This window comes from Cajanus cajan, chromosome 10, assembly GCF_000230855.2.
Source record: "Cajanus cajan strain Asha chromosome 10, NIPB_CcT2T_4, whole genome shotgun sequence".
Classification (NCBI taxonomy): Eukaryota; Viridiplantae; Streptophyta; class Magnoliopsida; order Fabales; family Fabaceae; genus Cajanus; species Cajanus cajan.
In genome coordinates, this window is record NC_138526.1 from 69,428 (window position 1) to 141,516 (window position 72,089).

The following is a 72,089-nucleotide window of genomic DNA, read 5'->3' on the forward strand; positions in this document are numbered from 1 at the left end:
TAAAGTTTATGCCCATTAGTTCCACACCTTGAAGGTTTTCGATTCCTTATTGGGTTTCGACGACCAATGTGTGGTTGTTGTGGTAAACTTGCACCTCATGATGTTCTATATAAGCAGTATCCGTAGGAGGATTCAATGAAGGACTTCCATCGACCTTAGAGTGATAAGAAGAAAATGAGGAAAAATTCATGCCTTTCATGTAATCATATGCACTTTGTGGCTTGTGTACATTGACGCCAAAAAGATTGCTTATGAAATCTTCTATGGGAGTTGTTGTTGTTGGTGGGGTGTTCATGAATTCTTCATGTTGCGTATGATATGGTGGATTCATTGAAAGAGACTAGGAATATTATTCCACTCTATAAGGTGGTTGGTTATCTCCAGCTACTGAGGTATGTGTTGGTGTTGGATAATTTTGTTGAAATCTTGTTGTTGTTGGGTGTTGTGTACTAGAAATGGATGCACCAGATAAAGAATATTGGCTATAAAGAAATATTTTTGAATTTGCACGAAACCATTGCAAATATTCAGGAGTGTGTTGAAGAGGCCCTTAAAGTGTTTGCCCAAAAATAACATGTTTGCGTCTGTCTTTCCAAACTAAAATCCAGTTTGCATGCTGTTCAGCCTAGTTGGTGTCACTGTGTACTCTCATGTCAATTTTTTGCATTTTAGCAAGATTATATGCTTCATTAGGGATTGGTTGCCACAAGAAGTCCATATTCTAGAATCCTTGTAAGCACGTGTTGGTAATGAGGACTCAAATCCCCTATATGGCATCCATAGAAACTGAAAAAAGAAAAAGGTTTAGACTAGAAATTAATTGAATAAAAGTTTAATCAAAGAGAGTATGTTTGAGATAAGTTGACATTGTACTACCTTGTTATGATTCATGTTATCATATCTTAATCTATAGCCAACCAAATCTCCATGGGACATTGAAGTTAGCGGAAAAACACAGAGAATGGGGTTAAATATGTGTTTGTGTGAAGGAAGGACATTTTAAAAACATTTTCCTCAAAAACTACGTCTGAAGGGTTTATCGTCTGCTAAGGAAAATAGTTTATAATAATAGTTACTGATGTTCTTACATTTTCCTTTTCAAGATAGTTTCATTTAAAAACAAGTAGTAGATAAGGCACCTTAGTGTAATATATTTGTTAAACAAAATTTGCATCTTTGTCTGAAGAATAGTTTGAATAATAAGTAAACATTGGATGAATTTTTTCACAAAGAGTTAATCAGTTAAGGAAGATTTATGTCTAAGTAGACGAGAAAAACAATGCAATTACTTTATACTGGTTCGCTCAATTGAGCTACATCTAGTCTCCTTCAACTGAAGGGTTCCGCTAGATATCAAAATGAAGAACATTGAGTATTATCGTTCACTCCTGGACCTGAGTATTCTCGACCACTTCTGGCTCGTTGGCTTCACTCACCAACGCTAGTATTCTTAAACCACTTCTGGTTCTCCAAGTATTCTCAACCACTCCTGGCCCGTTGGCTTCACTCACCTAAACCACTTCTGGTTCTCCAAGTATTCTCGACCACTTTTGGCTTGTTGGCTTCACTCACCAACGCTTGTATTCTTAAACCACTTTTGGTTCCCCAAGTATTCTTTCCCTAGCCTCTTCAGGCTTTACAAATGATAGATGTATAGTCAAGTTTAAGTGTTTGGGTTACTCTCACAGAGAGGATACATATATCATCTACACTCACTAAGTTTTTGTTTCTAAGATGTACACATTTAGAATTCCTTAGTTTACAGAGAGAATTACAATAAGGTACATTTGACTCTACATGCTCTGTCTCTGATTTCATTACTTTGTGGGCTAAATATCACTCTTCTTCATGCTTGCACCATTTTGGGCCAAACATCCAACCTCTTAAGGTTTGATGTTGAGACTTATATATAGTCTTGTGAAATTTTCCCGTTGCAAGTATCCGTTGAAGCAAACATAGTCGTTCACGACCCGTTTGATCTTGTCATTTAATGCTCAGATTCTTGCATTAAATGTTGCTTCTTGTGATAGACCTTGCGTGAAGTGTTCTTTGTCCTAGTAGCAATTGTGTCTAAATATAGCAGAGTCCTAGGAACTTTTTTGTCCTTTTCTGGTCTCATAGCTATGAAGTTTTGTCTTTGTCTGAAAAAGTAATGTACTTTCTCTGACATATGCATGCTTTTAATTTTGTGCTTGATTTTCTCGTTCCTTCTTCTCTTCTCACAATTCAGATAACTACTTGTGTTCTCTTGTGAGTGTGGGTGACATTCAAATTGTCCGTTTGAAGCTTGATTCTATTGCGCGACATTCTTCGTCTGCGTTTGATGTTCTATATGTAGTTCAAACTTTGACCTTTGTCTGAACATCTATTTTTAACATATTGACTTTTCCTTTCGTCTGGTCAACCTTGTATATGGTCAGACTTTCCATTTCTTCTGGAGTTTCTTTAAGGTTATTAACCATCTCCCGTTTGAGTCTTTGTGTTTCGCCTTAGATTATGCTTGATGCGCTATCGTTTTGTTCTTGTTGGATGCTTATGCTGGCTTCTCGTCTGTTGTCTTGTATCATTTGATGCATATGTTTGTCCTTCATCTTTCCTGTACTCATGTTCTTCTGAAATACTAACACACTTGTTAGAGATAACCACATGCATTATATTTGTCATACTTAAAACATTCCTGGAAATTGCTTCTTCTGTCTTAACAGACATCCGCATAAATCTTATCCCTTTTCTTGTCCATCTAAAAATATTGTACATTGATTAAAATTTACAATTTATGTAGTTGTTCGGTGTATTAAAGTTGTATATAAGTTTATTCATACTTCATGCAAGCGGATATGTAATATCTCGTTCGACTCGTGGTTGGATGAAGGGCATGCAATACCAAGCCCAAGATTGCAAGACTCCAACAAGACAATGAACAAGAAGAACAAGATCTTGTTCTACAACAACCTCAACGTGTAAGCACATCTTCAACCATATTCAATTTCCCATCATACATGCATAATGTTGATTTACAAACAGGTTTCATTGATCCTAAGTATAGACATGTACTTGACCATGTTAATGTCGAGTATACTCCTGACATCTTATTTCAGGGCATGACTTTCAACACAAAGGAAGAAGACCAACATGTTTTAAACATGCACCACATAAACAAAGATTTGTATTACAGGGTGGAGAAATCGTCACCAATATTAATTGTTGCACGATGTATTAACAATGGATACGATTGGAGGTGCAAAACGGCTTTCATTAATAGAAGCCAAAAATGGGAGGTTCATAAGTTATCAGATGAACATTCTTGTTCATCCCCTGTTATCACACAAGAACATGTCAACCTTGGCTATGTATATATTAGCAAAAGTATTCTTGCATTGGTGGAGAGTGATCCATCAATTTCAATTCCAACAATAATAACACACATTAAAAGTGCTGAAAGGGTACACAATATCATATCACAAAGCATGGATGGCAAAGCAAGAGGCAATTGAAGACTTATAAGGCAATTGAGAACAATCTTACCATGATTTACCTAAGTTGCTCAAAGTCATGACAATATTTCTTAATAGATTTGTTGTTGAGAAGCAAATAAGGCCACTATACAACCAACAAGGTGAGATGGTTCATGATTATGTTCAATTCCATAGAGTATTTTGGACATTTAAACCTTGTATCAATGGTTTCAAATACTACAAGCCCATTTTTCAAGTTGATGGCACATTCTTGTATGGAAAATACAAAAGAAATCTCCTGGTGGCCATGGCTCAAGAAGGTAACAACAAAATCTTTCCAATTGCCTTTGCCATTGTTGAGGGTAAAATAGCATATGCATGGTTTTTCTTTCTACATTACCTAAAAAGACATGCTTGCTCTCAAGATAGCCTTTGCTTAATTTTTGACCGGCACGAGTCCATAAAAAATGCCTAAGCTAAACAAGGCAGTGGTTGGATACTGGAGAATTCAATGCATGTGTTTTGTATTCGCCATAATGCCCAAAACTTCATGACGCATTTCAAGAATGCAGAAAGAAAAAAATTAATCATCAAAATAGGTATGTAGCTCTTTTTTATTTCAAATTATCATTAATTATTTTTATTTGTTTGACCATATTTCAACAATACTAAATTGTTCTTTTTTGCTCATCTGATTTCATAGCTTATGGGATGGTTGAGCCAAGATTCAATTACTACTACAACACACTAAGGAGCGAACCAGAAACTGAAGGTGTAATTGAATGGTTCAACACTATATCAAAAGAACAATGAACTCTTGCATGGAACGGTGATCGATGATGGGGACACATGACTACCAACTTGGCAGAGGCAATAAATTCCATTCTTAGAAAAACAAGAAATTTGCCAATTTCTACAATTATAATGTCGACTTATAAGAGATATAATTCCTTATTCATTAAAAGAGGGAAGAAAGTCCATGCTAAACTTAGGATTGGCCAAGTTTATACTAAAATATTCAATAGGGTCATGAGAGATGTAGAATTGAAGGCTAATAGTCATCATGCCCTCAAATTTGATCATTGCAGTATATGTTTTCTGGTACAAGAGACCATTAACCCAAGGGAAAGATGACCAACTGAAAATTTCACGGTTAGACTACATGACAAGTGGTGTGACTGTGGAAAATTCCAAAAGCTACACATGTCATGCTCCTATGTTGTTGTTGCATGTAAGCATGTTCACCAGAATTACAAATCTTACATAGATCAAGTATACACATTAGAGTATGTTTCAAATGTGTATAACAAATTATTTGGTGAACTGCCTAACGAAACTTATTGGTCGAAATGTGAGGAATCACAAATCATATGAAATCCAAAAAAGATTAGAAATAAAAAAGATCGTCCGAAATCATTCCGAAGCTGTACTGAAATGGATATGATTGAACCGGAACAACCAAAAAAATGTTCTTTGTGTCGAAATGTAAGTCACTCCAAGAAGAAATGCCTTTACCGTCAACAACCTTAAATTTCAGTTTATTTTGTTGTGTAATTTTCACAAATTTAATGTTATGTAATTTTAATTTATTTGAAATTTTAATTTAATTATGTATGTTTCATAAATATTATCTCAATTTCACTACAATTTTATTTATATTTAATTATAAATGCAAAAAATATAAATTATATAAAATTTAAAAAATTACAAATATAAGTATAATATTAATTTCTGAAATTAACAATAAATTATAATTAAAAATAAATTTTATCATAGGCGAAGAGGTGTAGGTGGTGACCACCAGCATGTCTCGGTCAAGCATCATAAAACGTCATGCCACAATAAAATAGCTTACTGACAAGACATAATGTGGTGGACTCATTAGAAGTCATGGAAAAAGCTTTATAGGAAACATGCAACATACAAAGGTCTCTTCTTGAGGTGAAGAAATGAAAAAATGATAGAAAAAACATAAACTCGAGGAATGTTTCCAACCCTTTGCTTTAAAGAGTCAAGTTTTCAACTTGTGTGAGGTCTAACACAGTACCAAATAAGGATGGTAAATTTTGAAATGTTGAATTTTGCAAAACATGACTTTGAACAAAAATACACATCAGTTGTATTCCATTTATATATATATATATATATATATATATATATATATATATAGTTATTTGGTCGATTGTAGGTACCAACAATTTTTTTTTAACTCACAACTGACCAAAACAATCCATTTAAAACTTATGATACTTAATCAACCCAAAACCCATATTTATTCGAATGGATAGCATATTTTAAGTGCAATTTGATCGAGTGGTGTTGAATCTGCCTTATCCTAACTTTAATAATAACAAATGCTTAGTCTCAAATTTAGTAAAAAAAGAGTATTCATGCGTGCGTTAATGATTTTGTTCAAGTGTTTGAACAAAAAACAATTAGACTGGTTAGAAGGTTGTATGACATGATATGTTCTTGAATAAAAGGAAAGATTCACAAGACATATTTATGATTACTTAATGGAAAATTAATTATATGTCAAGGAATGTTGATTAGCACTAGTGATAATCTCTATCTCAAGCAACTAAATGACTATCTCAAGTTGCTAATAAAAAAATCTTCAACTAAACCATTTCTTCTTAAAAGATTTGTTTTAAAGACCTGGTTTAGATGACTTGAAGTTGAAGTGAAGACTTGCTCAGAAAGCACCTTATTTGTAAAGACAAACAAATACAAGAAAGTATAGTGATGTCAACATCAAATATAAAGAATAAAATAAGTTCTAAAGTATCTATTTGTTAAGTGCCTATAAAGGGGGATATAATGATCTCATTTTGAAGTAAGTAAGAACAAAGAAAAAGAGAAATCACTTAAGCTTAATGAGTTATACTCTAATTTTTCAAAGAGATCCACTTCATATTTGTAATTTTGATTTGTAATAGAAAAATAAGTGAGATACCTTCCTTGGTGAAAGTTCCATAGAAGGAGATTGACTTGTAATCTTTGCTCTCTACAAGAACACAAGAAATACTATTTATGTAAACATTTCCTAGCTAGCAATGAGAGTATAATGTTGTAGGAAGGGAAAGAAAAATCACAACAAGTGTTGTGTGTGGTCTCATAATAAGTGGTTGTGAGGTTATCCTTCTAAACATGTGGTTGAGTGAAGTTTCTCAACAAGTGACTAAGTATTGTTGATAACAATAGGTGGCTGTGTAGCCGTTGTTGTATTAGCACGTGGTTGAATTATGCAACAATTGGTTGTAGCTTTAATGAAAAATCCCACGAGGTTATGTGAGGACTGAATGTAGCATAGTTGGAGTGAACTAATATAAATTTTGTGTCCATTCTTTCTTTCCTGGTCTCTTTACTTATTTATTTAGCTTTTGCATTTACTATTATATCACTGCATAATCTGGATCATGAACAAGTAAATTGAGAAACTATTCTAGTAAAATATGCTCAATATAAAAACTAATTTTATTCAAACAACATGTTTTCTAAGAAACTAAATTAAAAAGAAACAATGTTTAAAAGGAAACAATTTAACCCCTTCCCTTCTTGTTTTCTAACATTCACTTCATGTGGGTTTATAAATCTTGCGGATAACTCATGTTACTTACTTAGTATGAACCACTTTTTACTTCAAGAAATAATAACTCACATTCTTGCAAATAAATGTCTAAATAATTTTACAACAAAATAGTTAAATATGAAACTCACATAAATATAAAGAAATAACTTGTTCATAAAATTGAAATTTCAAGTAACTTTAAAACATATATAGTTGTTGTAGAACTCAAAACAGATGCATTGCAACATCTAAAAGATGTTAACTATGTTAGATCATTCATATTGTTAATTGTAATTTTTTTCTTCATATGATATCCCTTAAGCGAAAAATACTATAATTAAAATAATTGTGTATATTCATTCACATAATAGAAACATATAATTAAAATAATTTAATTTTATCATAAATCAATTGTATAACATATTATTATTATTATTAGATTAATAATCATGAATTATACTTTTATCACTAATGGATCGATTAGGTCATTTTTTGTGACTTATTTATCTTGATCTAGGTTTTGTTGCATGCTGATGGTGGCTCAAGATGTAGTTTGTCCCAATGCAAAGTTGAATTGATTGGGAAAATAAAAATATAATAAAGTTGCACCAAGTAGGAAACAAAACTTAGACTTAGTGATAAAGGCTAGCTCACTTAACCACTTTGACAAATGAGATTTTGTTCTTATGTTTAACAATTACAATACATATACCTATATTAAATTAAATTTATTTATATTAGTTTATTAGTTTATACAATTTAATTAGTGATCTATCTATTCAACTAATGATTTGCCGACTCATAGGTCTAGATTTTAAAATTATGCTTCTATATTAGACATGATTAATTTTTCATAATTACTCTAATTTTATTTATTTCTTTTGTATAACTTATCATTCATAAAAAATTATGAATCCATTGAACTAAAAAGAAGTAAACCCTCGATTATAAAAAATAAGAGGGTAAATATCAATTATAATTCTCATATTAATTTATATTATTAATCTTATTTGTTCTTTGTTGTGATTTTCACATAGAGAATTTTGAATTAAATTAAAAAATTAAAAATAGAATAAATATTAAAAGCATTTTGCCAAAAAAAATTAATCACGATAGAAATATAGTATTCTAGTTAACTTTTCTAGAAATCAATTAGGTAATTGTCTATTCCAATTTTTAGATTAAAATAATATATATATATATATATATGTGTGTGTGTGTGTGTGTGTATCTATGTATAAAAATAGATTAATTAATATATTAATCTCTATCGTGTTCGAAAACTTTTGGAGTTAATGACACTCATGGTAACAAATGAAGTTAGTTTCTAACTTAGCAAATTGGAAAATACTTGTGGCAAAATTAAAAAATTAATTAACATATTGGTTACTTTGGTTTTATCTTTCATATTGGGGATGCTTGTTTTCACGTTAGTTATACAATTTGGTCAACCATAACTATACATTGGATACCAATTTGAAGTATCAGTAGAAACTAATTGCAATGCAAAAAAAAAAAAAAAAAAAGCGTAACATACGCCATTTTGTCCTATGAATTGGCTCTCAACTTTCGGATTTCATATTTTAGATCAACATTCTAAGAAACAAAAGAAGAAAAAAAGATTTTATTTTCTCCTCTTTTGTCATTTATTTTTGTTTTGTTGGTAGTTCTAGCTAACCTCAACCTTAATCCACTTGTTATTTTAGGCTTACACAGTTTATCTGAAGCAACTATATGATTTTTCTTAGACTCATCACTATCCCTCCACACAAAGGCACAACACTTCTTATCAATAGCTTCACAAATGGACGTAAGGATAAGGGTTGACTGCATAACATAAGTCAACAAGCCTTGTAAAACGAATTTAGTAAAGGTAACTCTACTAGCCATAGAGAGCATATTGGCATGTCAAGACTGTGCCTTTTATTGATCTTATTCAAAATAAAACTAAAAGTTTTTTCGTTGACTTTGTTGTGCAAAATAGGAACCCTCAAATATTTGCCAAGATCCTATTACATTGGAATTTAATTCGACTCAGAATATTGTTCCTAACATGTTGGCCAACATTTGTTTAGAAGTAGATGCATGAATTCTCCCCACTCACCTTGGCACTAGAGCTTTCATAGAAGAGTTGTAGAGCTAGTTAAGCAACATTAACTTGGTTAAGAGTGGCTTTAGCAAACAAAAGGATATCATCAACAAAGGCGAGATGGGATATAAGAGGACCCCTCTTATTGATCTTTATCGACTTCCAAGCTTTCTTATGAATCACAAGATTTACCAGATGAGTGAGGCTCTTTAAAAAAAACACAAACAAATAGGGAGAAATTAGGCTGCCTTGTCTTACCTTATGTTTAGGTAGGAACTCATCCAACAACTCACCATTCCACAACAACTGCATCTTAGCAGAGGAAATACAAATCCATATCAGGTTAATGTAGGACAGTAATTATCATTAAGCAATTCTTAGATGAAATCTCACTTCAAGCGATCATAGGCCTTTTCAAGATTGATTTTGATATCCATCCAACCCTTTTTGCCCTTTTTTACCTTTTTTACCCTCATCGGGTAAAAAAATTTCTACGCAATAGTGATATTATCCCCCACTGTGCTTGTTGGGAATGAAACTAACTTGGTAGGACTCAACAAGTTTTTCCATAAGACCAAGGATTTTGTAAGTCAATATCTTGGTGACTTGTTTATAGGAAACATTTCATAATCCAATTAGTTCAAAGTTCTTTAACTTATAGGCTCCCTCCCTTTTGGGAATGAGAGTTATAAAGGTTTCATTTATGTTAGCAACAATCTCAAGGTTATGAAAGATCTTATGAATAAGATCAACGGGGTCATCCCCAACTTTATGTCAATGAGATCAGAAGAACATAGTACTTACACCATCGAGACCTAGGGCCTTTTAACTACCCATACTCCAAAGAGATGAGTAAACTTCCTGCCTAGAGATGCCCCACCTCAACAAAGCAACCTCATTTGGAAGAAAAACATGAGAAAAGTTAGCAATGTATGAAATTTGTGTTGAAAAATTTAATGATTACTATACAATTTTTTTTGGCAATGTATGAAAAATTGACATTGACAATGATGATTATAAACTTTGGGTAGTGGTTTACGTCATTAGCAACACATTGAAACATCTTGTCTACTAAGTACAATTTTTTTCAAATTTTGGAATACTTAACTTCATCTCTTAATGTATTCTTTACTTGAATAAAAGTATAGTTAATAATAAATTAAAGTCAGACAACCATGATTGTCAAGACCATGAAATGGTCCAATTACTTGCATTCTTTAGTAAAGTATTATTTTTTTTAACAAACACCTCAAATTCATTATAAGAATCTTCTAGATTAATAATTGCAAAACTTTCATGATAAAAATCAATAGAAAAAAAATAACGATAACCTAATCTTTTCTACAATAATGAAGATTAAAGTCAATAAAAAAAATCAGCACTATGACTTCCTCATGGTCATCATGATGGAAATGGGCTAGCCAAAGGACCCACAACTAGGGGTATGGCTAGAAGGATGCAAGAAGATTGAGCTAACATTAAGGTTGATGGGCTCAAGCTACTATTCACTTGGATTATATCTTGAGGCCCATATGTTTCATCCAAATGTTTATATCATATATTTTTATTGTTGTATTTTGGGCTTCATAGATTAGGGTTTTAGTGTCTTAGTCGTGTTGGACCTAGTTTTGGATTCTATGGACTTTAGGCTTTATATAGTCAATATTGGTCTTATTTTGTTTGTCCTTTTATTTTTAGAAATAATTGTATAGGAATTTGTATTCATTATAAGGTAGGCTGTAGGAGTGTAAGCGAGTTGGATTGGGTCGTGTTTAAATGAACCTGTTACCTGACTCAATCAAAATTTAATGGGTTGGATTTGGTTGGATTAATTAGGTCAACATAATTAAATTTATTTATTTATATATAAATTTAAATATTTCAAAATAGATGTAAAGTATTTGATAAATTGTTGCAAATACAATGTTATCAACCTATAAAGCAAACAATGATACAATTTTAATTCTAAAATAAATTTATTAATTTGCTATATTATTATCAACTAAAAAAATCAATATTAATTAATAAAAAATAAAATTTAAAATAAATATATTATATTTTACAATTCTACCAACCTAAAATACAAAACTCGTTACTAAATAAAAGTGATAGTGAGTATTGTCTTGAACAAATGATCATTCAAATAATAATAATAATAATAATAATAATATTATTATTATTATTATTATTATTATTATTATTATTATTATTATTATTATTATATATGACTAGGTTAGGTCGGGTAACGAGTTGAAAATACAAAACCCGTTATCCAACTCGTACAGTGTCGGGATTTTGGTCAAGTTGGGTCTAACTCGAGCATTGAAAATATTCGATCCAAACTTGTTGAATTGATTTGGGTCGATAACCCATTATCCAACCCATATAATGTCGGGTTTTGGTTAGGTTAGGTCTAACTCAAACATTGAAAAAATTTAATCCAAACTTATTGAATTGATTTAGATCGGTTCGAATTCACGAACTACTTATACCCACTTACATTGCTAGTAGGTTATTCCTTTGTGATTTATAATAGACTATAAACAATGAATCAAATAAAATTATTTACAAACAAAACAACTAAAACAAAACCTTGCATGACCTTTGAATGGGATATCAAATACATACAGATTTAGGTAAATATAATCTTCTTTTCGGTAATAGAGTACATATAGTAGAATCTATTAAAATTAAAATTGTGCGCAAAGGCCTTTTGTTTTGATGAGCTCAACCTATGAATAAATTGTTTGTAATTATTGAGGATTACTATCCCATTGTTTTGGTGAGGTAAAGAAAAAGACAAATACACATAAAAGAATATATGATTTGTTTGGGGAAAATGTTGAAGAACTTCTTTAATATATATATATATATATATATATATATATATATATATATATATATATATTAAGATAAAAATAAGGTGAAATGAAAGAATTGTTTGGATATGTTAAAAATGGGATAGTAAATAATTTTTTTTAAACAGAACAATTATTTGTGGTAAAGATTTTAAAAAAAATAACCTAATGATGAAAGTTTGGAGTAATATACATATAATTATAGGTTGAAATTTTATTATTACTGTAATTCTAATTGATTAAAAAAAATTCCAATGAATCACATTAAATAAATTAGTGAATCACATTAAGTGATAAGACTAATTATGAATTATTAAGAGATGAAATGAGAAAAATAATAAATGAGACCAATTCTAAAATTTGTTTCCACATTTCTCCTTCAAAAAAATTAAATTTACGTTAATTAAAAATTAAAAATACGTTAAAGCCATCGGTTCAATTATGAAAGGGTGGATTTGACACACTATGAGTGTGTTTGGTTATCATTTTATTGAACGTAACCTTAGTGTTTTTTTTTTTCAATCCATCATTGTTTCTCCATGAGCGATTGTGTAGTTTGTGATGTTCTCAAATGAACACGCGCATAGCACGTGACCATCTTTATTTCTCCCTTCAGCAAGCTCTTTCTTCCCCACCACCAATACGGAGTGCGAGTAGTGGTACAACTATCATCTCACACACTGCCTCTTTTCTCGCTCGCTCATTTCTTTACCGACAAACGCAAAGCCCTTTCTTTCCCTTTTCTCGGAATTTTCTTTTCGTGAGAAAAAAAAAAGCCCGAATTTCGCCATTCCTTTCCCATTTCGACCGCACACACGCGCTCTGCATTATCTCGCACTCAAATTCAACCAATGTGTTCGTGCAATCAAACTTGGTAATTTTGGCGGAACTTTTCAGGCTCGAATTGCGCGGATCTCAAATCCACGAAACCAAATGCACGGGTACAGCCGCCTCGGCGGAGCAGCGCGGTCGCCGCCGTCGTCGCCGCGGTTTCGCCATGGCCGGAGCAAGAGCAGCAGCTGGGGTTCGACGAAAGAGGGCAGTTCCATGGAGAAGTTGGTGTCGACAACTGGAAAGGGGGATATAATGATCTCATTTTGAAGTAAGTAAGAACAAAGAAAAAGAGAAATCACTTAAGCTTAATGAGTTATACTCTAATTTTTCAAAGAGATCCACTTCATATTTGTAATTTTGATTTGTAATAGAAAAATAAGTGAGATACCTTCCTTGGTGAAAGTTCCATAGAAGGAGATTGACTTGTAATCTTTGCTCTCTACAAGAACACAAGAAATACTATTTATGTAAACATTTCCTAGCTAGCAATGAGAGTATAATGTTGTAGGAAGGGAAAGAAAAATCACAACAAGTGTTGTGTGTGGTCTCATAATAAGTGGTTGTGAGGTTATCCTTCTAAACATGTGGTTGAGTGAAGTTTCTCAACAAGTGACTAAGTATTGTTGATAACAATAGGTGGCTGTGTAGCCGTTGTTGTATTAGCACGTGGTTGAATTATGCAACAATTGGTTGTAGCTTTAATGAAAAATCCCACGAGGTTATGTGAGGACTGAATGTAGCATAGTTGGAGTGAACTAATATAAATTTTGTGTCCATTCTTTCTTTCCTGGTCTCTTTACTTATTTATTTAGCTTTTGCATTTACTATTATATCACTGCATAATCTGGATCATGAACAAGTAAATTGAGAAACTATTCTAGTAAAATATGCTCAATATAAAAACTAATTTTATTCAAACAACATGTTTTCTAAGAAACTAAATTAAAAAGAAACAATGTTTAAAAGGAAACAATTTAACCCCTTCCCTTCTTGTTTTCTAACATTCACTTCATGTGGGTTTATAAATCTTGCGGATAACTCATGTTACTTACTTAGTATGAACCACTTTTTACTTCAAGAAATAATAACTCACATTCTTGCAAATAAATGTCTAAATAATTTTACAACAAAATAGTTAAATATGAAACTCACATAAATATAAAGAAATAACTTGTTCATAAAATTGAAATTTCAAGTAACTTTAAAACATATATAGTTGTTGTAGAACTCAAAACAGATGCATTGCAACATCTAAAAGATGTTAACTATGTTAGATCATTCATATTGTTAATTGTAATTTTTTTCTTCATATGATATCCCTTAAGCGAAAAATACTATAATTAAAATAATTGTGTATATTCATTCACATAATAGAAACATATAATTAAAATAATTTAATTTTATCATAAATCAATTGTATAACATATTATTATTATTATTAGATTAATAATCATGAATTATACTTTTATCACTAATGGATCGATTAGGTCATTTTTTGTGACTTATTTATCTTGATCTAGGTTTTGTTGCATGCTGATGGTGGCTCAAGATGTAGTTTGTCCCAATGCAAAGTTGAATTGATTGGGAAAATAAAAATATAATAAAGTTGCACCAAGTAGGAAACAAAACTTAGACTTAGTGATAAAGGCTAGCTCACTTAACCACTTTGACAAATGAGATTTTGTTCTTATGTTTAACAATTACAATACATATACCTATATTAAATTAAATTTATTTATATTAGTTTATTAGTTTATACAATTTAATTAGTGATCTATCTATTCAACTAATGATTTGCCGACTCATAGGTCTAGATTTTAAAATTATGCTTCTATATTAGACATGATTAATTTTTCATAATTACTCTAATTTTATTTATTTCTTTTGTATAACTTATCATTCATAAAAAATTATGAATCCATTGAACTAAAAAGAAGTAAACCCTCGATTATAAAAAATAAGAGGGTAAATATCAATTATAATTCTCATATTAATTTATATTATTAATCTTATTTGTTCTTTGTTGTGATTTTCACATAGAGAATTTTGAATTAAATTAAAAAATTAAAAATAGAATAAATATTAAAAGCATTTTGCCAAAAAAAATTAATCACGATAGAAATATAGTATTCTAGTTAACTTTTCTAGAAATCAATTAGGTAATTGTCTATTCCAATTTTTAGATTAAAATAATATATATATATATATATATATGTGTGTGTGTGTGTGTGTGTATCTATGTATAAAAATAGATTAATTAATATATTAATCTCTATCGTGTTCGAAAACTTTTGGAGTTAATGACACTCATGGTAACAAATGAAGTTAGTTTCTAACTTAGCAAATTGGAAAATACTTGTGGCAAAATTAAAAAATTAATTAACATATTGGTTACTTTGGTTTTATCTTTCATATTGGGGATGCTTGTTTTCACGTTAGTTATACAATTTGGTCAACCATAACTATACATTGGATACCAATTTGAAGTATCAGTAGAAACTAATTGCAATGCAAAAAAAAAAAAAAAAAAAAGCGTAACATACGCCATTTTGTCCTATGAATTGGCTCTCAACTTTCGGATTTCATATTTTAGATCAACATTCTAAGAAACAAAAGAAGAAAAAAAGATTTTATTTTCTCCTCTTTTGTCATTTATTTTTGTTTTGTTGGTAGTTCTAGCTAACCTCAACCTTAATCCACTTGTTATTTTAGGCTTACACAGTTTATCTGAAGCAACTATATGATTTTTCTTAGACTCATCACTATCCCTCCACACAAAGGCACAACACTTCTTATCAATAGCTTCACAAATGGACGTAAGGATAAGGGTTGACTGCATAACATAAGTCAACAAGCCTTGTAAAACGAATTTAGTAAAGGTAACTCTACTAGCCATAGAGAGCATATTGGCATGTCAAGACTGTGCCTTTTATTGATCTTATTCAAAATAAAACTAAAAGTTTTTTCGTTGACTTTGTTGTGCAAAATAGGAACCCTCAAATATTTGCCAAGATCCTATTACATTGGAATTTAATTCGACTCAGAATATTGTTCCTAACATGTTGGCCAACATTTGTTTAGAAGTAGATGCATGAATTCTCCCCACTCACCTTGGCACTAGAGCTTTCATAGAAGAGTTGTAGAGCTAGTTAAGCAACATTAACTTGGTTAAGAGTGGCTTTAGCAAACAAAAGGATATCATCAACAAAGGCGAGATGGGATATAAGAGGACCCCTCTTATTGATCTTTATCGACTTCCAAGCTTTCTTATGAATCACAAGATTTACCAGATGAGTGAGGCTCTTTAAAAAAAACACAAACAAATAGGGAGAAATTAGGCTGCCTTGTCTTACCTTATGTTTAGGTAGGAACTCATCCAACAACTCACCATTCCACAACAACTGCATCTTAGCAGAGGAAATACAAATCCATATCAGGTTAATGTAGGACAGTAATTATCATTAAGCAATTCTTAGATGAAATCTCACTTCAAGCGATCATAGGCCTTTTCAAGATTGATTTTGATATCCATCCAACCCTTTTTGCCCTTTTTTACCTTTTTTACCCTCATCGGGTAAAAAAATTTCTACGCAATAGTGATATTATCCCCCACTGTGCTTGTTGGGAATGAAACTAACTTGGTAGGACTCAACAAGTTTTTCCATAAGACCAAGGATTTTGTAAGTCAATATCTTGGTGACTTGTTTATAGGAAACATTTCATAATCCAATTAGTTCAAAGTTCTTTAACTTATAGGCTCCCTCCCTTTTGGGAATGAGAGTTATAAAGGTTTCATTTATGTTAGCAACAATCTCAAGGTTATGAAAGATCTTATGAATAAGATCAACGGGGTCATCCCCAACTTTATGTCAATGAGATCAGAAGAACATAGTACTTACACCATCGAGACCTAGGGCCTTTTAACTACCCATACTCCAAAGAGATGAGTAAACTTCCTGCCTAGAGATGCCCCACCTCAACAAAGCAACCTCATTTGGAAGAAAAACATGAGAAAAGTTAGCAATGTATGAAATTTGTGTTGAAAAATTTAATGATTACTATACAATTTTTTTTGGCAATGTATGAAAAATTGACATTGACAATGATGATTATAAACTTTGGGTAGTGGTTTACGTCATTAGCAACACATTGAAACATCTTGTCTACTAAGTACAATTTTTTTCAAATTTTGGAATACTTAACTTCATCTCTTAATGTATTCTTTACTTGAATAAAAGTATAGTTAATAATAAATTAAAGTCAGACAACCATGATTGTCAAGACCATGAAATGGTCCAATTACTTGCATTCTTTAGTAAAGTATTATTTTTTTTAACAAACACCTCAAATTCATTATAAGAATCTTCTAGATTAATAATTGCAAAACTTTCATGATAAAAATCAATAGAAAAAAAATAACGATAACCTAATCTTTTCTACAATAATGAAGATTAAAGTCAATAAAAAAAATCAGCACTATGACTTCCTCATGGTCATCATGATGGAAATGGGCTAGCCAAAGGACCCACAACTAGGGGTATGGCTAGAAGGATGCAAGAAGATTGAGCTAACATTAAGGTTGATGGGCTCAAGCTACTATTCACTTGGATTATATCTTGAGGCCCATATGTTTCATCCAAATGTTTATATCATATATTTTTATTGTTGTATTTTGGGCTTCATAGATTAGGGTTTTAGTGTCTTAGTCGTGTTGGACCTAGTTTTGGATTCTATGGACTTTAGGCTTTATATAGTCAATATTGGTCTTATTTTGTTTGTCCTTTTATTTTTAGAAATAATTGTATAGGAATTTGTATTCATTATAAGGTAGGCTGTAGGAGTGTAAGCGAGTTGGATTGGGTCGTGTTTAAATGAACCTGTTACCTGACTCAATCAAAATTTAATGGGTTGGATTTGGTTGGATTAATTAGGTCAACATAATTAAATTTATTTATTTATATATAAATTTAAATATTTCAAAATAGATGTAAAGTATTTGATAAATTGTTGCAAATACAATGTTATCAACCTATAAAGCAAACAATGATACAATTTTAATTCTAAAATAAATTTATTAATTTGCTATATTATTATCAACTAAAAAAATCAATATTAATTAATATAAAATAAAATTTAAAATAAATATATTATATTTTACAATTCTACCAACCTAAAATACAAAACTCGTTACTAAATAAAAGTGATAGTGAGTATTGTCTTGAACAAATGATCATTCAAATAATAATAATAATAATAATAATAATAATAATAATATTATTATTATTATTATTATTATTATTATTATTATTATTATTATTATATATGACTAGGTTAGGTCGGGTAACGAGTTGAAAATACAAAACCCGTTATCCAACTCGTACAGTGTCGGGATTTTGGTCAAGTTGGGTCTAACTCGAGCATTGAAAATATTCGATCCAAACTTGTTGAATTGATTTGGGTCGATAACCCATTATCCAACCCATATAATGTCGGGTTTTGGTTAGGTTAGGTCTAACTCAAACATTGAAAAAATTTAATCCAAACTTATTGAATTGATTTAGATCGGTTCGAATTCACGAACTACTTATACCCACTTACATTGCTAGTAGGTTATTCCTTTGTGATTTATAATAGACTATAAACAATGAATCAAATAAAATTATTTACAAACAAAACAACTAAAACAAAACCTTGCATGACCTTTGAATGGGATATCAAATACATACAGATTTAGGTAAATATAATCTTCTTTTCGGTAATAGAGTACATATAGTAGAATCTATTAAAATTAAAATTGTGCGCAAAGGCCTTTTGTTTTGATGAGCTCAACCTATGAATAAATTGTTTGTAATTATTGAGGATTACTATCCCATTGTTTTGGTGAGGTAAAGAAAAAGACAAATACACATAAAAGAATATATGATTTGTTTGGGGAAAATGTTGAAGAACTTCTTTAATATATATATATATATATATATATATATATATATATATATATATTAAGATAAAAATAAGGTGAAATGAAAGAATTGTTTGGATATGTTAAAAATGGGATAGTAAATAATTTTTTTTAAACAGAACAATTATTTGTGGTAAAGATTTTAAAAAAAATAACCTAATGATGAAAGTTTGGAGTAATATACATATAATTATAGGTTGAAATTTTATTATTACTGTAATTCTAATTGATTAAAAAAAATTCCAATGAATCACATTAAATAAATTAGTGAATCACATTAAGTGATAAGACTAATTATGAATTATTAAGAGATGAAATGAGAAAAATAATAAATGAGACCAATTCTAAAATTTGTTTCCACATTTCTCCTTCAAAAAAATTAAATTTACGTTAATTAAAAATTAAAAATACGTTAAAGCCATCGGTTCAATTATGAAAGGGTGGATTTGACACACTATGAGTGTGTTTGGTTATCATTTTATTGAACGTAACCTTAGTGTTTTTTTTTTTCAATCCATCATTGTTTCTCCATGAGCGATTGTGTAGTTTGTGATGTTCTCAAATGAACACGCGCATAGCACGTGACCATCTTTATTTCTCCCTTCAGCAAGCTCTTTCTTCCCCACCACCAATACGGAGTGCGAGTAGTGGTACAACTATCATCTCACACACTGCCTCTTTTCTCGCTCGCTCATTTCTTTACCGACAAACGCAAAGCCCTTTCTTTCCCTTTTCTCGGAATTTTCTTTTCGTGAGAAAAAAAAAAGCCCGAATTTCGCCATTCCTTTCCCATTTCGACCGCACACACGCGCTCTGCATTATCTCGCACTCAAATTCAACCAATGTGTTCGTGCAATCAAACTTGGTAATTTTGGCGGAACTTTTCAGGCTCGAATTGCGCGGATCTCAAATCCACGAAACCAAATGCACGGGTACAGCCGCCTCGGCGGAGCAGCGCGGTCGCCGCCGTCGTCGCCGCGGTTTCGCCATGGCCGGAGCAAGAGCAGCAGCTGGGGTTCGACGAAAGAGGGCAGTTCCATGGAGAAGTTGGTGTTTATTCTCATGTCGGCGGTTTTCAGGAGGCGAGGGTTGCTTCTCTTTGCGCCTTTGTTGTACATTTCGGGAATGTTGTTGTATATGGGTTCGTTGAGCTTCGATGTCGTGAGTATAAAGAACGGTGTCGTTGTTGTACACAAGCGTGCTCCTCCCGGTTCTGTTTATAGGAGTCCTCAGCTCTTCCAAAAGCTATTGCCTTTCATGGAGGCTGAGGCTGAGGCTGCCAATGCCAATGGAACTGTCAATGTGGTACTCAATCTTTCTTTTTCCTTTCTAGTTTGTGTGAGACTCAATAAATTGAGCACACAAAATATTTCATTATACTATTATATTAGTAATGTAATCTGGTTTATAGGTCAGATTCTCAGATTCAAATACAGAATCACACTTCACCAAAAAAAATAAAATACACAATCACAAACACAGGGTTTCCCCTAACAAGGAGCCTCCCCTTTCTACTAAAACTGATTATATATACAAAGATAACTGTCACATGTAAATAAAAATAACTACCTAATAATAACAAAAAATAACTGCCCTCAAACTAAATAACTGTCACATACAAAATTATAACTGCCTTTTATTTTATTTTTTTCTGACATAAACCTTCAGTGGCCTATCAGTTTCATTCAGTGTCTTGTGTTACTTCAATCCATGTTTGAAATTGAAAACAACTGCTTCCCATGACTCTTAGTGTTGGTGTATGTAAAAGTAAAAGGCTACTTGTACTGCTTTCGTTGGTGAACAATCTCTTGTCTGTTTTCCTAATTCGAATTAATTGGCTGAGAATCTGAGATGGAAATCATGCAGTTGATGAAAGCATGGCCTAGAAATGAGCTTAGAGAGTGGAAGCCCTGTGCTAACAGAAGTGTTCCTGAAACAGGTATTTTCTTCTCTGGATGATAAATTGCGCAGTTTTGAAAATTTGTTTTAGTTTCTTGTTGAATAGATTTTTTTTTTTTTACCTCTTTTTGTCATTTTTTTTTCTTTGGCATGTTGGATCTCTCACATTCAATTTATTTTCAAGTTCACTTTTAGTTCTAGAATCTTGTTTATTTATTTTTATCTTGTGTACTTGTTGTCTTTGTTGGAGGAAATTGCTAACTTTTTCCTGTCATTTTTCTAATATTATTTTTCCTTAGAATTGCCAAAGTCAAATGGGTTCCTTATAATTGAAGCAAATGGTGGATTGAATCAGCAACGCTTATCGGTATGCCTATTGATGTGACCAAAGATTTTATTTTCACTGCTTTATTTATCTGGGTTTCTTACATCATGTTCACTACACAGAAATGGTGATTCCATTCTGTGTAATGAGGGATTTCTATTCTTGCTATCCAGAATTTATTTTTTCCATGTAACATTAATTTAATTCTAGGCCTAATTCCATAAACAGTGAATTGAACATGGAATACCATTACCTCATAGGGAAATGGGATTGGGATTTCATGCTTAAGAAATGAGAAAACTCCTTCTATTTTACAAAAAAGACTTTTCATGCTTCATTTTTTGTCACAAATATTGTTTTTCACACTTAATTTTTTCATTCCTCACAAATAATACTGTTGCTCACTTGCTCTTCTTTTCTGCACAATAGTGTCTTTTTTTTTTTTTTTTTTTTGAGTTGTAATTGTAAACAAATAAATAAACCTGAATGTTCTCTCAAGAATCTTCTTTCACGTACATTTTGGGTACCGTATATAAAATAAACATGAGAAAAATTGAACTTTGTTTTTCTCATGAGGGCTTTTATGCTATTTAGATAAACTTAGCTTGCATGCATGAAACTGCACTGGAAATGGAAATTTCATTCCGTTTTCATCACTTGGAATCACCATTCTGTATATGAAACACGCAATTGAGTCTCTTGTGAATGGGTGCATGGAAACTTGAATCATGTTGGTAGGAGAGGAGGGATTGGAATCTGTTAATGGCGATTTTCTACAACCATCATTTGTTTCGAAAATGGATACCTAATGACTTATATCTAGAGGGCTTTATGAGGCTGGTGTATATTTTCTCTTGGTGTTTGTTCTTGTTTCATTTTTCTCTGAATGGAAGTATGGTGATAGGCTATCAGGATTACATGGTTAATGAAATTAGATGAAGGATATTGACGCTGCAGATTGCTATTTACTTTGCATGTCCTTATTGTTTTAGCACTTATTATACTTCTCTTTACTCTTTATGCAGATATGTGATGCAGTTGCTGTGGCTGGGCTTCTAAATGCAACTCTTTTTATTCCTATATTTCATTTAAATAGTGTATGGAGAGACTCAAGGTAATTGCTATTTATACTTAATTTTAATGATTATGGTGGTTGCATAATTATTCATCCTTAATGGCTGTTAAATCTCATTGCTATAGCTCTAACATTTTTTTCCCCAACCGTATCATTTTCATTCTAGGAGTCTGAATCAGAAAACTGGATATGTTTCATTTTTCTACTTTCTCTATGCCTACCATTTATATGACTGGCATGCTGGATAGGTCAGATATGATCTCAGCTCAGAAGGATTAAGGCAGATGAGGATGGAAGATCATCTTGTGTTTATTTTTTTAGATGAAATCCTTGCATTGGGCTTTGATTTTACAAATTGTAATTTATGCATAGGAAGGAACTAAACAACTAATACCACACATCTTAGTGAAGGGCTGAAGGCATATCTTTAACTATTGTATGAGTTTTGAGGTTAGGTACCATGTAGAGCATGCTTCTGTTTTCTACATTGGACAATTTCTTACTTTTTGTGTATAACCTCCATTCTCCATAATTTATCTCTGCAGACAAAATGATAAATTTTGGAAATGGGAATAGATAAGCACATCAGAAATCAGTTTGGTTTTGGTCTCATACTTTCTGACATTTCTAGTACCATGTATGTTGAAAATGTTGGTAGCACATTCACTTGGAACAGCAAACCACTCTAATCTTCTGAACTTAAGAAATTATCTTAAACTTACCTGTACAGATGCCAAGCTCATACTGACAGTTACAAATATTGAACTGAGAGTCCATTACATTAGTTGCCAGTGGCTTATTCTAAAATCTAGAGCATTTAAAGAAACTACTTTTGAATAGAATAAATGACTTGACTCCTTTTTGTGCATAAGAGACACTATTGGAAAGCTGCCTTAACTGCAGTCACCCCTAGCCTGCCTTAGTTGCAACCTCTTTGGGGTCTGCCTTTATAATCTCATGGGTGGTTGTTTAGTCTCATATCACTAGGGATATGACTTAAATAAAGCTTATAAAGCTTGGGCAATTCTCACCTTACAAGATGGTTTTGTAGGACTGTGTTAGGTGCCATAAGCTCAAATTCTAAGATACATTTGAAGTGCACCATGGTTAAGTTTTGTATATGTAGAACATAGGGTCCTTCAAGTTGTATAATAATCTATGGAATTTTCATTTCATGTATATATGTCTTGTTCAATTGGAATTAATGGAAAGGTCATTTTATAATCCATACTAATAATTAGTGCTATTGTTTGTGTATTATAAATTTGAAAATTTATGATTTACACCTTAATATCTGGCAGCAATTTTGGTGACATTTTCGATGAAAATTTCTTCATACAATCACTTGGAAATCGTGTGCATGTGGTGCGAGAACTCCCCGATGACATACTTCAACGATTTGACAATAACATAAGTAATATTGTCAATCTTAGAGTAAAAGGATGGTCCAGTTCAGCTCACTATCTTCAGAAGGTCCTTCCTCAGCTTTTGGAAATGGGGTGTGTGCCTTTCTATCTTTTGTTTCCTCACCATTGGTTGACCTCCAATTCTTCTAGCATGAAAGTAGTTTCTGCTGTGTTTTTAATTTTATCTTTTCAATTAAGTTCAATTATTCTCGATAGTAATTACATATTTTTCATTTGATAAAGATGTAAAAATGATAGCCAAATAAAATAGAAATATATGTCATGTTCACAACTCAAAATAACTTTCATAACATGTCTGATTGCTTCAGTTTCCATAGATATAGTGTCTTCGTTCACTCATACATTGATGGATGAATACATGACATCTTATATTGGATTAGTCACAACTGGGGAAACAGAACTCTACAGCCTATCAACCTAAATAAAATCCCAAACAATAAAACCAGTTTAAGAGAAGAACATAACAATCCAAAGTCTTTTTACATAGATACTGCTAATTACCTGATTTTTGGTCCCCGACAAGTAACAGCTAATTGCTGTACAGTATCCCTGTTGACTTAGTAGCTATATATCATAATACTACTTTACTAACTTTTACTGCATTTTTACTAACATGCTGTACACAACCCATTCTTACAGTATAAATAAGAAAGAGACGTAAGGGACAATACACTTATGTATTCGCACAACAAAGGTTTTTCCTATGCTCTAATGTTGATTCTTTTAATAGATGTGCTTGAATTGTGCTATAATTTTGTTCTTCGTCATCTAAATCTCACTCTGGTCTGATGAATATTTTGCTGTCATATAACACTAATTTTCTGATTACTTGGTGATAATCTCTTTAGAACTCAGGTATCGCTTAGTCTTATCCAAACACACTTAAAACATGAAAGTAGAAATGCACTAGGAATGTAGGATAACATTATATAAAAGTTTGGCTAGATGGTTTGAATTTAAAAATCTAAATGCCCAATGAGTCATTGTTTTGTGGTGCTCCATTTTGACTAGGAACAAGTACAGGGATGATATTGTTTTTAAGTCAAAAGATGCATATAAAAGATTCCCCTGCCCCCAGGTTGCCCAGACCCCCCCCCCCCCCCCAAAAAAAAAAAACAAATAAAGTACATTTGTAGTCATTTTATTGAATTTGTTCTGATCTTTTATTATTATTATCACCACTGTTGTTCATTTTCTTACAAACATGTCCTTTTCAGTTTATCATGTATTGTGCATGGATCCTTAGAAATTTGCTCATGCTGGTTGCAGGGCTGTTCGCATTGCTCCTTTCTCCAACAGATTAGCTCAGGCAGTACCCTCAAAAATCCAAGGGCTTAGGTGTTTTGCCAATTTTGGAGCTCTTAGATTTTCAGAACCTATAAGAACACTTGCCGAAAGAATGGTTGACCGGATGGTTAAATATAGCTCCCAAAGTGGTGGGAAATACGTTTCGGTGCATCTTCGTTTTGAGGAGGTGTTTTTCTAATACTTTTGTACTTATATTGTTGGATTTACTAGATACTGTACTGATGCATAATGGATGAGCAAAATTTAGAATAATTTTTTTAATTTTATTTATGATAATTTAGGGATCCCTGCCCTTGATAAATCATTATATTTTAGCTTTAATATTTGAAGGGAGAGGTTGCTACATGTCTAAATCTGATTATAACTTATAAATACCCTATCAATTGCTTTATGTTGGTATATTTTGTATATTGTTCATAAACAGACTATAGTCAACTTTGGATTCCTGTGTTTTGGTTCCTTGGTTCTACATCAATTGATATTAAAAGCTTATCCTGCAAGTTAAAACAACACATTGCACCAGAACACTTTTCTCTGGCAATTTTCTGTAAATTGGGCAAGCACTAAAGTTTCTGTGTACCAGGAATACACACAACACACTTGTTGATATTGCAAATATTAATTTCTTCATCCACTGAATGCTAAGCACAGATCAAGAGCTACGAAAACCACACCATTGTCTTCTTCTGTCATAGAAGGCTGCTGAAATAAGCTCATCTAGAGTATTAAGTTTCTGGATCTTATCTTTAATCCATCCACGGGAGTTGTTCAATTAATAAAACAAAAACAGGTCAAGGAGGCACTTAATGGTCTTCACGCACCATCAATTACCAGAGTGGTTTCTTGCATCTCTCTCTTCTTGTGGATATGCTATTCTGAGTGATGGATAAGCCTGCATGAGATTTCACTATTGCTCTCCGTAAATTGCAGGAGGAGAATGATGTAGAATAAATAAAGATAGTTTAGGATAATTTAGGTTATTTATATGATTTTACCTCATATCAAGATATGTTCATTTTATTTTAGCTTTTGGTATTTGTTTATCTGATTGGGGTTGACTATATATCTACTGTATGATTTACTATCCATCAGTTTCTTTTTGCTGCTGTTTTTTTGCAAATTGTTGATAAATAGGTTATTGTCAATTTTTGTGAGTTTTGGTTCCTCAGTTATATTGATTATATATTATTTATTATAATTAATAGTTGTTTTTTCTCTGAATAAAGGATATGGTTGCATTTTCATGTTGTGAGTATGATGGTGGGGAGGAGGAGAAACGTGAAATGGATATTGCGCGTGAAAGAAGTTGGCGAGGTAAGTTCAGAAGAAGGCATAGGATAATAAAGCCTGGTGCAAATCGTGTGGATGGAAAATGCCCGTTGACTCCATTGGAGGTATGCGGTAAAAAATTATTGTCCTTCGTGTCTTGGGTTTTTTCATTGTTTTCCATTTCTCTTCCCCATATTTATGCTGTTTAATATCATTTGGAAAAAAATATGCAAGTTTTGGAATTTATTTGTTACTTGTGCTTTGATTGCACCATTCTGCTTTTTCCATTCTTCTTAAGTATTCTGTTGATAAATTGGTCCTAGAAATTTGTTTTGAACGTAGTAATTAGATATGAGTGTATTATTTTCCAATTGATTAGTAAATAGCAAGGTTGTCAAAATGAGAATATAGGTAGACTTGTGGAGGCACATAAAATCGGCTCCTAAACTTGTAAGAGTTTACCTAATATAAATAACTAAATTAATTGAAATGCCTATAAATAACATATGCATGAACATAATACGTCTAACACAATAATGATTCAACATTTCATCATTTCTCTCATTCACCAAAATATACTGCCCTAGTCTCTAATAGCTCTCAGACTCATATTTCAGTTCTCCAAATTATTTAAGACACCAAGAGCCTGTTTGGGGTCATTGCAAATTTTTGGTTTTTGGTTTTCAATTGCAATTTAATAAAAAAAACCATGTTCCGAAAAAATGTTGAGTTAATTTTTAACTCAATTTTAAAACACTTTATTTAATTTTCAAAACTAAGAAAAAAGGATTTGTAAATTTAGTTTTTAATTTTTAAAGAACAAGCTTTTACTACATTTAACAATGATTCTTCCCACCGCCATTATCACTATTGGCACGGCCACCATCACCACCGTTGACACTACTACCATCACCACCATTGACACCACTACCACCAGCAATGTCGGCACTATCCACACTACCCTCTCCACCATTATTGCTGCCGACATCACCACCAATAATGTCACAACCAGCATTGCTATCACTAACACTGACATCACCACCAAACGTGCCCTAAATTTTTTTGAAACTTATAACTAAAAAACACCCCCAAACATGCCCTAAATTATTCAGTTCTGTTTGGCATTTCCCAAATATTTTGGTTCACCAAATTATTTTTCATTTAGAGCAAAGCAACTCATCATATTTTGTATATAATATAGTCAGAGATGCAGGTGAGAACATTTAATACCAAAAGTTTAAAAACAGAATATATAAGATGATGTGGGAGCTTGCTGCCTTTCTCAGCTGCTCCTTGTTCAAAATATTTCAGTTCAAATTATTTCTCATAGAACAAAGCAACTCATCATATTTTGTATATAATAGAGTCAGAGATGCGGGTGGGAACATTTAATACCAAAAGTTCAAACACAGATAGATAAGATGATGTGAGAGCTTGCTTCCTTGCTTGGTTGCTCCTAGTTAAATACTCGTGTTGTTTCTGAACAAAATGAGAGATGAGCTTGGCAACTTGCTGCCATCAAGTGCACAAAATAGACACAAGAAAAGAGAAAGTTGTGAGAAAAGGACTGTTCAATCTTCGATAGAGTGATGGGAGACACAAAACAAACCTTGCCGCAACTTCAATGGGTGTTGTGGATGGTTAATGGAGCTCTCACCTTGAGTGGGTGTTGTAGATGGAACTGGTTTTCTGCCCTAACATGAAAATCAGAAGATGAAAAAGTGAAGGAAATCTGCTTTCAGTTGGTGTCCTTAAGTTCTCTATCGTTTCACCTCAGAATGCCCCAAAACAGGTGTTATTTTGAGTGTTTTTTCCCCTTTATGAACTTGTCAACTTGCACATGAAATCGTGATTTGGACTGATCCTAACTGAACTTACACAAGCTCAACCGAGATTACGCTTAAACAATTCTGCAAGTTCGTAAACTCATACAAGTCTATGAGTGTACATACGAGTTTGTTAACTTTGGTAATGGGATCCTCTGAATTTAAATATTCTTTGTTTTTCTTTTCTGAAGAGGTGATTCAGATGCTGGCATCAGTGGGAGCAGTAGTGGTGATAGCAGTAGGACATGAAACAATGAATTGGATGCTAGCATCAGTGGGAGCAGTAGTAGTGATAATAGTAGGACATGAAAGTATATATCCCATGAATTTAAATGGGCATTTGTTTCCCTGTTTATATTCCTTGCTAATTTAGGTTCCTTAGTTTCCAATTTTGAAATTTTAAAAAATGCATAGCAATCCTAGATTCTCATGATAGGGTTACTGGAAAGAGTTGATACAAAAAATTGAGCTTTACAAATATTGAAATGCAAACTTAAAACAGAAAATTACAAGGAAAACACAATCTTGTAAAGAAAAATGTGTCTTGGTTATGATTTTCATGTCTCATTTTGTTTGATGCTGTAGGTGGGAATGATGCTTAGAGGCATGGGTTTTGATAACACAACCTCAGTATATGTTGCAGCAGGAAAGATTTATAAAGAACAAAAGTACATGGCACCACTTAAACAAATGTTTCCACGATTACAAACCAAGAATACACTGGCAACACCAGAAGAGCTTGCTCAATTTATGGTATTTAAGGGATCTATGCTTGTTTAAAACAAGAAAACTAAATTCCATTCATTATAGAAAAAGGTGTTTCAAGGATAAAACAATTTCTGCAATGCACATGTTTATGCTGCAGGGGCATTCGTCTAGGTTGGCTGCTCTTGATTATACCGTTTGCCTTCATAGTGAAGTATTTGTTACAACCCAGGGTGGAAATTTTCCACACTTCTTGATGGGTCACAGGCGCTACATGAATGGTGGGCATGCAAAGACAATTAAACCCGACAAAAGAAGATTGGCTTTATTATTCGATAATCCTAATATAAGGTACAACTTTGGCCCTTTCCTGTTTTATAACTTTTTCTTTTTTGCTGTTGCTTTTTGATCCAAGCAGTAAAATATTTATTTAAAACATGAAGTTTATTTGTGTAGAAGACAATCATCCTAATAAGAGATAATTTACCTCTATATTTGATAATCCTAATATAAGGTACATGTTAGAATAGCTTATTTGGAAGCTTCTGTATTTATTATTATTATTTTCTTTTGCATGTCTGATGTGATGTCTTAGGCTCTTAGCCTTTTCCAGCCTATGTTGTATATTTGTATACTCAATCAGATATATTTTAGAATGAAGCAATTAAGTGTTGTAATATACACTATTTTTCAAAACCATCTTAACATTCAAGTGTACATTTAAAAAAGGAAATACAGAATATTATTTTTTACAATAATTGTATAGAATGTATTTGCATTATATAGACCTATTTTAGTATTTTGGGCTTAGGGTCTAACTGAACTGCACATAACTGTCTTGTAAAGTGAGGATTGTCCGATCTTTATCAGCTCTATTTAAGCCATTTATGTAGTCGATGTTGGGCTAAACACACCCCTTGCAATTATGGCAACCCCCAAAGAGGCTGCAATTAAGTCAGATTATGGTGACTATAATTAAGTCTTGTGTTTAAGATGCTCTTTTTGATAATATTATCTTTTTTCATCACACTTGAATGTGAGTGTACGGTAGTGTACATGGGTGTGTATGATTTATCCCTTTTACGTTAGTTCTTTATTTTTTATTTTAAACTCTATTTTAATAATAGAGTAAACTATTTTTTATCACGCAAATTAAAAATAGACACGCATATTTAAAAATAGATTTGTTGACTTATTTAAAATTAAGTTTATTGGCTAATTTAACGTTGTTAATGTCAAATAGGCTAATAGGTCAGACTCAACTTTTAAAAAGTTTGTCAAGCCTATTAAAAAATCCATGATAGATAATGGACTAAACTTCGACTTTAATTTATAGAATAAGCATGACCTATATATTCAAAGTCTAGCTTGGCCTATTCCCACCCTATCCCTTAGTAAGAACATTAGCCACTTGGAGTCCTGCAAGAACATGACCTATAACAATAAGGCCATTGTCTAACTTCTCTTTGATGAAGAGTCGGTATATCTCATTGTGTTTAGTACGGTCGTGTTAAACTAAATTATGAACAATACAAATGGTTGAAGTGTTGTCATAAAACAACTTCATAGGGATCTCAACTTCAATCCTGGGGTCATCAAGGATAAGCTTCATACATAGTCCTTCACATATACCTAGTGTCATAGCTCAAAATTTAGCTTTTGCACTAAATCGTGCAACCACATTATGTTTCCTATTCCTCCAAGAATATACAATAACCAAAAGTAGGATTTCTGTGTAATTGACCTTGCATAATTTGCATCAGTATACATGTCCATATGCAACATGCCTCCTTTGCTGAATAATAAACCTTTCCCTGGACTTGTCTTCAAATACTGGAGGATCTTGTCAACTATCCACATGCCTTTCTCAAGGGCTATGCATAAATTGACCAATTTCACTGATAGCATAGGCAATGTCTAATCTAGTGTGAGATGGGTAAATTAGTTTCCATACCAATTTATGATATTGAGATTTCTTCACAAGGTGGGTTTCTTAACTTCACATCTTGCAATTTTGATCAATTGTAACCCTTGAGATCCTACATCCCAACTTTCCTATTTCTTTAAGGAGGTCAAGGACATACTTCTTTTGAGAGATAAAAATATCTTTCTTGGAATAAGCAACTTCAACTCCTAGGAGATACTTAAACTTCCCTAGGTCCTTCATCTCAAATTGAGTCAGTTTCTCTTCTTCATCATCACCTGTAATGATCATATCGTCTATATAAACTAAAAGCATTGTATGAGTAAATCTTCTAAACCATGCTCGTGGAGATTGCTCAAGTGCATATAGGGCCTTTTTTAGTTTGCATACTTTGTTCTCTTCACTTGGAGCTCCAAATCCTAGGGAAATATCCATGTAAACTTCTACTAAATCTCCATGTAGGAAAGCATTTTTGACATTAAACTGTTGCAAGTCCCAACCAAATTGGGCTTCCAAGGAAAGGACATCTTATACTGTATTCATCTTTGCCACTAGGGAAAACATTTCAGTTTATAGTATATTCCTTTTTGACCAATCTTGCTTTGTACTTGTCTACCATCCCATCATATTTGTGCTTCATTGTGAATATCCGTTAGCACCCTACAACCTTCTTGTCTTTGGGCCTATCTACAATTTTCCAAGTTGAATTTTTCTCCAATGCCTTCATATAGTTGTCTTGAATTCAATGCTCATCTCTCATAGCATCCTAGACTGAAATCGGTACTCCTATTGCATCAATTGCAGCAATAAAACTTTGATGCTAGATAAAGAGATGGTCAATGCAAACATAGTGAAATAGGACATTTAACAGATGGTCTTTTTCCTTTCCTCAAGGCAATAGTAATATCATAATCATTAGCACTTATCACCTCAATGTTATCTTGAGGAACACTCAATCTATTGTTGGCAAGTTGGGAATTGATGACATCCACTCACCACAACTTGAGGGGGAGTGTCAGAGTCCCTGGAAATATGCTAAAGATAATATTTTCTTGTAATGAATCCTTGGAAATGCTGAAAATAATATTTTCTTGTATAGATTTAATTACATTCCACAATTAGGAGGATAGGCTGAATTTTTTTTTTTGTATTTATTGTACAGGATTGTTGACCCTGAATTATAGGGATAGACTCTGTCTATCATAAATTAGGGTTTCCTTAATTAAATTATTTGTATTCTATTCAAGAGCATTTTTCTGACAAAATCCACCAGATTTGTTACCCTAGAACCAAAAATCCAAAACTTTGGGAAATAGATCTAATGATGTTAAAGGAGCTCTTACCTTTCAGGGTCAAGATACATCATCTAGAGGGCTTACTCATGGAAGGATCTGAAGACAATCAGTTGCTTCCTTATTGAAGGATTGGTTCTGACATGATTGGATCCTTTACAGCACGTGGGGTGAAAATGGGCCTCAAAAATTTAGGGTCTTGGTTGCTAGTGGAAGGTGCACTTGGCTTGACCACTGGTCCCAAAGGCAATGGCAACAACAGGGGTAAGCAAGCAATGGTTTGCTAGAGTGGAGCAACAAAAACAAAACTCCTAAGATCTAGAGCTCTGATACCATGTTGAAGAGAAGTTGGGAGAAAAAAAATTGTAAATTAAATGTATGTTCTTACATTCATTAATCTCCCTTGTATGGGATAACCATTATGCCTAGAAAGGAAATAACAGTAACAGGGGAACAAGTATCACATGATACTCTCATGTGTTTTTGACCTCGTAAAAATATCTTGGATATTTATAGGCTTGTTTCTCATTAAAAAAAAAAAAAAACACTTACGACTAGTAAAATCATCAATAAACATAATAGTATCTAGATCCACAAGGAGTAACAATTTAGGAAGGGCCCCGAACATCATAATGAACTAAAGCAAAAGGCAATGAAACTCGTTTATTGACACATTTGGGAAATCAACTATGGGTGTGTTTCCCTAGTTTACACGACTCAAACAAAATTAGGCAAGTTGGAGAAGTTGGGCACCATGTTTTGAAGCTTAGGAAGACCAAAATTACCCAATTGAGCATGTATGATAAGGGGGGGATAGTGGCAGCGCACTTGAGGTGTACTGTAGAGATAGTAAAGGCTATGAGACATACATCCAACACCAATTAATGTTCTGATGTGTTGTATGTTCTTGAAATTGATCGAAATTTCTTGAGTATTGGACAGCTAGTTGAGAAAGGTTATTGTGAAATGGTAAATGGAATAAAGTATTTCCTTGTGTATTGCAAAATGAAAGATATGTTTATATACAAAGTAGTGGGCCTAAGCCCATGTGGTCAGACTATATCTAACACTCCCCCTCAAGCTGGTGTATATAGATCATATGTACCAAGCTTACTACAAATATAATCAATCATAGGACCCCGTAATGATTTGGTGAAGACATCTGCCAACTGATTAATGGAGTTAACAAACTGAGTAGTAATGCCCCCAAATAAAATCTTCTCACGAATGAAGTGACAATCTATTTCAATGTGTTTGGTCCGCTCGTGAAATATTGGATTCGAGGCAATATGAAGGGCAGCTTGATTATCACGTATGAGAGTCATCTGTGTAACTTTGCCAAATCTCAATTCATTAAGCAACTGTTTGAGCCAAATAAGCTCACAAGTGGCAGAGGCCATAGCACGGTATTCTGCTTCTACACTAGATCTTACCACTACATTATACTTCTTAATTTTCCAGGAAATTAAGTTATCACCAATAAAGACACAATAACCTGAGTTGGATCTCCTGTTAGAGGGAGAGCCTGCCCAATCTGCATTTGAGTACCCCACAACTTGAGTATGATTGTTGTAGCCATATAATAAACCTTTTCCTGGAGCACCTTTGATATATTTTAGAATGCGGATGACTGCATTCCAATGTCCTACACATGGAGAATTGAGAAATTGACTCACCGCACTAAACTGCAAAGGAGATGTCAGGACGAGTTACCGTGAGATAATTCAATTTCCCAACCAATCTTCTGTACCTCTCAGGATTTGAGAAAGGCTCCCCCTAACTTGGTAGAAGTTTAGCATTGGGATCCATAGGTGTATCAATGGGCTTGGAACTCATTAGGCCAATTTCCTCTAAAATATCCAATTCATACTTCCATCACCAAACTAGCAGGAGCAGAAGTGCGTAGGTGATAAAGGCCATGGGACTCACATCCGGTGCCAATCATCCGTCCTAAACCTAAACTCCGGTCCTGTAAGAAAACAGAATCTTTAGTAAAGGAGATAAGATAATCAAGAGAGCGAGTAAGACGACTAAGTAACAATAAATTAAAGGGAGACTCTGGGACATAAAGAACATTGTCAATGGAGCGAGAAGGAGAAATATGGACAGTACCAACACCATGAGAGGTGGCGCGAGACCATTAGCCATAGTGATAGAGGGTAAATAACTAGAAGCAGAAAGAGAGGAGAAAAGAGACCAATTACCAGAAATATGATCGGTAGCACTAGAATCTAGGACCCAAGGGGCAAGAGAAGTGGAGTGAGTGAGACCAACAAACGAAGGACCTGTGTGCGCAATAGAGGCAGTGGAATTGGAAGCCTGACGTACCTCATACCATTTAAGGAAGTCATGGAAGAGAGTTGGAGGTCCAAATCCAGACCCATCAGAGGGGGTAGCACCAGCTGCAGTAGAGACAGGGGAGGTAGTGTGGGAAACAAAAGTAGCAGGGTGAGCGGGACGACCATGTAAGACGTGACATCAGCCAATAGTGTGACCAAGTTTGTGATAGTGATCACACTTGGGACAACCTTTGCCCGGTTTGCGAGAACGCTAACGATCATCACACTGAGAAACCAAAGCAGAGAAGTCACTAGTGGGAGCAGAAGAAGGTATGTTAGGGGAAGACTTGCAAGGCACACGCAACAGGGTGGACCAAGCCGAGTTCAAGGTAGGCACAGTCGAAGATCCCAGAATCTGATCACGAACGGAAGAGTACTCATCAGGAATCCCATACAATGCCATCAACATAAAGAAAGTTTGGCGTTGCTCTAGTTCCTTGACAAGAGTGGCAGCGGGAGGCAAAAGTTCATTGAAGTCATGAAGAAGGCCATGAACATTGCCCAAATACTCGGCCATGGAACCCTCAAGGCGTGGTGGAGAAATGATACTCTGGAGATTTTGACACACACCATAGAGACGTTGAGTATCATTGGTGTACAATAATTGTGCTTGTTCCCATACATCAATACAGGTCTCATGAGCACGAAAAATTTGCTTGAGGGAGGGATGAATGGCCAACTTAAGGACACTACAAATTTGAGCATCAATTTTCGACTAACGAGGACGATCTTTCTCATCAACGGAAGCAGTTGTCTGGGTAAGGTGAGCAACATAATCATGTCCCTTAAGCCAAAGCTTGATATCAGAAGCCCAAGTGTCATAATTGATTCCATCTAACTTGTTAATGGAAAGTGGGACATTGACATAGTTAGTAAAAATAAAGGAGTCAAGCCGGACAGCAGTAGGAGAAGCCATATATGCTGGAAGAGGAGAGAGAAACAACCACGGGAGAGAGAAAATAGCTTGAGAAGGAAGGGACCCATGACAAACCAAGTCCGATCAAGAAACAAATAGCAGATCGGGGTAGAGGATGTCGGGGCGAGTCTGGCGCCGGTGATTGCTGCCGGAAAAGTGGCTTGATGCGCCGCCATGCGCATCGGCTGATGGAGAGGAGAGAGAAAAAAACGTGCGAGCACGGGATCGACGCGTCTGGGCGCGTGCAACCTCTGTTTGTCACGCGACTGGTGGCGTTGGGTTCGCCGGAGGAAGGCGAGCCGGGAGGGTGGGTCGCTGGCCAAAAAGCTAACGGAGGCAGCAGTGGACGGCAACAACAGTGAAGAAAAACGTCAAAAAATAGAGAAACAACGGCCATAAAGAGATGTAGCGAGGTAGGTTGCCAAAAAATGGAATGAGACACGTTTCTGGGCACCGATGAATAGTGGGTCCACCGAGAGGTCAAGGATTAGGCTTTAGATATCATGTTGAGTGAAATGGTAAATGGAATAAAGCATTTCCTTGTGTATTGCAAAATGAAAGATATGTTTATATACAAAGTAGTGGGCCTAAGCCCATGTGGTCAGACTATATCTAACAGTTATGAATTATTTTTCGAAAACAAAAGTTGTTTGATCAAAGATGAAACTTACAAATATATTGTCAAAGTAAAAAATGAGAGGGAAAAGTTTTGTTTTAAATCTATTGGAGGAGGAGGAGGAGCGAATTGCTTTTCCAATAAAAGAGAATATCACTGAATTATGGAACAAGAGGCAAGATATTAAGGAAGGACAAGCTAGTTTTGAAATAATAGCCCCAAGTCCTAGAGTGGTGATGTTGAAGCAAAATTGGCAACAACAAAGGAGCAAGCTCAGTTGACTAAAGAGGAAGAGATGACTAGAAGCAAACATGTGATATCTCCATCAAAGAAGGAAACTCTGCTTTAGAGAAAGTAACTATTATGCAAGAGTGCACAAACAAGCAGGTGCAGATAAGGGAAAATGCTTTTAAAAAAAAAAAGGTTAAAAACTTAATTTGGTCTCTTATAATATTTGTTTGTTTCAATTTAGTCCCACTTTAATTTTTGATTTCAATTTGGTCCTTAATAATTAAAATTATTGCAATGTCGGACTTCCGTCCAAATTATTTAAACGGAGTTAACCATTGGTCAGGTAGATGTCAGGTAGATGCCACGTAGATGCATAGGTGGATGCCAAATTTCATGAATATACCTGAAACCAAAATGGTCCGTTTTGGTTGCACATGTTATGTGTTAATTTTGTATCTAGAACGGGCCGTTCCAAATGCAAATTTAACACACCATGAGTGTAGCAGAACGACCCGTTCTGACACCAGAACGGGCTGTTTTGGATTCAGAACGGCCCATTCCAAAATGTCAACCACATACGTACATTCAACCAAATATCGCAATGTGATTCAAAAATTGAAAATAAAAATTCATAACATATCATAAATTCAAAGACAGAAACATAGTTCAGAAACTGAAAACAAAAATTCAGAACATAACATATACTAAAAAAGTTTAAAGAAATTACTGAGAAGGGAAATCATCTGGGTAACGCCGAAGGGAAACCCTAAACCACAAAAATTCAAGTTGTACCTCCTCAAGAACAGGTTGTTATTATTGGAGTACATCGTCAATGACTTTAAGGGAAATATCGTTTCGTTTCATCCTTGACTGTATAGTGTAATATGGTAGTAAGTGGTTCACTCCAGTTTGACTAACAATGAAATAAAACCTGCTACCATTGTTCTTAGTGATACACTGCATTGTTCTTAATGATACACTGTATTAGCCCAAATGTTTAGCAATTGAAGTTATCAATCTCCATTGACAATATTACCAAATCCAGTGTTTGAAATGCTTTGTACCTTGGGTCTTTTTCCTTGCACGATTCACAACCATGAACTGTAATCATCGATTGGCTGTGTTTGGCATTCTGGAACAAGAACGACCTGTTCTGAAACTAGAACGGCCCATTCTGGTTACAGTATTGGTGTGTTAATTTTGCATCTGGAATGGCCCGTTCCAGGTGCAAAATTAACACACCAAGAGTACAACCAGAACGAGCTGTTCTGGTTTCAGAACGGGACGTTCTGGTTCCAGGTGTATTCAAGAAATTTGGCATTCACCTATGCATCTACGTAACATTCACGTGGCCAACAGTTAATTTTGTTTAAATAATTTGGACGGAAGCCTGACATTGCACTAATTTAAATTATTAGGGACCAAATTGAAACAAAAAATTAGAGTGGGATTAAATTGAAACAAACAAATATTATAAGGAACCAAATTAGTATTTTAACCAACAAAAAAAAAATTCTAAAACTTAGCTCAAAAAGAGGATGAAATACTGGAGAAAAGTGCAAAAATTGAGCATGGTAAGAGATGTTTGAAAATTCTTTAAATAATGAAGGCTACTAAATCAAAGATATGGAGTTGTGATACAAAAATATTGTCAATGAGATTTGAAATTAAAGAGTTGACTAAAACATTGAAAACTGAAAGTTCTAAGACCCAATCATGTGAGAGGGAAGCAATATTATTTTAGCAAGAGAAGAGCCTTCTACAATAGAAGAGTGAAGTGCTAATGATTTCACCAAGTCATTCTAAATTAGCAGGTTAAATTTTGAAGGATGAAGATAGAAGTTTGTAGCCTCCAAGGCAAAGAGGAGTGTTGGAAATGTGCCTTTAGATACCGTCAAAGTAGTTTTAATTTTTAGTTTGAATAAGTCAACTAGTTATTTTATAAAAATATGTTTTTGTGTTGTTAGTGAATCAATTAGTTTCAAATTTTATTCTTTAATTATTATCAAAAACTCCTAAAATCATGGAGTATGATTTTTATTCAGTTATTTTAATCTATTTAAATATAAGTCATATTCAATAAAACAAGGTATGTTTTGCATTGAAAAACAGAGTTACATTGTTTTCTTGTTTTGTTGTTTTTCTCTATCCTAAGATTAAAACCAACAAAAACACTAATGAAAGCTGAACCACATTATCGTTAATGGGATGAACAGGAGTTCAGTCTTTTATATTTGCCTGCTTTCTAACTGATAATCTCAATTCCCAAATAGACGCGTAAATGTTCTTAATCATTTATCAAGTATTTTCACGTCCAAAACGTTGACGTTCTTATTCTACACAGCATCCAATCATCGATCAGATTCTTATCCTATAATTCGATGCCTTGATAGTTTCTGTACTCATTATAAAGGTTACCACTGGATTTTCTTTTATATTTTTTTACTGATTTTGCAGATGGGAAGTATTCAAGCAACAAATGAAAGACATGCTTCGTCATAGTGATCAAAAGGGAACTGAGTTAAAAAAGGCTGGTGGGTCTCTATATAATTTTCCTATGCCCGATTGCATGTGTAAACACGCAAAACCCAGAAGTGAAAACCGTAATACGACGAAATATATGAAGCTATAAATGTAGAGGAGTATCGTCTTTAGGAAATCAAATTGTAAAATACGTGTAATTTATTTTTCTATCATTACCTTATTATTCTTTTTTTTTTTTTATCTTGTGAAAATTAGCTGTGAAATCATAATTAATGTATATTGTACATGGGATTCATTGTACATGAAATTCATTGTCAGATGAGATAGACGTGCACCTGATTATCAGGATTCACTTTTGGACGACCGGTGACTCGGTGAGCTTTGTTTGACAATTTAATTTACTAAACCGAGCTGTCTATTTGGCAAGTGATAAATAATATCGTCAATTGATTGCAAATCTATAGCCCAGAAGGCTCATTGCCATGTGATGTGCAAAAATAGTTTAAAAAAATATTACTATATATGTTTGTTTTGTATAATAGACACTTTGAAGAAACCTTTATGTGTTTGTGACAAGCACAGCTGGTATGCATTTTACTTTGCAGTTGTTATACAGTACTTGATATAACCCGCACATTGTGTGTCAAATTTATAGAAATTCTGGAATTATATATTATATAGAAAGTTATTTATTGATATTTTATTGAAATATGAGTAATAAATAAATGAAATGTAGAATGGTAAATTTATAATTGATATTCATTATTATACTTGCATAAAATAATATTTATGCTGTTATTTGATGTGAGATCTTAATATTTTTAAGGTTAAATTGTATTTTGATCTCTATTTTCTTCAATTCATAATTTTGTTTTCTTTATTTTGAAATGAGGACATTTAGTCTTTCTATTTTTTAAAATACAAAACCTTTAAAATCAATTCAGGAAATAAAAGATTAAATACATCATATTACTCTCAAAATATGAGGTTCAACTCTTTCTTAATCTCTAACAATTTTTGTATTTTTATGATTAAGTTTAGAGTTGTCAAATATTGGTCGGTCTGGCAGGTTGATCCATTTACTTGGTAGGCCAAACTCTTTATTTTTATGTCAAAAATAACTAAATCAATTTAGTCCATCTTAACAAGCACAAAATGGTCCAATTTAGCTCACTCTAACGAGCCAATGGATTAGGCTGACATGTTTTTCACGCTTAGAGTAATAGGCTCGATCCAACCCGTTGACAACTCAAAGTTCCACTGTCGTCGTGAAGGCTTGGACAATCTACACCATCAATATTCCTCTTTCTCCATTTATGAGTGCATGAAGTAAACTTTGTCCATAAATTTGAAGGTAATATTGCAGGATTGAGCATCGTTCTAGATGCACCAGTATCAATGAATGCAATGACTTTGATAGGCACATGATATTTTGTTGGTAAGATGAATGCTTCAACATTTGGTAGTAATGGAATTTCTTTTTCCTTTTGAAAACATACCTCTTCTGTTTTTAATATGGGAAAATGATTGCACTCATCATCAGTGTAGTCAGATTGTTCTGAGGAGCCATCAGTATCTCCTTCTGAGTGTGTGATATCAAAGACAGTTGATTCATCTGGACTTTCCTGTTCATCGAACAGAGATTCCACATCTTCATCTTCCAGTTTGAGTGTGCTTATAAGCTTTGTGGCCTTTTTCTTGTTAGGACAATTTTTTGAGAAATGTCCTTTTTGCCCACAGATGAAACATCTACTGTTAGATCCTTTTCCTCGGGTTGTTCATCAATCATCTTTTTGAACATTCTCTACTGGTTGCAGATTTTGTCCAAAGCAGCAATACTAGTCTGATAAATTTCTCCCATAATCATCTGGAGAACATCTTTATTTGATTGTTGTATATATATATATACATATATATTAATTGAGAAATAGTTGTATTATAAGGAATTCATCAAATATGTATATAAGATATTTACAAAAAAAATTTGTTTATTTTTATAAATATTTTAAACCATCAATTATATTTTGAATACATTCAAATATGTAAATAAGAAAATGATATATTAGATTTGTACTTGCTGGAAAATGGTTACATTGACATAGTCCTCTAAAAATGTTATTCATTTCTCTCCTGCTTAATCCAAAATGTTATTAGTGAGAGTACCTACAAAAAACAATACTCTAGTTATGTGTAGTAGGTCAATGTGTATTGAAGATATATGAAAGGAACTTAATGTATAGTCTAAGGATCATTTAAAAGAATATGTGGAAGAGAAAGTGAAAGGAATTACTTCTTGTATTGATATGTACACATATGCACAGATACAATTTTTATATATAGAAGAGCTTAGACTCCTAACAAAACAACCAATCCTAACAAAAGTCAAATAACAGAAATATCAAATAATAAAACAACAAACTACTAACTACTTTATTCCTATATTTCCTTTTTCAACTTTTTCCAATACCCTGCAAGCTGGAGAGTATATATTCAGAACTCCCAACTTGGAAAGAAGATAGTTAAAAGGATGTTGGTCAATTGTTCAGTGGAGCGAATGGGTAGTAAATGAAACAATTTTGCTTGAAGCTTTTCTCGAACTATGTGACAGTTAAGCTCGATGTGATTGGTGTGCTCATGGAAAAACGAGTTAGTAGCAATACAAGAGAGCAGGGGAAGTGAAAGAAATTACAAAGTCATGGAGAAGATAAGTAAGCCATTGAATCTCACAAACTGTGTTGGCTAAAGCACGATATTAAGCTTCGGATGAAGACCTAGAGATGGTGGAATGCTTCTTGCATTTCCATGAAATTAGTGAATCTCCAAGGAAAATGCAGTAACCAGAAACAGAACGGCGAGAAGTTGGGCAAGAACCCCAATTTGAGTCACTAAAAGCTTTCAGTTGTAATGAAGACTGCATAGGGTAGAAGAGACCTTGACCAGAATTTCCTTTGAGATAGTGAAGAACACGTGTAACTGCCATGTAATGAGTAGTGGAAGGAGAAGAAATGTGTTGACTTAATTGTTGCACAGCAAATGAAATATCTGGTCTAGTTGTTGTGAGATATAAAAGCTTGCCAACAAGCCTTCTGTAACTAGCAGGATCAGCATAAGGAGTACCATCTGATTGTGAAAGTTTGTTGGTTTTCACCATAGGAGTTGGAGAGGGCTTAGCTGCAAGAAAACGAATATCAGAAAGTAAATCTAATACATACTTTCGTTGAGAAAGATGAATGCCGAGGTGTGATCGGACCACTTCTAAACCAAGAAAGTACTTGAGGTGACCAAGGTCTTTGATCTTAAATTGAGTATCTAAAATATCTTTTATGGAGGTAATTTCAGATGAATCAGTACCACCAATGATTAAATCATCAACATAAACAAGAATCACAGTAAAATGATTATTAATATGCTTAGTAAAAAGAGAGTGATCATTAGGAGATTGTTTGTAATTCATGGTTTGAAAAAAATTAGATAATTTGGCAAACCATTGCCTGCTAGCTTGCTTTAAACCATACAAGGATTCGTGTAATTTGCATACAAGATTAGGCTTGGGACAAGATAAGTCTTGTGGGATTTGCATATATACTTCTTCATTTAAATCCCCATGAAAGAAGGCATTATTAATATCAAGTTGATGATATTGGAGAAAGTTGAAAAAGGAAATATAGGAATAGAGTAGTTAGTAGTTTGTTGTTCTATTATTTGATATTTCTGTTATTTGGCTTTTGTTAGGATTGGTTATTTTGTTAAGAGTCTAAGCTCTTCTATATATACAAATTGTATATGTGCATATGCATACATATCAATACAAGAAGTAATTCCTGTCACTTTCTCTTCCACATATTTTTTTTATGGTATCAGAGCTCTCCCTATGAGAGCTCTGCCACCTATTTTCTCGTTCACTTCTCTGACCACCATGGCTGAAGAAGAAATAATTCAAGATAAACCAACCAAAAACCAGAATGGAGGCACCAACAATAACGCTGATCCATCCTCAAATCCCTATTACCTCTACCCAGGAGAGAATCCAGGTGCTATTATTACCACTCCAAGTCTCAATGGGACAAATTACCACACATGGTACAGAAACATGAAGAGGGCTCTTCAATCAAAGAATAAATTCAAGTTTGTAGATGGAAGTATCCAGAACCCAGGACCTTCACATCATCTTTATGATTCTTGGGTCAAATGTAATATTATGTTTTTGGGTGGATTACAAGAACCTTATTACAAGAAATAGCTCAAAGCATAGTCTATTTTGAGAATGTGCAAGATTTATGGGAAGATCTCAAGGACAGATTTTCCAAGTGTGATTATTTTAGAATCTCTGACCTTCTTCAAGAAATCCATTCCATTAAGCAAGGTGATAGATCTGTGTCCGCATACCACACTGAATTGAAGACTCTATGGGAGGAATTGGAAGCCCTTAGAAAAACACCTTCTTGCACATGCAATGTTAAATGCAGTTGCAAATTTGCCAACACTGCAAAAAGGAATAAAGAAGTTGAATATGTTATTTGCTTTCTCAAAGGTCTTGATGACCAGTACAACACAGTAAGGAGTCAGATTTTAATGATGGAACCCCTTCCTTCTATAAGTAAGGCCTTTTCTCATGCTCTCCAACAAGAAAGGCAATTAAGCAATCCAACCACCCAAGAATCAAGAGTTCTTGCAGCCACCAGTGATACTGCTAACAATTGGAAAGGAAATTTTGCTAAAAGAGGTGGAGGATTTGCTGGCAGAGGTAGAGGTAAATCCTTTGGTCGAGGTAACACATCCAATTCTAACAAGGTTTGCACCTTTTGTAGTAAAGAAAATCACACTATAGACACTTGTTATTTTAAGCATGGTTTTCCACCAAATTTTAAGTTCAAGAATAAAAACATGCAATCTGTTATTAATAATTTCGGTACAAGCAAGACACCTGAAATGCAAAATGTGAGTTCTAATAATGATTACAAAGATCCACATGTTAGTATGAGCGAAGAGCAGTTCAATGTACTTTTTGATATGATCAAGAGAGTCAATCTACAACCTCACAGGCCTACTGTTAACCAACTGACTCATAAAGATAATAATGAAACAGTTCTTCAATTTACTCATCAACAGCAACACAACACAGGTAATCCTCTCCTACCCAATATTTGGATTCTGGACACTAGGGCAACTGAACATGTATACAGCTCTTTGAGTTATTTTAGTAAATATCAATTTTTATATATAGAAGAGCTTAGACTCCTAACAAAACAACCAATCCTAACAAAAGTCAAATAACATAAATATCAAAAAATAGAACAACAAACTACTAACTACTCAAGTTCTATATTTCCTTTTTCAACTTTCTCCAATATCATTGTCATCCATTTATTGATGTTTTAATAGTGTTTTTTTAGTTTTTTAATAACAATGATGAGCAGCAACAATTACATATTGCTCTTTGTCAATTACACGTTGCTCTCTGTCGATGTCGGATAGTTATCGGAATAGGTTCATGCATAGTATATGATTGAGTGACTTGGTACACTACTCGACCTTTTCTGTGGTAAGTATCTTACAACTGTAACTTCGTCCCTCTGTCAGGTGTCCGAGTCCTATCTGTTACTCAACTGCGACGTTTTGAAATTTTCATGAAAAGACCTTTAAGATGGTGAGGTTACTCAGCTAATTGCATAGATGGCAGGATATCTAAATCACTTGGTCTTTAAAAGAAACTATCAATTATAAATAGGTTAAAATTCTAATTCTGCAATTTTAATTTTTCTATATTAAAATAAAAATATTTAGTCTCTTTAATTTTAAAAATATGAAAATTTGGTCTTTTCAAAAAATTGACATCTATTAATTATTAAATTTTAATATTTATTTATACTTATCTGATGTGACATTAATAATAATATTTTAAAATAAAAATTATAAAAAAATCATACAATTAAAATGTATAAATAAAATAAATAATAATCACTCATTAAAATATGTATAAATAAAAAAATTTATATGTTATTTTTAATTTTTATATAAATATCGCGTTGTTTCAGTGGTGATAGACTAATAGGTTACTAAATAACGTAAAAATTTAACGATCAACAAATATCAAATTAACAGTAGAATAAAAATTTTGAATTTTAAAAAAATAAAAGGACTAAATATCTCTATTTTAAAATAGGAGAATCAAAATTGCATATCAACAAAAGTAGAGATCATGAGTGCAATTTAAAAGTAGGCTAAATTACACTTTTGATACCTTTATTTTAACTCGTAATTTTGGTCATTTATTTTAAAATAAAGATATTTAGTCTCTCTAATTTTAAAAATACAGAAATTTGATTTTTCCATCAAATTAATATTTATTCATACTTAAGTGATATGACATTTAATAATATAATATTCAAAGATAAAAAAAATATATAATAAAAATATACAAATAAGATTTATTAATAAAATAAATAATAATCCTTTGTTAAAAAATATATAAATAATATTTTTTTATATGTTATTTTTAATATTTATCTCTACATGTTACATTAATAAGTATCACGTTATTTAAGTGGTGATAGACTGACACATTATCAAACAACGTAAAAAATTTAATGACCAACAAATATTAATTTAATGGTAGGACCAAAATTTTATACTTTAAAAACTAGAAGGATTAAATGTTCCTATTTTAAAATAGAGAGACCAAAATTGCGGATAAAAAAAATAAAGGGACCGACAATGCAATTTAAAAGTAGACTAAATTATACTTTTAGTACCTCTATTTTTATCAACTCACAATTTCAGTCTTTTATTTTAAAATAAATATATTTAGTCTCTCTTATTTTAAAAATGCAAAAATGCAATTTTTTTCATCAAATTGACATTATTGTTAAATTTTAACATTTATTCATACTTAAATAATGTGACATTTAATAATATGATATTTAGAAATAAAAACTAAAAAAGTACAAATAAGATTTATTAATAAAAATAAATAATAATCATTCATTAAAATATTACCAAAAAAAATTATGTCATTTTTAATTTTCAGCTCTATATTTTATGTTAATAAATATTACATTACTTCAACAAACTGAGAAGTCACTAAATAACATAAACATTCTTTATATTAAAAAAAATAGAAAGACTAAATTTCTCTATTAAAAAAAAAAAAAAGAGGTCAAAATTGTGAATCAACAAAAATAGAGGGATCAACAGTAGAATTTAAAAGTAGGCTAAATTGCACTTTTAGTACTTTTATTTTCATCAATTCACAGTTTTGGTTTTTGTATTTTAAAATAAAGACATTTAGTTTTTCTAATTTTAAAAATGTGAAAATTGGGTTTTTCTATCAAATTGACGCTAATAAAATTTAAGTTTTAAAATTTATTCATACTTAATTAAGTGATGTAACATTTAATAAAATGATATTTAAAAATAAAATTATAAAAAAAATCATACAAATAAAATTTATTAATAAAATAATAATAATAATCATTCATTAAAATACAAATATAAAAAATTTATATATTATTTTTAGTTTTTATTTCTATGTTACGATAATAAATGTCATATTACTTTGACAAACTAATATGTTACTAAAATTTAACAACCAGCAAATATTAAATTAATTATAAAATCAATTTTTTATATTTTAAAAAATAAAATAATTAAAAAAATTTAAATAAAGAGAGCAAAATTACGTATCAACCAAAATAGAACGACCAAGAATGTTATTTAGCCTACTAATTGTATAGAACTTTTTTTCTGAAAAAACAGCTGAAAGTGGACCCAAACATACACTTTTGTACAATTATTTAGTGATAGTAAACTGATTATAATTTACTCCCAAGTTGAGAAGCTCCGAATACTAATTTTTTAGTGATTAATCAAGGATATCAGTCATGAAACTGAGTAAAAAAACAGTCATGAAACGAAACATTGAATGCTTAATTTTAGAAATGGACTTGATGCCAAGTGTGATAATGTAATCAAGCTAGAGAACAATTAATGAAAAGCATGGAATGTCAAGATTTGATGACCTAGCTCAAAAGTATCATAGAACCAGTGGCAGTTCATAATGGTCAAAGATTCTGCTTTAAGGTCTGCTTGTTTAAAAAAAGTGTTTCTAAATAAGTATTTAAAAAATAAAAGGTTGTTTTTTAAAAAAAAAAAAAGTATAAAAAACTCTTTTAAAAAAATAGATAAACATATAAAAAGTAAAAATAAAATAAATAAAAAGTTTATTTTGTTTAAAAAGAAAAACACTTTAAACAAACGGATCCAAAGAAAAGAGAACGAAAACGCTAACGTGAAAGTGCTATATCCGATGTTTCACGGTAATCTATAACCCAACCCCTTCCACAAAACCTATGTTCCTATACTTAAACGTACCTTTGTTCTTGAAAGAACTAGGGCATGGGAGAACAGATGCTAATACAAACATAAGAAGTGGGCAAAATTATATGCTCAAGAGAAAGATACATGATACATACCATCTTTCTAATAACAAACTAAACCAAGTATCGTGTCAGCAAAGCGTGGCAACATAAATGCCACCCACTATTTTACATCAGTCAAGGTCCGGAGTCAATCTTTACATGCAAGAAAAACGTCAACAAGGGGACATTAGTAGTATATCTTATCTTGCCCAGAATCACAGCCACTAGCCAGACATGAAAGACATTGCTCGTCTGAAGTCCAGAGGTTTGAGAGCTTGCTGGGGAAAAGGCTTTCCATCTGGTAGCCACAGGCCACCCTCATGAGGTAGCACCACTTGTGGCTGGCCTTGGCTATTTCTCTCGCTTTCAGCAGCTTCCTTTGATGGAACCTCTTTCTTTTTCTTCACAAATTCAAAAAACTCAGCAACTTGACGTGCATATCTGCACCACAGGCAAAACACACAATTTCGAAGCATTAGGAATCAATACCTTTTTTAGAAGCTTTCTTGGCCAACTTCTCCAAAAAGCTAATGTCCACAAGTTTATTTTAACCTATGAGGGAAATTTGATTCATTTTACCTCTTCATTTCGTCTCTTATAAATGTTTATGGATAAGTATATCCAAATAGGCCTTATTGAACAAGCGCTAAATTGAGTTGTTTACCCAAATGCACCTCATGCCCAATGTTTTAGAAGCGTTCTTGTGGGATTTGAAGCAATTGATAACATAGTAAAGTTAATTTGTTTTAGTTTGGATACAAATTCATGTTGTCCTGTTGTGTAATGGCGGCTCTCTGTAACTGTAATATTTAGCTATACTTTGAAGTACTAGCACATTTGATTTCATGTTACAAAAAACATATCCTTGCAAAACTATGGCACCAATTAGGATCACACCAATGTACTCCAAGATTCCGTTCAGCCTATGCTAATCACTCATATATCACCTGGATGTAATATGGGGTTGTGGCCATCAGGAGAAGGCTTGAAGATTATGCCTAACATTGAAAAAAGGGCCCAGAAAGTGAGAGAAGATGCATGCCAAATAGCCATTCGTCATTCACTAAAGAATAAAATGACCTTAGCAAGAAGGAAAGGATCCACTTAGACAACACAATATATATAATCCTAGTTGTAAGTTACAGGACAAATATTTATTGATGCACCACTCCGCATATATTAAGGATGAAACAGTCTAACAATACACATGATTCCCAAGTAACAAATATATTTTAGTCATTCATAAAAATCATAATTTTCAAGATTTATGATTCCGGTCTTAAACCTTTAACTTTCCCTTGATGTCTCTAATTCAATGGCAGTGGAACTAAATGCCCCACCCCTTCTATTCTCCATGAAACACATCAAACAGACCTTTTTATTGTGTGAAATTAATTTTTTATTATAGTTTTAACTAATAACAAAACAAGAAAAACAAGTCTCATGGTTTGATGAAAATAGTATCAGGTGAGTATTAATTTAACTTCTAAAATTACAAAACACTAATGCGGCTGCCATTTATACCAACAGTACAGGTCAGTTACCAGTGTAGTGTGATGACACAAACCTTGGGTAAACCACGCCACAAAAGTTAGCCATAGAGCACATATTTCCAATATGGAGCTCTGGTCTCATACCTTGCAAATAAAACCCAACATTCCACCTCCCTCTGCAGCGGAAACAGGCAGCCTGTGCACTAGTCTAGTTCCAGGTAAAGACTGCTATGCCAGCATCACAACCCATGACACTCATTTGCAACTGAGAGACATGGTGGAAAGCTCTAACACCAATTGATATGAACTTTCGGAAAACCACATTACAAAAACTAACCATTATGGAGAGAAAGCTCAAGTCCATATGAACCCCACATCAGAATCCCATACTTGAGATGTAGGATTCAAGTCCCATACCTTGCAACCGGGACCTAGCATACTTATATATGCCCGGATCAACAAAAATCTTAACATAATACTCCTTAGAATAATAAGAGTCATAGTATTCTAACATAGGCAAAAAAACAGCCAACAGAACAAAAGTTTAGTCCAGGGTAAGGAAATTTAAACAAATATCTGAGAAAGAGATAGTTATCTTACTGCCTCTTTGCTTCAATATCTTTGCTGAAATCAATATTGGGTTCACAGTCCAGAACCAATGCAGGAACCTGTTTAAAGTTAAAATTGTTTAGCCGGTCACTCATAACAACTAACAAGTAATAAATTTGGACATGGGATTTCAATTATTGTACCTTCTGAATGCTAGAGTGCATGTGACCACCCTCTAGATAAAAAACACGGTCTCTTATATCAGGGTGTAAAGAGTTGTCAATACGTTGTGGCAGCTGATTGACTGATAATACTCCATGATTACCACTTTGGGAGGGAAATAACCAGCTCTCATGCTTTTCATGGAGATCACGAAGATAGTCTAGGCTGACTCCACCTTCTTCTGCTCTCTTCCTTAACAACATTCTCTTATGGCAAGTATCAGGACTTGCCCTAAGATAGATAAAACCATCAGGAATAAGTCCAGGCAAAGAAGACACCACAGGATCAAACCACGAGTCATAAATACTGATCTCCATCTCATTCATCCAATTGGCTTCATGAACAGCCCGTACAAAAACCTTAATTGAACAGTGAGATAAAAAAACATAAGCCTTTAAACTATCAAAACAAGGATTCCCTATCTCTCAAATCAAACAGAGAAAGGAAGGAAATGCACAGTTTCAAATCCATCAGTTGCAAGCTTTTGTAACAGACATTCAAAGAAGTATTGATGTGCGAAGAAATTTAACCAAAGAGGCTTTAGAGAAGAAAATCAAGAATACCAAATGGGCAATCACTCACCATCCTGTCACTGAAAACACTCCTCTCCATCAAACGAAGAGGCTTGATTCCACCAGATGACTCTCTTTCCTGCATCACCCTTGTAACAAATACATAGTTCTGAAAGGTGTAGGCATACCTTTGCGGCTCGGCATAAAAAGCATCCAAAATATTGAAGTGATCAGGTCCAACGTCCTGCCACTTGCTAATAGGCTCAGGAACCACCTCAACAAGATCACGCAACTCGATTGTTTCATTTGCAATCCTCTGAAGGAAGGTAGTCTTACCAACACTGATGTTACCCTCGACACAGAATGTCAGGCGCTTCTTTTGCTGTGTCTGTGCAGATGAATTGTCTTCCAACTCCTCATCAACACTCTTTTTAATGAAAGTAGTTATACTTTCAGCATGGTTCTTGTGAATTATACCAACAGAACACTGTAGATACTCAACCATCTTGTCACTAGATTTGCCAAAGAACTGCAGAAGATGGCCCAAAGAGAACCAAAAGAATTGCCAAAAGTTCAGTGAGATCCAATAAAAATCCTTTTTTTCCTTTCTTAATAGCCAAAATTTAATATTATAAGTACTCGGGGGCAGTTATTCAATCACTAAAACGGAAAGGGTGGACAAAGTTACCAGCAGAACAGTGTTTGTCAGACATGCCTTGGACATGTGTCCAACCGACAACTCTTTGACACAACTTGGACAACTTTCTAACATGAGCCAAGAATGTGAGTAAACACTGGTTCTTAGCTGAACAATTATTTAAAATTCCTATTATTAAAAACATAAAAAGTCAACTTATTTATAAATATAGCAAGACACATCACATTTTTTTTTTATTATTTATGAGACTCATTTTCGTTAGAATTACTATACTTAAACTTTTAAAAGATATGATTCATCTTCCAAACGTCATTATTATATAAAAATTATAAAGCTGGAGAACTATGAAAGTGAATACATATAAATCTTAAGTATCAATTAGATTTTTGTCATGTTAATTATATAAATATATATAGACACACAAATGCAGGTGAGGAAAAAGCCCTAAACGGAAGACACAAAAACGATAGATATAGACATGTTTGGATAGAAGGTACAGAGGCTTTTTATGATTTTTGGGTGGATAAGCAATCAAAATTACCTGTAAACTTGTATTGAAATAGTCCTAATAAAGAAGGAAAGTGTTGAGAGAGACCTTATCCTTGTAGAGCTGCTTGAGTTGAGCAACACCAGCGATGCCTTTCTGAACGAGCTTTCTGAAATTCCTGGGACCTACGCCGGGAATGGCCAACAAATCAGGGTTTGACGGTGCGGGAGAGGAAGAAGTCTTATGCCTCCTATTTAGCCTGAAATTAAAGGACCTTTTGTCCTTTGCGTCGGCAGAAGCATCCTCAGGGGTGAGAAAGGTGGCGTCAGAAGCCGAGCGCAAGGAGCGGTTAAGGAGAAGAGTGGTGGCCCTAGTCCTGGCGTGGGTTAGAGACCTGCAGGCACAGGAAGCGTTGGAGGAAAGCGACAAATAGCGAGAAGAGAGTGCGAAAGGCTTGTTCTCGGTGGAGAGGGAAGGAACGAGGGAAGAAGAAGCAGCAGCAGCTGCTGACATTGTTACGAGTTTTGGCGAAGAGAGAAAGGGGGTGGCGACTGAGAGGAAAGGGACCGAAGAGGATGGGCGTAGCAGCTTCTGCATTTCACTCACTCACTCACTGCTTGCTTGTGCTGTGTCCCTCATAGTGAGGGCGGGAAGCGAAGGGAAGGGAAGGGTTTTAGCCTTTTAGGTTTAGCCTCTCTGGGACTGCACAGTCAAGACCAAATGAGACACACCCTGATGGAAAACACAATTCATACTCTATTCACTGCCCCACACAACAAACATGTTATTTTTTAAATTAAATGCTAAACATAGCCCAACAAATTATTATTAAATTCGGCAACTGCCCCGATAGAAACAAACAATCATAAACAAAATTATTTTTTCCTTTTTTTATTCATAGGGATGTTTATTGTACTACGATCAAAGGATAAATCTAAAAATTTAAATCAATTCAATTTAATTGATTTCAATGATTCTCCTCCCTTAAAATTTAAAGTAAATCAATTAGCATTAGTCTATCAACTTCATAATTTTATAAAATTACTAAGATGGCTCTACTGGTTGAGTGGATTATTTTTATAATTTTTATCAAAAAAGTTTTAAATTTTAGTTTTTTTTATTGATTTTGATCTCATTTATTATGATATTATTTAATGTTATTAAATTTTAATCATATTTATCATATTTTTTTATATTTTAAGTAAAAAAAAGTTCCTTTCAAAAAAAGTATTAAAAAAATTGACTTATATGTATCAAATATGAATTATTATATTATGTGAGAATATTTTTAAAAATTATTAATAAAATCATATTTAGAAATTTTTTTAATATCTAATTTAATTCAATTTTTTATTTATAATATTTATTTATAAATTAAATTTTAATATTTTAAAATAAATTAATTTTTATATATTAAACACAAATTTATATATTGTAAATGAGTATTAAAGGATTTGTAAAAAAAATTAAGTTCTTATTTAATTCAATTTTCTATTTATCATAATTATTTATAAATTAAATATTAATATTTTAAAATAAATTATCAATAAATAAAAATAACTTTTTTCTTATAATATAAATTATTTATCATAAATATAAACTATAATTCATATATTTAAAAAAATTGTGTATACTAATTTTAAATATAATTTATATATTCAAATATAGTATTTATATATATATATATATATATAATTTACTATAAATTTTAATTATAATGTATAAATTAAAATATTAATTATCAATAGTTAAAAATAATTTTGTATTATAATATAAATTACTTATCTTAAATATAAAATATAATTTATATGTTTATAGGTTCATAATTATTGATCCAGTTTTCACAACATTGGATTCGATCAAATTACTTATATTTGTACATATAATTTATTACAAAATTTAGTTATATAATAAAGATTAAATTATACTTTTAATCAATTATCTTGTTTTTTAAATTTATTTTGATCATTTAACTTTTAAAATATTCACTTTGGTCTTTTCTTTTTTAAATTTGGATCAATTTGATTCTTTCAAAATATTAATTATTTTCAATTTTAAGACACAATTTTGAATCTTTTTTAACTTATTCAAAATTTTAAATTTGTCTTATTAGATTTATTTATATGAAAATTATTAAACACAACTGAAATTTAAACAAAATAATGTCATAAACATAATGAAAGTTGCATAAAAATAAGTCCACTAAGAAATTGAAAAGTTCAAAAAATGTACTTTTATATTATTTTCTAGTTACTTGTGAGATATATTTTTAACAAGATGTTCACTATGCTTATAGCCCATTTGGATCTGAGCTTTAATTGAATTTCTTTATTTTCATATAAGTAAATTTAATGTTACAACTTTCACGTCTTGAATTAGTAAAAATTTGATTCAAAATTATATTATAAAATTAAAAATGATCATTATTTTAAAATACCAAATCAATCTAAATCTAATTGATAAGCGACTAAAATGAGCATTTTAATAAGTAAGGAATCAAAATAAATTTAAAAATAAGATAAATGACCAAAATTATAATTTAATCTATAATAAATGTTTAACTTGTGAAATGTAGGCTTAAATATTAGTTAATGAGATACTAAAATAGTATATATATAAATTATTTATGAATAAAATAATTAATTTTATCTATCAAAATTACATTGACAACAACATATGTTGAACCTAATACTTAGTGCATACTACCCTAACCCTACCACTAGGTAAATTCTAATAGTTCAATGAATAAAATAAATAAATAATAGTGTCATTTGTGGAGTCTATTAAGGTTTTGGAGGAAGAAGCCACAAAAGGAAATGATTCAAAGGATATTTAAAAATTATTTGATAATTTGTTTCATTAATTCAAATTGATGGATAATTATAAAAATATGCATATGTTGTTTGAATCTATATAACAAAGTATCATATGCTTTTTACATTTAAAAAAATTATAAATTTGATTTATACATTAAGAACTTTTAATTTAACGATTGTTGTGACAATGGCTATGGTGATGGTGGTGGAAGGGATGATGGTTGTAGTGACAACGAGAGTTGGAGTGACAATTTTATAATGATGATAGTGGAGTTATAAGATTGGTCAAGTGGTTTGGTGTAAGATATGACTTAGAGGGGAGAGGAACTTGAGGACCTAAACATTTATCTTTCTTCTTCTCATATTCTTAAGGGAAGATTCATGCTCGTAGACTCTGTTTTCTTCTTCTTTGAGACTTTGTAGCTAGGGGTGATTCAAAGCAATTTGGAGTTGAGAGTCTCGTGGTGTAGGTGCGAAGCTCGGGTTGTTAGAACTTGAAGCCCATTTATTTCTTCTTTTCTTCTTCAACCTCTGAGTAGCTCAGAGTTCTTCCTCGATTTCACTCTGCTCTGAGGTAAGGGAAGCTAGAATCTTGAGTTTTTGTTGAAATTTTGGGTTGTCGAGTGAATTAAGAACGTAATGTTGATAGAATTTGTAAAATTTGTAGTTGTGAGGATGGATTTGAAGTGGGTTGCATGTTGAAGTTCAGGTTGTGATGTTCTTGATGAAAGGTTAAAATGTTGATGATTTTTTTGAGTTGTGGTTGATGCATGTTTCTTTTCTTGTGATTTCTGAGTTGTATGTTGTTAGAATTGGGAGATTTTGGGTTTGCAAGCCTTGATTATTGCATAGGTTGAGAGGATTTGGATATTAGGTTGTTCATCTACATGTCTGAGTTTCTAGGTTTGGGACATTGAGCATGAGTTTTCACGCTTAGTGTGAGAGTTTGGAAATGTTGTTGGGAAGCTCAAGTTGTGCATCATAAATTATATAGATAAATAATCTTAAAAATAGGATGTTACAAGATCTCTTAGTTGAAATGCATGGTGGTGCATGTAATTATTGTATTGAAAATACGTGTAGCTGTGATTATTAACCTATGTTGAGAATGTTATGATGTTGAGTCGATATTATATTGTGGTAAACTGAGTTTTTATGCTTATATGTATTGTATATTGTGATGTTTTGTATTAATAGTGTTGGAGATGATATGATGATGTGGTGATGTATTAAATATGTTGATGTTATTATGTTGTGTGTGTGTATGTGTTTGTGTATATATATATGTGTGTGTGTGTGTGTTATTTATTTTTACTTTAACTTACCTTTACATGTTATTTGAACTGTGATAATCATACATGATATGGGAATAGGATAAGGATAGGACTAGAGTGTTAAGTGGAGGTCATACAGTGACGTTGGAGCCGAATGGTTTATGATGTCTACCTATTGATGGTAGATTTGTAGATAGTTTTAGTTGCTTGATTGGCAACTTAGTTGTATATTTACATTTACATGATTACTGTATGTATATTGCACATATTGGTGTAGTTGTTTCATCCTTATATGTATGTGATATAGTACATATTTTAGTATTTGTAAGTATATAATTTTAAGTTAGTTGTTTTTCGCTATTAGTAGTTGTGTCGTTTAGTGTAGGGACCATGACAAGTCGTTATATCTAGGGGAAGGACATAGGTTGAAGTGATAAAGAGTGTGTGGTTTCAAATCTCTCAACTAACATAATAACTATCAATTAACATTTGTTATGTGGTAATTTTGTTTGTTGTTTGAGTTGTTAACCTATATTTACTTCACTTAATAATTATTGAATAAAAAATTATTAATGTACAGATCAAGTCCGTAAACTTTTAAAGTAGACTTACTCTTAACATTAAGGGATGGTTATAATTTTCTAGGAATCTTAAATTGAGAATCTTTATTTTTTATGTTTCGTAGATATTTTAAAAAAATTCCTAGAGATATAGTTTCATGGGAATTGTTTTAATCTCACTTTCTCACAAAAACATTTTCACGAGGGTGGGAATCCAACTTTCTTGAATTAGAGAAAAAGTTTTAATTGTATAAAACCATAGTATCCCTTTTTAAAATATAAAATCTCTTCCTCCTTCTATTTCTTTTCATCTCTTTCTCACTCCCCCTTTTTTCTTCTCTTTCTCCACTTTTCCCTCCTTTTTTCTCTTTCTCTTTCTCTGGAAATGAGCTAGCCGGGTTGACCCGGTTTAGTGAGTTTTTAAGAGAATGGTTAAGTAGAGTTATCATAATCTGTCTCATTTTGTATTATGGAAGGACTAAAAGAGAGAAGGAAGAGAAGGAAGGGGCTATGAGGAGAAGTACTCAAATTGTCTCAAACTGCGTCAATCACAATAACGTGCAGGGAAGGAGATGAGTTCGTTCATATATGGGATTACAAGAGAGGATGGGTAGTGGGAGCAACCCCTAAATTTCTAAGATTTTCCTTTTTTTTGTTATGGTGTCTCAGTTGATTATTCAATTAGGTTGTGTATTGAATTATGAATGTATCTTATTGTATTGTTTGATAAAATTGATAATTTAAAGAATAATTGAATTCATTGAAATGTCTCTAGGGGTTAGGGTTCTTCAGAAATTTGGGTATTATTAATTGGTTTGAAAATTCATGAATCAGTGTTATATAATGTGTTTTTGGGTAAAAATAAGTGTTTCAAATTGATTGGATTAGTAAAAGGATGGTTGTATGATTGATTGTGAATTTTGGTGATGTTCTGTTCATGCTGCGTTCTAGAAAATGCATTGGGCGCCGGGCTTACATTCATACTGATGAATGTGAAACCTATATGAGGTTACGTCAGGCATGGGATGTATCACGTCGGGTGTGACAAAGTAAGTGAGTCTATGTCTTGCCTTAATGTCAGGCCTGACTCATTAGTGTCAGGTGTGAGAGAGATAGGGTGCTCTTTGTTTGGCCTTAGCGCCAAGCATGGTTGTATGAAGTCAGGGGTGAAAATGTTGTGTGCTCTTGTTATGGCTTAGAGCTGAGCGCGGCCTGGTGAAACTCAGTGCAAACTATGAATATGTTATATATTGATGAATTTTGATGATGGTTATGAATGGTGACTATTGTATGATTAAGTATGAATGATGTGTATTTGGATGAGTTGATTTACAAATGTGAGTGGATGTGACTTTATATTTAATTGTCCATTAGCATGGATAAAAATGATGAATGGATAAGGTGACATGACATGAGTATTTGTGTATGTTGCATACACATTTACCCTGGCCATAAGTGGTGATTAACAGGGCAATTTTTATACACTGATCATAAGTGGTGATTAACAGTGTGATACCAATCATACGTGATATAAATGGTGTAGTCATGCGTGGTGTTGCTTGAGGAGATTGATGAAGTTCGTCCATTGTGAGGTGTTCTGAGTTGATGCTTCTTAGGAGGTTACATTGCATACACATTGACGTGAGCATAAGCATGATGCATGAGTTGTATGATGATGCGATAATGGTGATATTGATTGGTGTACATGTATATGTGAGATAATAATATTATTGTGATTGTTTATTACTGAGAATCGTATGAGGGTTGATTATATGTTTGGTTTGGGATTCTTTTCCTGTGTCGTACATATGAATAATCATTTCCCTCACTCGTGTACATTGTGATTTTATTTTAGGTAATGAGATAAGTGATGAGGTTGGTACTCAAGGTATCAAAAGCTAAAGCGACAAGTTTGCTCCGATAATGTGACATCGAGACAATGGGATTAGAATAGAATTTTATCTTTCATATTAATTTACCATTTATTTCCGTATTTTAACATGGTTGAAGTCTTATGTTCTATAATTATTTTTATTTGATTGGATGTTCAAAGACGGTTTACATGTGAACCTATTTTACCTAAATTGTTAATGAATATCTCCTTATTTAATTGTATTATATGTTGGGATAGAATGAGTGTCATACATATCTTTATTTCTTTCTCTCTCTTTCTTATATTTCATTATTTCTTACCCTTGTCAATTTTAATAATATTATTAAATTCTATTTTGATACTATAGTTTAATGACATATTTGCTAAAATTTATTTATTCATTTAAACAAAATAAAATAATATATTTTTATTCTTGTTATTTATTATGTAGCATTTTTTTTGTTTATTTCTTTTGTTGAATTATATATTTAAATAATTTTAATTATAAATTTTATACTTTTAAAAATAGTTAAATGTCCTATTTATAAAAAGATTTGAATAAATAAATATATCTAATGAGTTTATTTTAATAAATGATATTTTTATAAAAAAATATTTATATACCTAGAAATATTGTTGTAACAAAACATGAAATTTTTAATTCTTAAGAATCCTGTATAAATATTCACTGTTTTTTTTATAAATAATCAAATAAATTTTAGCTATCTGTCAAAATCATAATTCTCCTAATTTGTAATTTCTAGGAATCATGATTCTGGGTATGAAAAAACTTATCTCCTACTAAATGTTTATTTAAAGTAAGTAGATCTCTCATCTTTCCATATTTATTCTTAATAAGAAAAAAATTAAAAAGAGCGGTAATTTTTTTCTTTTTCATTGCATAAACCATCATTCCTTTTAACTTTCTCTGAAAATCAAATAGATTATGAAGACATGCTTTCTTGCTTCTAGTTTTAAGAGATTTCGAACGGTGAACGAAGCAAACAATTGATTTTCTTTGTCTTTTTCCTTCATTTTAAATTCCTCTTTCGTTCGTCTCAACAAAATATAGGAAGTTTAATATTTAAAGTTGACATTTATAATCCAAGTTTTACTAGGTCAAGCATCAAGAGTATTGTGGAGAAAGGACTTCTTTGGTGTGTTGGTGATGATAGCAAACTCTGGGTGTGTCAAGATATGGTTATCAAATACAGTGGATAATAAGTTACTTGACGAACTAAACTCGTATGTGGATCGAGATACTATCAAGTAGCCGAATCCAAATTACCTTCCCCATAAGCCTTCTTTAGTGCAATTTTAGTAGGAGTTGTAATCAATAGAAGTAACGTGAAAATAGTTTAAAATTTAATTTGATAATTAATTTATTAATTTATTAAACTTGAATCGAATGAGTTAAATTTAAGTTATGGATAAGTTTAATAAATAAATGAGTGACATTTAAATTATATATAATTCAACTCATTTGATTCATAAATTAAATTGATATATAAATATATAATTTATATAATTATTTTTTATTTAATTTTAGGTTTATTAAAATTTATAAGTACTTTCAAAATTTAATATTTAATTATAATAATAATAATAATAATAATAATAATAATAATAATAAAAGAAATAAACACTTTAGAATTTTATGGTTATGAATTGAGATTTTTATTATTTTATGCAAGGTGGAGTAGTTTTATGTATATAGACTTTTGCTGTAATTATGTTTCTTTAGAATCATACTGTGTAAACTTGTTGAGCAAAACTAATAGAATTAGTTATGTTTTGTCTTTTAAAATAGTTAAACAATTATTTCATCTAAAATATATTATTAAATTAAAATTTTGAAATGTAGAAGATTCAAAAAAACTTGACTCAGTTAATGTAATTCGAGCTAGTAATTAAGTTAATCTAAGATGTTAGTAAGCTAGAATCAAGTTGAGTTTGGCTTAGAAAAAATGGTTCACGTCAAACTCAAGTCAAGCTATAAGTTGATACAAAATTTTGTATAAATAATATTTTTACGAAGAGAGCTTTAAGATTATGTGCTCTCTCTATACATGAGACTTCTTTATATATGCAGTTCTAAATATGACCATTACAAATCCTTCAAGTCTTCCTTGTAGGCTTGATTCATCTCCCTTCCTAGTGTGAAGATTCGTTCATTGGTGTATTTAATGAGAACATTTAATGAATCTCATCAAATAATTACTTCTTATCTGATCAAGGATGTTGCTTATTAACTTTAAGATACAAAAGGGTAGGTATTGTAACATATGTCAATCCAAAATAACTTTCAGTTGACTTTACATACTTCAAGAGCTATACTTATCTTTTACATGACAAAAACCAATACTTATATTTTAAAGTGGTTTCAAATCCCTAAAAAGTTTTTATTTTTTCAATTTATTAAGGTATATATTTAAAATAAACGCTTAGAATATCATACATAATATATGATACAATAAATGCATTCGTATGAAAATAAACGATACATTTAATATGATAGGTGGACGCTCATAAAACTTTATCTCATGTTGATTTTATTATGTAAATTCATGCATCCATCTTAAACATTAGTCTTTAATACTTATAAAAATTAGTATTTTGGTATTATCAAAACTGTTCCGGCCAAAGAAGGAGGTTTAGGATTCTTCTCCTAGGTCAAGCCTCTCGAGTTAGAGCATTCAAGTGTAATCTGTCTTCCTAACTCTAGTATTTTAGGTCTTATACTTTCTTGTCTATGGACCTCATAGGCCTCGTGAACGTGAAGATTTTTATAACGGTTTTTTTTTTGGGAATATTCGGTCATTAAAGATAGGATTTTATCCCTAATATCGGATTGATATCTACGTAGGGAGGTCAGATCGGAATCTGACTGAGAAGGTATGCTTGTGGGGGGTCAGATCAGATTCTGACCGAGATAGTATGCTTGTGGGGGGTCAGATCAGATTCTGACCGAGATAGTATGCTTGTGGGGGGTCAGGTCAGATTTTGACCAAGATAGTACGCCTATGTAGAGAGGTCAAGTCAGATTCTGACCGAGATAGTACGCCTATGTAGGGTGTCAGGTCAGATTATCACTGAAACGGTACATTTGCCTTCTAGTCCTGAGCCTATAAGGCAAGAAGGCTTAGCTAGCCATAACATCGGATCAATACCTACGTACGGGATCAGGTTAGATTATCACCAGGACGGTACACTTGCCTTCCAGCCCTAAGCCTATAAGACGAGAGGGTTTAGCTAATAGCTAACTATAATATCATATCAATACCTACATAAGGGGTCAGGTCGAATTATCACTGAGACAGTACAAAAATAGATTTTAAAAAATCCTAATTTGTCTTACTTTTGATCTAAGAGTTGAGGATGCACCTTTTTTACTAATTAGATCAATAGGATTTTAGACTTTGATGACAAGAAAATTATAAATAGAATTTTTTAACTATCCGTAGACATTGAAATGCCAAGCTTTTTTTTTTTTAGAAGGACATAATTTTGTCACAAGTATTATCGTAAGCAAACTTGTTACATGTTCATCCATAACATCACCTGAGAGTTAGACAAGGAATGCGGAGATGGAGATCTCCACCTAATGGGCTAATCAAGCCAAATTTTAATGCCTCAATTCAGGTGGGTAAGATATTGATATGGGTGTTAGTTTTAGGAATTAAATTAAAGTTTAAATATTTTTTACTCTAAATATATCAATTTTTAATTTTAGTCTCTATAAATTACTTTTATTTCATTTAAATTAGTAATGGCGTGGCATCCTTGCTAACATGGCATGATGACAACATCAAGCCCATTAGCTACATCATTTATTTTGTAATGGGGACAAAAAATAAATGATTAAAATTTGTAAGAACTAAAATATTTTTTTCTTGCAAAGATTGAAAGCATAAAAATATTAAATTATAAAGATAAAAATATATTTAAGTCTTAATTTAAATAGATTAAAAGGGTGAAAGATTAAACTTTTAAATAGAGCAAGACGTGTAGCGTTGACTAAACCAATGATTTCAACAATTTTTACTTAGGGGATGTATTTAATTGAAATTTTGAAAGACAATTTTAACATGAAAAGGTCTCATGGTTTTTTATGGATTTTAAAACACTTTGTAGAAATGTCATTTTTAGAATTTTTTTAAAAGACTTTTAAAACTTGAATTTTAATCAAAACTTTGTAATTCAAATTTTAATGAATTTTGCTGGATTTATATTACAAAACTTTAAAGAATTTTTATGAATTTCATAAGAAAATATGAATTTGCAATACTACAAGATTTAATAAAAAAAAATATAACAATAATGGAGGTCTTGATTTAAAAATTGTGAAATATTATTTAAAAATATTAAATATTCTCTCAATCACATTTCTTAAAGATGCATGGTATAAATTAAAATTTTTATTTTGAGGATTGATATATATTTCGAAATTTTATATTTCAATATTTCATTAAAATTAAACAGTTAAATTTTAATAATTACAAAATTTTAACAATAGATAATATTTAATAATACAAAAATTATTTAAATATTTAATAATTAAAAAATATTGATAAATTATACATTAATTGATAGATAAAAATAAAAAGGATAGGAGAAGAGGAAGAGATAAATGAATGAGATGAATAAAAAGCGACACAGAAGAAAGAGAGAGAGAAAGAGAAAGAAAAGCAAGAAAGGCTAGAGTGAAAAAGAGAGATAGAAAAAAAAATATGAGAAGAAAAAGAGATAAATGAGAGAAATGAATAAAAAAAATGAGAGAGTAGAAAAGAAAAGAGAGAAGCAAGAGTGACGAGAGAAATGAGAGAAAAAAGAATATGAGAGAGAAATAAGAAAGGTGAGAGAAAACATTTAAGAGAAAAAAAAATGGAAGGCGAAAAAAAAGTCATGCGAAATCTCGAAGATTTTGCTGAGATTGTTTGATGGGTGAATTACATGTAAATTATACTAAAAAGTCTCACAAAATCTAGTATTCAAAATAATTCATTAAAATATCTATATTTTTTAATACTAACAAACTTTTTCTAAGCAAAAAAAATTTTAATTGAATATCACTAAATTTTGACGGATTCCTAAAAAATTCCTAATAGTCTTGATTAAATACCATCATATTTTGATGGACTCTTAAAAAAATATTGATTGTCTTACTTGAATATCACATGACTTTTTTATATTAAAAAAAGTTTTTATTGAATACCACAAGACTTTTTTATAATAAAAAATCTTTTAAAATCTATTAAAATCTTAATCATATACACCTCCTTATTTTCTGTAAATCATATGGTTTTCATAAAGGGTATGTGAACATATTGATAACTGTGTGAGGAGTTTTATCTAGGACAAATCTACTTCCCATTGGGTTAAGTGGCAAACTATCATGAAACTCAAAAAGGAAGGAAGTCAGGGTATTTGGGAAACTAGAGAAACTAACATCTCATTACTAAGCAAACATATATGGACCTTGTTGCACAATGCTAAAAACATTGGGCCTTAATGTTACAAAATAAATATCTTAAGGCCTGTGCAATTCTGAGCTAAGATTACTGGTTGTTCATATTCATGGCTTTCTATATAAAAAAAATAAATAAATAAAATAGTTGTGTGAGGGCCTTATTATTCAACTAGGAAAAGGTGAATTATCCTTTTGGTATGATAAATGGTTACTAAAGGGATATCTTTGTAACATGGTTGATTATGCTCACATTATGAACACTCATCTGTTGATAAATGAAGCCTATACAAATGGCACCTAGCACTTTAATAGACAAGCGACTAGCCTATCTACTCACATAAAGAATAGTATATATGTGATTTATATTAATGATGAGATGGATGATGAAATCATTTGGGCCCACTCTCCTTTTGGAAAACATATTGCATCTTTTACCTATAAATGGTTACAACAAGAGTATTCCAATTCAAATTCGTTACAAGAATCATGGTTTTTGCTTTGGTCTTTGAATGGTTGCAGAATAGGGTGGGAGACTTTGTCATGTCTCCCACCATGGGAAACAAAATTTTAACCATTGAAATTTTCATGCTAAGTAAATTGTCATGTCTCCAATTTTTCCATTCTTTCTTTTTTCATTTCCTTTGAATCTTCTTCCTCTCTTATCCACTATCCACCATCATCTGATTTAGATAAGGGTCTATGACCAACACAAATTGTTGAGTCTAGTGTTCAAACAACACTCTTAGAAGCTATTCTTGCTCCAACAATAAAATCTAATGCTCCCACACTAGTCCAAGATGTAGCATGTGCCTTTCTCCTTGATCTACTAACAAGGTTTATTGCACCTATTGTGCCTATGTTCCCTACATTGGTGGAACCATCTCACCTTGCTAATGACATTGCACCTCTATTTACTAAGGTCATAATTAAGGCAAATTCCTTAAGAGTAGACACATCGTTGGGGGAGCTAGACCCTCGAGAGACATAATACTACATATCATTTGTACTCTTAATTGATGCCTTTGAATATGAGAGCATAGATTCTAAAGAGGAGAGAGAACTACCATGACTATAGGAAAAACATAATATTAAAGACAATTAGGTGCCTCTAGTCCTTGATGGCACTAGGAGGTCTTCCTAATTCAACGAGATGAAGTACATCATCATGTACTATTGTGAAGCCTTATGATTATCATCCGACCAAGGACTACCTTGCAAATTGTACTAAGATCTATTGATCTCAATGACCCACCACGCCTAGATGTACAAACAACTCAACTTATACAATAACAGAGCTATGAAGTTTAGAACCTTATCCACTCATAATTTGTTTTGGAACTAAGCTATAAGGGAAACTCTCTTTATCTGCCCCAAATGTTTTGATTGATTGGTATTGTTGACTTTTTGCCTTGCACTAATATAATGCCTTTCAGATCATGCATGTTTTTAGGGGGAGTCTTCTATGCATTTTATCTCATACTTGTGTATGCTTTGGTATGAATGTCATGAATTAGTAATGATATAAAAAATAGGCTCTGATATGAAAATTACATGATATACTTTGAACATATGCTTTCATAAACATATTAGGCTATGATATGCAACATAGGCTCGAATATACGTGATAGATAACATATGCCCTAATAGATATTTGAGGCTTTGTTGTGCAACATATGTTTTGTTTTGCTAATAACTCGATATGTTCGCTTTGGTAGGTTCTTGATGGACTCCTTCCACCAAGGGGATGATCAAACGTTCAATGGTGAAGAGGAGCTCCTTTCCAAGGCGAAGATGGTGACCTTAGAGGGTGGACGTTCCTTCAAGGGTGAGGCTAAGTGATGGTGGGCGTGAAAGGTGGAGTCTTGGGCGAATAAGAGAAAGGTTGGGAGGATGGTGTTTTGGGTGTTCTAGTTGGCTCTCTTCACTAAGTGGAGGTGAAGGCCATTCAAGGTATCCCTAAACTCACTCTAAGGAGGAGATAAGAGAGGTAGGCCGAATTGACCTAGTGACTAAGGAGAGGATTTGAGGCAAAAATGCTCACTCAAATTCATATATTCCAAAGTATTTACATGATGCATAGCCTAGGGTATTTATAGGAGTGGGAGGCATCTAGGGTTGCATTTGGAGAGTGCATGGACGAAATTCACAAGTCAAATGCACACCAAATGAAACGCAAATGAACCCTAGATGCAACTTGGTGGCCAAGGATGAAATCTTTGGGATTAGTTAGGCTACAACTAGGTACATGATAAGACCATGCAACCTTTGCCCTCCACTTGGGCCTAAGCCTTTCTAACACCAAAAAAATAGGTCCAAGAGCCACAAAAAATATGTCTAGGTTTTGTTCCCACCCTAATCAAATACCTTAGCCCAAAAATAAAAATCTATGATCTAAAGCACCCCATAATACAAGGGTATAATGGGAAATATAAAAGAAAATAAATTCTATGACTAAAATACCCCAAAATACAAGGATAAAATTGGAAATACAAGTAAAATAGATCCTATGTCTAAGATACCCCAAAATACAAGGGTAAAAATGGAAAATCAAAGACAAGGGCAAAATAGGCATAAAGATAAATCTAGGCTATCAAAGCTTAGGAGAGTGATTAGTGTATTTTAATCTTGAGAAACATGTCTTCTAAGGTTTTGACCTCTCTATCCTCTTCCACTCTCCTAGCCATTAGCTTAGTGATGGATCTCACATGAAGCTCCATGGATGGTCCTCCATCATCCCCTCCTTCTTGAGAAGGATTTGACCACAAATCTTCAAGCTCAATCATTCCATTGGTACCTTCAAGAGATGTGAGACCACAATTAGGGAAAGAAACTACTTAAAACTTAGCTATGCAATCCTTAAGTACACAATTTGTTGAATGAAAGTACTAGGGGAAGGAGAGAGCCAAAAAGGCATCACCATTTTTTAAAAAGTTATTGACCCCATGTAATACATTCACTAAATCATCTATCTTAGGGATTGGCTGCCTTTTATTCAATGATGGCTTTTTTTTTTTTAAAAAAAGGTGCTCATCCTCCATTGCCATCTTTCTTTGGCACCAAAAAGAATGAGGATGGCACAAGGGTTAAGGTTCTCTAGAACCTAGCCCTTTTTCTTCAAAGGAAAATTTCTTTTTTTTCTTTTCTTTTCTTTTTGTTTTTGTTTTTGCTTTTCTCCTCATCTTTCTTAGCTTTTAATTTGAGTTGGTCCTCATTCACTTGAGAAGGTGATAGAGGACACCACACAAATTTCTTTCCCAAGTGTTGGAAACTTATTTTATTGGTGAGGCCATCATGGATTGTTTTCTTGTCAAATTGCCATGGCCTCCCAAGCAAGACATGACTAACCTCTAATGGAATTATGTCACATAAAAATTCTTTATACTTGCCAATAGAGATTGGTATGCTTGCTTGTTGGTTAACTACAACACCTCTTTCCTCATTGATCCATTGCATTTTGTAAGGTTTAGGATGAGGTTTTGTAGTTAAGGCTAGCTTATCAACCAATCTAGTACTACAACAATTAGAAGTAGACCCACTATCTACAATGAGAGAACAAGTGCTTTCTAAGACCTTGCATTTTGTTTGAAACAAGTTCTCTCTTTATGATTGATCAATTTCACTAGATTGATTGTTAAGGAGCCTTCTAACCAACAATAAGTCTCCTTCACAAGGTAAGATTTCTTCCTCGGATTCTAAAACTTCTTCTTCATCCCTTGACGATGAGGAAGTAGCTTCGTCAAGGCTACTATAGTGATCTTGGCCCTTTAAAAGCATGGTTTTCTTGGTGGGACATTATGAAGCAATGTGCCCATAGCCAAGACACTTGAAACACTTGATGTCACTTGTTTTAGTGTCTTTGGAAAATGCCTTAAAAGATGATTTTTCTTTTTCTTTTTCTTTTTCTTCCTTGGGAGAAGGTTGGGAAGAATGACCCTCCTTCTTAAAACTCTGGGGATAAGAGGGAGTGGAGTCTTTTAAAAAAGATTTTCTTTTAAATTGATGCTCCACCCTTGAGCAAAGTTGAACAAGTTCATTCAAATCTCTATATGGCAAAAGTTTAACTTTGTCTCTTATCTCAAGGTTTAGACCACTTTGAAATTTAGAGATTGTGGTCCTCTCTTCCTCCCTAATCCCAGCCCTCATCATTAGCAACTCCATAGATTGCCTATATTCTTCCACACTAGAGGATCCTTGTTTCAACCTTTGAAGCTTGTCCATAAGCTCTCGATCATAGTATGGAGGAATATGCCTCCTTCTTAAGGCACTACAGAGCTCATTCCAATATTGGATTGGGGGCTCATTGTTTATTCTCCTTTCTTTTTCTAAGGAGGTCTACCAATACATAGCAAGCTAAGGGTTGCTAAAGAAACCTTCCTATCTTCACTCACTCCATGGCAAGAGAAAAGTTGTTCAACTTTCATTTCTCAATCCAAATAATTTTCAACATTATCCTTGCCATGAAATGGGGGAAGAGTTATGTTAGGTTCCTTATTGGAGGACTCCCTATGTCTATGTTGCCTTGGAGGTCTTTGATAGTAATCATCATTGTGATGACTACTATAGAAGATATCATTTGGAGGTTGGGTATGATGCCCTTACTCCTCATGAACACTCGAGGGTATCATATGCCCCTTGCCTTTTGAGGATTTAGGAGAAGTGACTCTTGGTCTTGAACCACTAGCCTCTCCTCCCACAACTAGCCTAGTAAGCAACCTTTTTATTTCTTCATTATTTTTCTCAAATTCTTTTTCTCTTTTTCTTAATTCTTCCTCTATTTTTATATTTTCCTCTTCTTTTTCACTTAGGTACTCTTTTAATTGCCTAAGTTCATCCCTAACACTAGACCTAGAACTACATGAGTTATGACTATGTACACTAGAATGATCACTCATCTTTGATCAAAAAGGTTTTCACAAAGTTGTTTTCAAAAAGGTTTGAAAAAGGTTTTTACAAAGAATGAGTGATATAAAGGTTTTCACAAATAGTTTTCAAGGTGCAAGATAGGTAGAAAAAGGCCTAAGTGTACAAAGTGAACTATCAAAGGAAGGTGGACTACTAGGAATCACTTAATAACCAAGCCTTATCAAGTAAAAATCACTAAGTCTTTTATACTTTTCTCACAAAACAATTTGGCACAAAAATAAAGTGTGTGTGTGCACGTTCCCCCTAGTAGGCAAAAGCAAGCCTTCTAAACAGAAATTGAGACAAAAAATAAAACCCTAAACAATTATACTACCAAAAGCTTTAAAACATACAAAAGGAAAGCACTTAAAACATATACTAGTCGAAGTCCTAGGTGAAGGTTTTCAAATCACCTTCAACTACACGAAACTAAACCAAAATGAAGAGGTTTAAAAATGGCCAATTACATACCAAAATAAAGAAAGAAGGCCCAAATACAAGTGGCAAAAAATTGAGCAAAATGAGCAAGTAAGAAAGAAAAGAAATTAAAGGTCTTCAACTCCTCCAATTTGGTTCCCCTTCACAAGTAACAAACAAAGTTAGTCCTCTCCTTTGGTGTTTGCACTCTTTGAGATATGATATCCTTCTCCAAAGCACTTGGGACCTCACGGATTTAGTCTCCACTCAATCCCCCAAAGAAGTTTTGCTAAGGGTATCTTGGAGATAGTACTTCACCTACACTCAAAGACAACAAAACAACCAAGAACAAGAAGGAGGCCAAAGGAATAAAAACTGAAAAAGCTCAATTAAAAAGCTAAACTCAGAGAGATTAATGAGACAAACATAAGAATTTCAAGGAAGACAAGCAAAAAATTAAGACACATTAAAAAGGCTAGCACTCAAAAGAGAAAATCCTAGAATGGCACTAGAATGAAATAAGTCTTTAAAGGTTTTGCAATTGTAAACTTAAGTCCTTTTTGGTAAAGGTCCAGCCACGGTTTTGTTTCTCAAAGAGGGTCCAATAAGGTCCAAAAATTTAGTCCAAGTCCAACTCCAATGTGCAAGGGTAATTAGGTCAAGTCCACAAGTCAACAAGTCTTTTTTTTGTTCCTTTTGTTTTCTTTTGGGCCTTTTTGGTCACGTTTTTTTTTTTGAATTTTCTGTCTAGATTTTGTGTCTATTTTTCTTTTAAAATATTTCTTGGTTTTTACACTTGTGGGTGAATAAAAATGCAGCACATAAAGGAGTCAAATTTAGAGAGACAAGTGGCAACACATGAGTGGGTGATAAGGCATATTGTGAGTGGAATGTGTCTTGTACTAATTCTTTCTTTTTGTGCAGATTTTGTCAAAGATTCCAGCACTCACACACAACATTTAATCACTTCACACATGTGCACAAAGGACAAAGGAATAATCATGTAATGATATGCATGGAAAGGTGGCTAATCATGTATGTGTAGGAAGCAAATAACACATAGATTTCAACACAAATTTGGAGCATGCCAAGGACTAATTAACATGCATGAATGACTTCTAAATGGTGCAGTAAATTTTCAGCCACCTCATGGAAAAGCACATACATCAAATATTTTCATTTTTTTCATACATCAAATGGGTACATCATACATATAAATATTTGTATTTTTGAGATGGGTGAGAGAAACACACTTTTGACAAAACTTAAAAGGTAAAAAGGATCAAAAGGAGATGCAATATATGTTCTTCATGTTCTTGAAATATTTTTTTCCAGCAAAAAAAAAAAGAAAAGCAAGAAATGGCATACAAGAACCTAAGACTCAAGAAAAACCCTAAAGCACAAAAGGAGGTTCATGAACAAGTAGTGAACCATGGAGTAACATAAAAAGAAATTTATAACAAGGTTTTCATGGGTGACAATGGACTCAAAGAAGACGCCAAAGAAGACTCAAAGAAATGAAAGAAAACTATTACCCTTGAAGACAACCTAAGTTCATGATACCAAATGATGGACTCCTTCCACCAAGGGGATGATCAAACGTTCAATGGTGAAGAGGAGCTCCTTTTCAAGGCGAAGATGGTGACCTTAGAGGGTGGACATTCCTTCAAGGGTGAAAGGTGGAGTCTTGGGCGAATAGGAGAAAGGTTGGGAGGATGGTGTTTTGGGTGTTCTAGTTGGCTCTCTTCACTAAGTGGAGGTGAAGGCCATTCAAGGTATCCCTAAACTCACTCTAAGGAGGAGATAAGAGAGGTAGGCCGAATTGACCTAGTGACTAAGGAGAGGATTTGAGGCAAAAATGCTCACTCAAATTCATATATTCCAAAGTATTTACATGATGCATAGCCTAGGGTATTTATAGGAGTGGGAGGCATCTAGGGTTGCATTTGGAGAATGCATGGACGAAATTCCCAAGTCAAATGCACACCAAATGAAATGCAAATGAACCCTAGATGCAACTTGGTGGCCAAGGATGAAATCTTTGGGATTAGTTAGGCTACATCTAGGTGCATGATAAGACCATGCAACCTTTGCCCTCCACTTGGGCCTAAGCCTTTCTAACACCAAAAAATAGGTCCAAGAGCCACAAAAAATATGTCTAGGTTTTGTTCCCACCCTAATCAAATACCTTAGCCCAAAAGTAAAAACTATGATCTAAAGCACCCCATAATACAAGGGTAAAATGGGAAATATAAAAGAAAATAAATCCTATGACTAAAATACCCCAAAATACAAGGATAAAATTGGAAATACACGTAAAATAGATCCTAGGTCTAAGATACCCCAAAATACAAGGGTAAAAATGGAAAATCAAAAGACAAGGGCAAAATAGGCATAAAGATAAATTCTAGGCTATCAAAGCTTAGGAGAGTGATTAGTGTATTTTAATCTTGAGAAGCATGTCTTCTAAGGTTTTGACCTCCCTATCCTCTTCCACTCTCCTAGCCATTGGCTTAGTGATGGATCTCACATGAAGCTCCATGGATGGTCCTCCATCAGTTCTAAAATGAATAAGCATGCCAATACACACACACACCACATATATATACACACACACACATATATATATATAGAGAGAGAGAGAGGAGAGATACATTTACTCTAGGAGTAAGTCTACCTAAACTTACTTTGTTCAATAAATTATGTTCTACATCAAATTTTAATGATCCAACCGTTAAACTTAAAATTCTTAATGCATAGATCAAGTTTGCAAATTTTTTAAAAATTTGAAAACTATTTGATACTTTGTTTCAATAATTCAAATCTCATAAATGCTTTGGCTCTCATTCATAGAGAACAACTTATAGTGTCCCTTATGAGTAACAACTCACTTGAGCCTTACATTTTCAGTACCTTTTTGAGTTGCCTTAATGATTTTCCATATTTCTTTAGTAGTCTTGCAATTGTAGAACTTGTTGTACTTTATTCTTGACAAATAATGTATCTTGCCTTTGTGTTAAGCGTTAAGATATTGTTGTCTTCTTACGAGTACTCATTTTCAGATTTAGTTGCTAGAACATCACCACCTATGATGATCTTTCAAAGATGGTATTGAGTTGAATTGATAAACATCTCCATTATGTATTTCCAATATGGTGTCTTCTTTATTAAAGGCTAGAGGCCTAGCAAAATAAGCTCTTTCAGGAAGGTACTGACCTATACTACTTCCCATCTTATGATCATTTATTTTAGCATAGTTAAATGCTTAACCTTGTCAAAAGCTAAGCTCTAATACCAAAGTATGGAGAAAAACAAGATACTAGAAGGGGGTTTAAATATTTTCAATAAAAAAAACTTGACTTTTTTTCAAAATAGCGAAGTAGTATCAAAAACCTTAAGAGTGTAGGTAACGAGTCAAAAGTAAATAACACACAACATTTTTATACTAGTTTGCCTCAATCATTGAGACTAAATCCAATTCTTGATCAACCTGATCAAGTTTCATTATTTTTCACAATGATATAAATATTATTTCACAAGTCACTTTTGGCTCAATCTTGTATTCTTTGACTTGACTCTTTAAGCAACTACCCAAGTATTCTTTGAACAAAGAAGTCTCTCTGGGCTTCAACAACCAAATATTTTTTACAATAAAGCTTTTTCAAGCTATAGGAAACAACACAAAGTTAAAACAAGGAAATCATTATTTGTTTCATCTTATTTTCAAGACGTGATAAACAAAATTAAGTACAAAGCATTTTATAAAAAAAATGAATATGTTTTTATAATGATCATTTTTACTTTCTTTTTTAATCTTCAAGCTTTTTTTATATAGGTGTTTCATGAAGATGATCATTGTAAATCTTTGAGCATTTCTCATAAATTTGCTTCATCTATCTTTGACTTCCTTCCTTCTAAAAAGAAGTATTTGTTGATGTATTAAATGTGTTTCATCAAATTGTCACTTTTTATCTAACCAATGAGGCTATTGATCGTCTTTAAGGTACTAAACAAAAGGAATTGTTACGTGTGCCAGT

General features: G+C 32.6%; 3 protein-coding genes across 7 annotated transcripts; 2 read left to right on the forward strand and 1 right to left on the reverse strand.

Annotated features, from left to right (window-relative positions):
- Positions 1–19,333: 19,333 nt before the first annotated feature.
- Positions 19,334–38,762, forward strand: LOC109818820 (O-fucosyltransferase family protein). Of its 2 annotated transcripts, XR_014429970.1 has the most exons (11): positions 19,334–20,071; positions 20,633–20,705; positions 20,965–21,032; positions 22,016–22,104; positions 23,367–23,564; positions 24,762–24,966; positions 26,027–26,194; positions 28,481–28,648; positions 28,761–28,951; positions 31,875–32,080; positions 38,376–38,519. XR_014429970.1 is itself a non-coding variant. In XM_020384344.3 (10 exons), the coding sequence occupies exons 1-10, from the start codon at positions 19,691–19,693 to the stop codon at positions 38,548–38,550; spliced, it is 1,716 nt and encodes a 571-aa protein (XP_020239933.1). In that variant the 5' UTR covers positions 19,347–19,690; the 3' UTR covers positions 38,551–38,762. The 2 variants fall into 2 exon arrangements, 1 of the variants encoding a protein (XP_020239933.1); XM_020384344.3 differs by lacking the exon at positions 31,875–32,080 and having other exon boundaries at positions 19,347–20,071; positions 38,376–38,762.
- A 3,556-nt stretch (positions 38,763–42,318) lies between these two features.
- On the forward strand, positions 42,319–44,053 carry LOC145952717 (uncharacterized). Its single transcript, XM_083065657.1, has 3 exons — positions 42,319–42,592; positions 42,676–43,524; positions 43,983–44,053. Exons 1-3 carry the CDS (start codon positions 42,319–42,321, stop codon positions 44,051–44,053), a joined length of 1,194 nt encoding a protein of 397 aa, XP_082921783.1.
- Positions 44,054–46,812: 2,759 nt separating this feature from the next.
- DNK (P-loop containing nucleoside triphosphate hydrolases superfamily protein) lies at positions 46,813–51,495 on the reverse strand. 4 transcript variants are annotated; one of them, XR_014430086.1, is made up of 6 exons: positions 50,849–51,495; positions 49,666–50,124; positions 49,065–49,442; positions 48,913–48,980; positions 48,387–48,819; positions 47,122–47,260 (listed from the first exon to the last, which is right to left on the reverse strand). XR_014430086.1 is itself a non-coding variant. In XM_020384346.3 (5 exons), the coding sequence occupies exons 1-5, from the start codon at positions 51,335–51,337 to the stop codon at positions 47,044–47,046; spliced, it is 1,611 nt and encodes a 536-aa protein (XP_020239935.1). In that variant the 5' UTR covers positions 51,338–51,493; the 3' UTR covers positions 46,813–47,043. The 4 variants fall into 4 exon arrangements, 2 of the variants coding, with proteins under 2 accessions (XP_020239935.1, XP_082921502.1); XR_014430087.1 differs by having other exon boundaries at positions 47,123–47,260; positions 48,457–48,819; XM_020384346.3 differs by lacking the exon at positions 48,387–48,819 and having other exon boundaries at positions 46,813–47,260; positions 50,849–51,493.
- Positions 51,496–72,089: the final 20,594 nt, after the last annotated feature.

Coding starts and splice junctions, on each gene's coding strand:
- DNK (XM_020384346.3), bottom strand. CDS start 51,337: ATGCAGAAGCTGCTACGCCCATCCTCTTCGGTCCCTTTCCTCTCAGTC. Junction 49,443..49,665: donor GTGTTTTCAGTGACAGGATG/GTGAGTGATTGC, acceptor TGTTCAATTAAG/GTTTTTGTACGGGCTGTTCA. Junction 48,981..49,064: donor TGCACTCTAGCATTCAGAAG/GTACAATAATTG, acceptor AACTTTAAACAG/GTTCCTGCATTGGTTCTGGA.
- LOC109818820 (XM_020384344.3), top strand. CDS start 19,691: ATGCACGGGTACAGCCGCCTCGGCGGAGCAGCGCGGTCGCCGCCGTCG. Junction 20,706..20,964: donor CAGAAGTGTTCCTGAAACAG/GTATTTTCTTCT, acceptor ATTTTTCCTTAG/AATTGCCAAAGTCAAATGGG. Junction 26,195..28,480: donor GCCCGTTGACTCCATTGGAG/GTATGCGGTAAA, acceptor TTGATGCTGTAG/GTGGGAATGATGCTTAGAGG.
- LOC145952717 (XM_083065657.1), top strand. CDS start 42,319: ATGGCTGAAGAAGAAATAATTCAAGATAAACCAACCAAAAACCAGAAT. Junction 42,593..42,675: donor TTATGATTCTTGGGTCAAAT/GTAATATTATGT, acceptor AGAATGTGCAAG/ATTTATGGGAAGATCTCAAG. Junction 43,525..43,982: donor TCAACAGCAACACAACACAG/GTAATCCTCTCC, acceptor TCCCTCTGTCAG/GTGTCCGAGTCCTATCTGTT.